The sequence below is a fragment of the Benincasa hispida genome, chromosome 12 (genome assembly GCF_027475165.1).
Source record: "Benincasa hispida cultivar pf3 chromosome 12, pf3_genome.v1.1, whole genome shotgun sequence".
Classification (NCBI taxonomy): Eukaryota; Viridiplantae; Streptophyta; class Magnoliopsida; order Cucurbitales; family Cucurbitaceae; genus Benincasa; species Benincasa hispida.
This window is the reverse complement of record NC_143489.1, coordinates 9369094-9430041: the sequence shown is the minus strand read 5'-3', so window position 1 is coordinate 9430041 and position 60948 is coordinate 9369094. Positions and strand designations below refer to the sequence as shown.

Sequence of the window (60948 nt, the reverse complement as noted above, 5' to 3'; positions counted from 1 at the left end):
TTGACATAGTCTTTTGTCTTCAACAATATAGATTTTCAAATTTTTAATTTTATACCATATATATTTAACAAGCACTTTTTAAAAATTATAGATGAACTTAACACAAAACACACATTTCAAGAATTTTTTACACGTTTTAAAATAAATATTTAAAGATCTATTAAAATAACGTTGAATTTTAAAATAACTCCATTACACACTTTTTGAGGTCGAGACTTCATAGACACAATCCATATTCACTAAAAGCTTTTAAGTTTAACCTAAATTTTATCTATTCATATTAGTTCAAGGCTCATTTGGATCCACTTCAAAAAAAATTGTTTATGAAAAACTCATTTTTATTTAAAAAATTTTGATAAAAATTGATTAAAATACATTGAAAAAACTGTTTTGAGTGATTGTTAAACACTCTAATTTTTTCTAAAATGACTTATTTTTTAAATTAAATACTTAAAGATGTATTACAAACATACCCTTAGTTTTAAAATAAGACTACCTTTGAGTTAATGGTAAATTTAACAAAAGCAAGACAACTTAAAAGCACAACTCAACAGTACTAGGTAGCTAGCAAACCTTTCCATTCAATTTTTTACATTGATGGCTACAATATTACATTAAATGCATATTTACTTTTTCATGATGGAAATAAGCTTTAATCGAATGGAAAATGATCGTAAATGGGAATGAAAGTCCTTTGATTTTGCTTATTTGGAGTTGGTTGGAATCGTAATAATCAAAATCTCATTGTTGCTGTGTACTCGCATATGAAATTGGAATCAAACAGGTAGGATTACTAAAATGCTCTTTTACATTTTTTATTAATTAAAATGCAATAGTTAAAGGCTATGCTTCAAAATTAAAATGTCATATTTTGAAATAATGAACCAAACACCCCTTATATAAGTATAGTATATACCTCATATTTTGTTTAGTCAATTAAGCATCTACCATTATTGGAGCAAGGTTATGAAAACCATAGTTTGTTTAAAGTTCTCCCATTCTCATAAGTCATATCTTTAAGGTCTTATCTAGATAGACTCCTCAAAGGTTTGTTAATTCTTTTCCCATACTATGATTTTTTTTTTCTTTTGAAGCACACTTACCATAATGTTGATAAGCTAACCCGTGGTTATTTAATCTAATAGAATTCATAAATCTGATAATTTGGTTGTTATTTTGGTCTCAATTTGATTGTTGGATTTGGCTAATTTTGAAAATTGAGAGTATTAGCCCAAGTTAGAAAAGTGCCAAGGACAGGGCTTACAAGCTCAACTTTTATTGGGCCAGAATAAGATGGGTCAACTTTAACCATTAGCCCAAATCATGTTTTGTGGATGAAAGTTGATGGGGGAATTAAAGAATAATAGGGGAAAATGGAGTAAATATTGAGAAATACATATGTAAACAATTAGATTGAGGTACAAATATCTCGCTCTCTTTAAGGAGATTCAAGTCCTCTACAGTGTGTATTGAATTTCTTTATATCAACCATCGGTGCAACAGATATTCTCTAGCTTGTTCCCTCTAGGATACAACAAATCAACTAAAACGTTGTGTAGTTCAAACCACTCTGGTCTGAAAGGTTGAGCTCAAAGCTTTACAACTAAAACACCTTTTAATTTTGGTCAATTGCTCTTAAAAGAGCCTGAGAGGGTAAGAAAGAAAGATATATTGAGTATTGGTTGGTGTTTTGTGTTATGATCTGAGAGAAAGAAACACTAGGTATTTATATTGAATTTTTAGATCTAGACAATTAACATATAATTAATGAATTTCATTTTACATTCTCAAATAGCCACAAAAAATATGTTTTTTCTCTAGTTTATTAACAAAACTTCTTTTAACTTTTAACTTCTAACTTGTCTCATGTATGACTTAAAACTCATTAAAACTATTAAAATTGTAACAACAATCCCCCACTCATTTTTAATACTTAAAATAAGTAACAAGATAGATGATCAAAAGAAAGATAATTATGCATCATAAAGATTTGACTCTACATTGAACCTTTACTAGTAAAATTATAATTTGTATTCCAACGTTAGTAGTGGTCTCTGACTTGAACTATAACGCTAAAGAGGAAATAGAAAACTTATTATCCATACATAATTATCTAAGTGTTGTCATGAGCTTTATTATTAACACTTTAAGGCCTTAATCATAGTATTTCATGAATGTATTTGAGAATAAACTCCATATTCTCATTGAGAGCGGCCCGACTCTCACACTCATATACATAAAATTTTTCAAGGGTACTCCTACAATATAACACGCCCTACTCATAAGAGTTACGAATTTTATTAAGAATTTATTGAAAAAAAAATCAACCCACCATATCTTTATAGGATAATGCACTCACATCATAGGGATGGATCAATATATAAAGATAGTGCATTTCTTGGCCATTTATAATTCATTTTTCACTTTGAACCTAGTTCTCAAGATCTCTAATCACTAGGTAGGTATCCTTATATATGGCTCATGATAATTATAAGGGCTTCAACCCCATCTCTCTTGATGTGTTCTAGATCTTTTCTTTAGTTAAGGTATTTGTTAATAGATCTGCAAGATTATCACAAGATTTAATATAATTTACATTAATGATTTCATTACTCCAATAAGATCTCACAGTACTGTGTTTCTTCTTGTAGGTTTGGATTTATCATTATAAAAACAACTTTTTACTCTACCAATTATGGTAGTGGTATCACAATTTATCAAGATTGGAGATACTGGTTTCTCCCACTTTGGAATAAATCTCTTAAGTCAACTGGCTTCCTCAATAGCTGCAGCTAAAACAATAAGCTCTACTTCCATAGTGAAATTAGTAATAATCGTTTGTTTTTTTAGATTTTCAACAAATAGCATTACTTCCCAAGGTAAAAATATACCATGTAGTGGATAGATAATCATCTGACAATGTATTCCAGTAAGCATTAGAAAAATCCTTCAATAATATTAGGATATTTCTTTATAGAGTAATCCATTATCTTTTGTTCCCAATAAATATTTCATAACATGGTCATTGACATGCCAATGCTCCTTACCTGGCTTACTTATAAATCTGCTAAGAACTCCTACTACATATACATTGTTAGGTCTAGTACAATCAATTGCATATCATAGGCTACCAGTCACACTAGCATACTTCTTTTTTAATTTAATTTCACTACTATCATTTTTCAATAGGAAATAAGTGAATTGAATCAAATGGAGTAAACACGTGTTTACAATCAAAATAATTATATTTCTTAAGTATTTTCTCGATATAATGTGATTGATTAAGAAAAAATCCATCTGGACTTTTCATTATTTTCAAATCCAGAATAAAATTAGCCTCGTCAAGATCTTTAATATCAAAATGACTATTCAACAACTTTTTTGTTTCATTTATAACAAAATTATTTGAGCCAAAGATTAGTAAATCATCAACATATAGGCTAATAATAACATGAAAATTTTTCCATGATTTATGATAGATGCACTTGTCAGTAAATCATCAACATGCAAGAATCAAATTTTTCATATCACTCCTCTAGAGCTTGCTTTAAGTCATATAAAGATTTAGTAAGCTTACATACTTTGTTCTCTTATCCAGGCTCTAGAAAACCTTGAAGTTGGTCCATATCATTTTTTTCTTCTAAATCACAATTTAAAAAACTTGTTTTCACATCCATTTGATGAATATTCATTTAAAAGATTACAGCAATTGCACTTAACAATCTAATAGATGTGATTCTTGTAAACGGAGAAAATGTATCAAAGAAGTCTAAATCTTCCTTTTGTTTAAACCTTTTGCGACTAGTGTAGCTTTATACTTGTCTATACTACCAACTAGTTTCAATTTTTTTCTTAGAATCCATTTACACCCAATAGTTTTACAACCTAGTGGCAAATCAACTAACTTCCAAATTTTATTAGAAATTAGTGATTTCATCTCATCATTTACAACATCTTTCCACAAAATTGCATATGGGGATGTTAAAGTTTCTTGCAAAGAAATTGGTGTTTCCTAAATATTATAAACACAAAAATTAGGACAAAAAAAACTTTCACAGTTCTAGCTCTTTTACTTCACCTCAATTCAACTGGGGAATTGTTGTCATTATTATCACTAGGAGTAGAGGAACCAAACTTAGAAGTTTGGTCACTACTTTGACCCCACTATTTCTTCACTTGAAAGGAAATATTTCTTCGTGAAAAATTACATTATTTGATTAAAAAAATCACATTATGTTCAATATCAAGAAATTTATTGGTTGGACTATTAGTTGCATATATCCAAGAAAAATAGAAGAAGTAGCTTTATACCCTAATTTTAGTCTTTTATGATCTATTAGCCTTACAAAAGCTAAATATCCAAAATTTGACTTATACCATTTCCATAATTGAAAAGATGTAATCTTTGTCATTTTATGTGGTACTCTATTTAACACATGACAAGTAGTCAAAACTTCACCCCAAAGAGTAATAGATGCACCTGCTTCTAGTAGCATAGCATGTCAAACCAAGTGAATATCCGGAAGTAGTCTCATGAATTATTCCTAATGATTTAGCATATTAACTAAATTCAACTAATTCATATTCTCGACCTCTAATTCTTTTTAACTTTTCTATCAAATTGATTTTCAAATTCGAGGATAATTTTTTAAAATTCTCAAAAGCATCACTTTTATTTTTAATAAATAAACATAAGTATATTTTGACAAATCATCAATATAAGTGATAAAGTATCTATTTCTTCCTCTAGTTAAAATTCCTTTAAATTCACGTAAATTTGTGTGAATTAATTCTAGTAATTTGATATTTCTTTCAAGGTTCTTTTGTGATCTAGTTTTACTGTATGTTCAAAATTATTTTTTAAGCTAGGAATTAATTCAAGGCTACTAATTATCCCCACATATTTACTATTTATATGACATAAAGAAGCATGCCAAAAATTTAAATAATAGAGCATATAAACTGAACTGGTAGATGCTTTATTGATATTCTTGATGTTCAATTTGAACATTCCATCACATGTATAACCTTTCCCAACAAAAATTTCCTTTTTTGTTATTACATACTGATCAGATTCCATAGTTTGTTCAAAGTCTGCTTTATTAAGAAAATAACTCGACATCAAATCCTTTCTCATGGAGGGTGTGTAGAGCACATCTTTCAAAATCATAACTCTTCCAGGTGAACTTAATTCAACCTCACCAATCCTTAGAATTTGGGTGGCATGAGAATCACCAAGCATTATTATTTTAGGCTCCTCAAAAGTGAAAGAGATAACAACGTACATGTGCAAGCAGTTTGAATCTTAAGCACTCCAACTATATTAATTTTAAGGATCAAGCATGCATGTTCATAACAAGATTTTAGGGTTTAAGATTACAACCTCTGTAGAACTCAAAATTTCAGCAACTCCTTGGTAACTTCTGATCATGAACACTTCGTGGACTATTGCTAGAGTCTTTCCCGCTATTCTTTAGCCTTAAAACAGATTGTGAGATCCAATTTGTGAAGAAATTTAAGGGAATTTGAGAGAGTTGATAGGTTTTTAGTGTGTGAAAGTTAAGAACAAATTCTTCTTTAAATATGTAAAATTGCATGAAAAAATTTCCAACCAATTTTTCTTCTATTTATAGAAGAAACTCATGCAATCTAATTGCATGTTAATTTGACACCAAATAATCTACTAATTTAGTGGGATTCAAAGTGTTAAATTAAGTGGAAAAAGTGGGAAAATCCCACTTTCAAAATTCTTTTACTTTTAAATAAATTTTCAAAAAATCAATTTAAAATGAATTTTGATTTTAATTTGAATTTCATAAATTCAAATTTAGGTTTAAATAAAATTAATTCAAATAATTAATTACATAATTTAATTAAATTAATAAAACACCTATCTCAAACATGAATCCCCATTCATATATTCAATATTTAAATCATATTTAAATATTTTCAACCCTTTAATTTGTTTATTTTCATAATTAAACGTTAATTATATCACATATATTTAATTATAATTCCCTGAACCGATTTTGAACATTTCAATTCTCTCAACACATTGCCCCAAGGTTTAGTCTGATATGAGCTAGCAGGGAGACCTAATAGACCTACAGATCATGAGCTCCAACGATCCGAGATTAATCAGCTAAACTTTTTAATCCAATTAATTAGCATTTGTTTCTTTAATACAAGTAAACATCGTCAATTTTCTAGCGTCACACTTTAGGTGGTGGTGACCTTTTCCTTGGACTGACTTATATTTCTTTAAGTTCTTTACATACCCTTTAAGAAATGGATCAAGCCATGACATGGTTCAATTTATTTTTTTTTCTTTTACTGGACTGAACTTGAAGTTTTCTTCAAGATGCCTACGTACTCTTTATAATGAATAAGGATCAAGTCATAACATAATTCAAAAGATTTTTTTTTTCTTTTGTCGTTCACCTTTTAAGTTCATGCAGGCAAGAAGCACCATGCAGTTTATAATCTTACGATAAGGATTTTTTTTTTTTTTTTTTTTTTTTTTTTTTACATATCAAGCATAAAATTTCATAAGAAACTTGTCGTTGATTGAGCCAATTGTTAATCCTTCTTGATCAACGATCTTGTATGCTCCATTTGTGTAGACCTTTTTGACGATGTAAGGTCCATCCCATTTAGGTGTGAACTTATTTCTCGTATGTCTCGTCGTGATAATGGGTCTTCTTACAGGAAGCACCAGATCACCGACTTGAAAAGATCTAGGTTTCATGTGCTTATCAAAGGCTTTAGACATTCACGCTTAGTAACACCCCAATGCTCGTTAAGCTTCCAGCCATTTTTCGTCAAGTGCTTCTAACTCTTGAAGCTGTAACTTGCCGTTGTCTTTTGTAATCAATGTTTCTTGTAGTGCCATTCTTAGTGATGGAATTCCTCTTTCCAAAGGGAGGACAACTTCTACTCCATAAACAAAAGAGCATGGTGTAACTTCTGTAGGGATAGGATGAGTGGTTCGATAATCCCACAATGTCTCACTAATCTTCTCTTGCCAATCACCCTTCGACTTAGAAACAATTTTCTTCAGTAGGTTGCATAATGTTTTGTTGAATATCTTAGCCAACCCCTTTGTAGTGGTGTATGACTTGTATTGCTTGAACTTGAATTTCTCACACAACCTATCCATCAAGTTATTAGAGAACTGCCTCCCATTATCTGTCACAATTTGATGGGGGATACTGTACCGATAGATGATGTGAGTATGGATAAAGTTCACCAAGTTTTCCTTTTTAGCTTCTCTCAAGGCGATAACCTCCGTCTATCTTGAAAAGTAATAAGTGGCTGTGAGGATGTACGAATGTCCTACTGGCGACTTATGTATTATAGGGCCAACAAGATCAAGTCCCCATGCTTCAAAAGGCCATGAAGTTACAATCGGATGTAGAGGCTCAGGCAATTGATGAATGAAGTTTGCATGGTATTAACAAGCCTCACACTTCTTTTGTTGGGAAAAAACTCGCAGTTCGTAATCATGGAAACATATTCTATTTTTCAATAAAAGTATTGTTGAAGCATTTATTCAATAAAAGTGTTATTGAAATTGCATTATGTAATAAAATCCAATAAATGAATCCATGGATATAATATGAATACTTTAACTTTATGTAGAGACAGAAAAGAGAATCAAGTTATAGTATACAGCCAAAAAGGTCTATAAGTATATGACTAAGATTGGAAACCTCATCTTGTGGGCATTATGGATGCGATCTACTTTGTATACTAACAAACGATGTGATCCCAAAATCGCTCATGTGGAAACATGCGAGTTGAGGCATCCTATGCAAAAGATTTTTGCATAAGACCGGACTACGAAATAGTCATTTTTCTTTATAATGACCGTATACTGTTACAATTGACTATTTCAAATTCGATATATTGGGGTTGATGCCCTAAATCTCGTAGGATCTCGCAGTTTGTAAACACATGTATGAACAAACACTTGTGATGTAATAATATGAGATATTTTCTTCACTGTTGTCTATGAAATATGAGATATTTTAGTTGCATTAACTACAAACCAATAAACTAAGATCCCTAGTTATCGTTGTGACTTAAGCATGTATATGGAGACATACAAGTGGATCATGCCTTAAGTGATAACCTAAATGGTCTGTAGTATATGGATATAGAAGGGAAACCTTATCCTGATGACACTATGGGTACGGCCCGCTTTGTAGATGTTACAAGTGTTGTTAAGTGCTACAGATGGTATGATCCTAATCATTCATGTGGAGACATGCGAGCGGGGGTGTCCTATACAAAGGAGTTTGCATACGATCGGACCACGAAATGTTTAGTCTCATTATATAATGTCGTTCATGACAGAGACTTTCATTTCATTAGGATGACTATAGGTAATATGACCTTAATCCTGAGTGAGTTGGGAACTCCTGCTTATGAGAGTGGTCCTTTGATTTGCATGGGTGCGAGTGGCCAGATTGCCAACTAAAACCTACCACTTTGGGGATTTTTCTGATTGGGGAGCTGGGAACTCAGCTACACAAGATGGAATTCACTCCTTCCCCGAAGTAGAGGTAAGTAGATAGATTGCTCCCTTAAGGGCTGATTCCAGGCCTTGAATGATATGTCGCCATACATTTTCTCATGGCTCGAGAGGTGTTTACTCATAGTAAGACTATGATATATTGTTCATTAGAAGAATCAGTGGTACTTAAAGAGTTAGATGTAACTATAGGGGCAAAACAATAAATTGGCCCAGCTGTACTTACGAGTGATCTGTGAAAGGTTACCGTATTGTTGATTGGTTATATCCAATGGACAAAAAAATATATCTGTAGTGGGAAGAGTGTAGTTGTCGGTCTTTAGTGGAATGCTCGACAGTTAACGGACAGTAGATTTCGTGATTAAAGAGTTTAGTCAGTTATTCATGTACCGTTGGAGCTTCAAGCTACAGGTTCATAAGGTCCCCTTGGTAGCTCAATGGATTCAAGTTGATAATCAGTTTTTGGGTTAGTTTGAAGTGTTCAAATTAACAAAAGGGAATTTGATTATATAGGATATAATTAAATTAGTTCAATTACATGTGATATAATTGATATGATGTATGAGATATATTAATTGGAGGATTTTGATATAAATATAATTTATATTAATTAAAGAAGAAGAGAACTATGGTTTAAATATTACATATGATGTGATATTAAAAATATAGGTTATAAATATAATATGATGAGTTAGTTATTATATTTATTTATAATTAAAACAATTATGTGATAATTGTGGTTGGTTATTTTCTCCATTAACCGTGAAGGTGGGAGGTTATTTTTAGTTTTGGATAACTGAAGATAAAATAAAAAGTGTTTTCATTTTGTTAAGGGATCGCTTCATTAGTTGCATTACTAATCGTTTACTCACGAGAGACTACACGATAGCCTTCTAGCGAGAGACTAAACGATAGTGTAAAGCGAGAGACTAAACGATCGTGTAAATGATCTAGTGATTTACTAAACTATCGTGTAAACAATATAGTGATTTACTAAACGATTGTATACTAGCGAGATTTACTAAACGATCAAGCATTCTCAGTCTATGCGATAGATAGAACCTTCTCCCACTTGCTTGATCATGTAGTTCGATCGTTTTCTTCCTTTATCCCTCTACCAAATTCACACAAAGCCTACACCTCTTGGATTCTCACTCCGAGAATACCAAGGTTGTCGAGTGGTAGTGTCGAAGGGTGCTTGTTCAAGGAGAAGACTGTTTGTGATTACTAGACAATTGGCAAGACAATCTGAATGATAGCGAGAAGTTGCTGTCTAGTTCTTCACGAGAGCGAGAGATTGATAAAAGAAGTGTTCTTCAAAGGTATGCCTTTCATTCCCTTTTTTATTTGATTACTAAAGTATGTTGTAATTTGTTCTAAGATGCATAACGGTTCTGTATGTTTGTGAATGCACTTTATTCTTTCACAATGGACTTGGAAAGATCTTGCTTCCGCTCACTGGTTCTCTTGAATAAGAGTTCCTTCACGATGACCTAAGGTAACTCGATCTTAATCCTGAGCTAACTATGAACTCCTGTTTATTCGGGATTATCCTTTGATCTGCATAGGCGAGAGTAGTTAAATAGCACTGCTAAACAAGCCTCCCATTTTGGGGATAAGACCGGATAGATAGCTGAGGACATAGTACTGCAAGATGGAATTCACCCCTACCTGTTTTAGGGTTAGTAGATAGGTTGTTCCCTTAAGTACTGATTTCTGGTCTTGAACAAAGAGGCCCCACCATTCTTGGCCGTGAGGGACATAGTTTATTAGTTGGACTATAAACCAATTGTTCAATAGAGGATCACTAGCAGCTTAAGGAGCAAGATGTATTTACAGGGGTAAAACGATAATTTTGACCTAGCTGTAAATATGAATGACCTGTGAAGGATCGACTTATTGATCATGGTTAAATCAAATGGATAAAAATATATCTATAGTGAGGAGAGTGCAACTATCGAGCTATAGTGGTCTGTCTTGGTGGGCAACAAATATTGATTAAGTCGGTTTAAAAAGTTAGCCAATTAATCTCAAGTCGTTGGAGCTCATGATCTGTAGGTTCATAAGGTCTCTCTATTAGTTCATAAAACATTACACCTTGGATTAGAATATTGAGCGAATTTGAAATGTTCAAATTCAAAATTAGGGCTAGAATTTGATTTAAATATTGATTACATGAATAGGGATTCATGTTTGAATTAGTTGTTTTATTAATTTACATTTGATATTAAATTATTAAATTAGAGAAATTAGAATTTCGAGTGGAAAAATCCAACATTTGATGTTTTAGTGGTTTTTTCCACATTTCAACACCTTGTCCACTCACTTAGTGCTAATTGAAGTGCCAATAAGTTGAATGTATGAGTGCTTTCATGCTTGAACTTTTTAAATACTTCTATGTCAAAAATTGGAGAGAAATGCATGCTGAATTATTGGAAAATTATGAGAATTTTTTAAATTCTCTCAAACCCTCTCCAACCCCAACCTCTATACCTCTCAATTTAGAGTTTCCACCACTCAATCCAAGACTGAGAATAGTAGAGAAGCTTCTCTTGGTGGTCTACTAGAGATTTGGAGTTTCTTCGTGGATTAAGCAAGGAACAAGAGGAAATTAACAAAGATATACATAAATGAAACCCACTTTCTATTGAAACTGTTTTTCAGCATGTTTGAACTCAAATTAAGTATAATTAGAGTGTTTAATTATTCTGTTAACTTTTTCATTTTGCATCTTTACTCTATCAATTGATATCAGAGCATGATTTAAGCACTCAATTAATGTAAATTTGAGTTTGGTGCGTGAAATTCTAGTAATGCATGTTTGGTGACTGATATGGTTTTTAATTCAACTTTGGCATTAGAATTCTCTTTCATTCAGTTGTTAAATTTGTAACTGGCTCTTGATTGATGGGTCTTAATGTATGATTAAGGGTTTGTAATTTTATTGGAGTCAATAGAGTTGAAAATAGGCTGTAATTGAAGATTCAAGCAAGCAAGGTCAGCTGCAGAAATTAAAAAACAACCACTGCCTTCGCAGCGTCATGACGCCATTGCAACGTTGGGATGAAGCATTGCAATACCGCTCATCCCAGTCCAGAGACACATGATGCGAGGATCGATTCATGGGAGATGGCCGGTTCGACCAATTTTGACTTCCTTGGGTCTAGTTCAACCCATTTTAGACCGATTCATCCACTTTTGAAGCTTTTGAGGGCCGCACTACTACAAAAATTGTATTACTTGACGTTTTTCCAATGTCAAGTAATATAAGCGTCGAGTATTCGACTGTCAAGTATAGTGTGATAACTTGACTCTGAAAAAACGTCAAGACAAATGTTTCTTGATACAATTTTTGTGTCAAGAAAGATAATACACTTGACATTGGTGGTATGTCAAGTTTATTGATTCTTGATATTGATTACGTATCATATATACTAACTCTTGACGTTTTTTAATTGTCAAGTATATGTCTTTTTTTTTTCAAATTAAATGCCTCAATTGATATTCTCATTTTTTGCCTTGTATTCCAACAATACAATTATATGAACTAAATAAACATTATACATTTAAGATCTATCAACTCAATATATTCACTAAAAATTCCATATGTTCAACTATGACCTTTCATATGAACACTGCTCATAAATTACAACAGTATTTCTTTTTCACATGTACATGCACAAAATAAAATCTCAACTATTGTTTTTGTATACAAAACTCAACTTTCAACAAACACAAAAGTGACTGTTTAATAAGTAACCTCTCAACAAAGTACATTATTTAATCTATACATTGAGCTTTGAAGTCTAAAGATCGAGAACTAAGGGTCAGGCAAGCCATGTTTAAGCAAGTCAACCTGCGAAATAGAATAAAAGGCGATAACATCAAATTTCAAAATATAGAAATAAGTGTTAAGATACAACAATGACAAAAAGTCACGCACAAGGAAAAATGTACATGATTGGCTTACTTTATGCAATGGAAAAATATCATACTCGTGACTTAAAAAATCTACAACTTAAAGTTAGGTACTTACTGGGATTTCATTCATTCTCTTTTGACCATGTCCAACCTCAGGAGGAACAATTACATTTCGCTGCAAACAAAGAAAGATGGGAGAGATTTGACAAAATATAATAAAGAGGAAAAAGATTATCAACAAATCAAGCGTATGCTAAAATTTAAAATAGAAGAATGAAGATACCTTTCCCCCAACTTTCACAACTTTCACAACTTTCAGGCGAAAGAGACTTGACACAATTGTAATCCATCTATAAAGGGAATCAAAGTGCATCTTTAATAGAAAACTAATACAAGAATCAATGAGTAGAAGAGAATATTGGAAGCCCAATCTTATCTACAAGCAATAAAAAAGTTCTTCAAAATTTCATTCACCAAAATAACCAATTAACTCCAAATAGATTACCCAAAGTGTGGCTTGATCCAAATGTCACTTCAAAACTACAACAAAGTAATCTAACCTACGAAAAGTTCAATAATAATGGTTACAAAACGCAAATTCCAGCAACTATGTAACAATTTCAAAAGAGTTTCAAGGCCTTAATAGCTATCAACTGTGGCTCCAATCCCTTGAAATATTTTAATTGCACATCAAAAATTGAAAATAACTTAATTATTAGACCAATACTTCAATGGGTAACAAAGAACTATTAATACTAACCTGATTTATATTCCATCCCATCGAATAGAACATTGACACATAAGTTGGAATTTATAAATCTATCTATATGTATATAATATATATGATCCAGTATACATCAATCCCATGCATGCTAAAGTATTAAAAAAGTAAGAAGTAATATAAAATCAATGGATTTATGGTAAAATCCCTACCTGATACATTTTATCAAAATTTTGGTTGGCTGGTAAAGGGATCAATGGTATATTTTGTTGGTAGATTGGATGATTAGAAACATGACTATTGCTTTCCAATTGGCTGTTTTTGCATTAATTGTTACTTGATCAATCTTACTGATTAGTGTGCCCGTTGTATTTGCTTCTCCTAATGGTTGGTCGGGTAACAAAAATGTTTCATTTTTGTATCGAGAACGAAGAGGTTCAAGAGATAAGAGAATTAAGGATACTCACCAGAAAGACTAATGCAATCCATAATGATGTACCACCGAAACTTACCAAAACCTTGCGAAGATCGGTCTCAAACCTATTGGACAACAACTCAACTCCTTCCAACACTTCAAAATCAATCTTATCATCAAACATTCAAGCAAGCAAATCATTACAAAAGATGCTACATTATAGCCCAAATCACAAATTAAATATTTGAAAGTACGGGACTAGAATTGGAAAAATCCCAAATTATAGAGAATAAAATGATAATAAGAGAAAAATGAGTTAAACCAAACCTACAGTCGGTAAAAAAACACCCACATATACCAAGAGATCCACGGACAACTAACACCTCTGAAAGCCAGACACGCCCGTGGAAGACAACCCCTGAAACTGGAATCAATCTACCCGAAAAACACCTACATCGGAAACCCACTCGCCGGACGCAAACCGGAACCCACGCGGCTACACTAAACCAACTGGACACTCCACGCCTCGAACGCCAGGGTCGACGACAGACGTCTTCAAATGGGTGGTACACAATGGTACACGACTTCAGATGGGTGGTACACGATTTACCCGTCTGGAATGCCAGTGTCGACGACGGACGACTTCAGATGGCTTCAGACGGCTTCTGTGTTCTCTCTTGCTCAAAATTTGCAGCCCCAATCTCTTATTTTAGGTGGTACACGATGGGTGACCTAGTAAGAAGAAGATTAGATTAATTACAAAAATGCTACCAGCCCATATTTACAAGTTTGTCTTTGGGCCTTTAATTCCACCAATTTCCTAATAAAAGCTCACTTAAATAACTTGTTATTTTCTACAAATTTCTCATAACAAGACTAAAGTAAAAATGGAGAGAAAGATAAAAAGAAAATAAAAGGGATTTGGAAATTAGGTTTTCTTTTGTTCTCCCTTTTTGCTCTTTACTTTTTTTCTTTTCAATAAAGGGGGAAGGTCGAACGGACGCAGCTGCTGCACGTAAGAGGTTGAAGGTTGATCGACTAAATCTAGGACATTTAACTCTTTTACTTCTTTAAAATAATTAGTCAATTATTTTTTATATTTTCTTGACACGAAAAACGTATCAAGTAATAGTTCGTGTGAAAATATTCAAAACATTCCATTAATCTCCGCTTTTTTAACCCTTTTACTTGACATTTTCTTTTCTAGAAGGTCATTACTTGACGTTTTTTCCAAAGAAACGGCAAGTAATTAAAAACTACAAGTGTCAAGTAATGTAGATTTTGTAGTAGTGCCAGTTAGGGTGGTTTGGGTTTAGTTCGGGTTGGTTCGAGCGATCCAGAGGCTTTCTCAAGCTCTTTTTGCTTTAGTTTTGTAATAAATTAGTTTATTGCTTGTTTAGGATGCCAAAGTTGGTCCATATCAATGTTGTTTAAATATTTTATGCATGTGATGTATGTTATATTTAAATTAAACATGTATGTGCATATTATATGTCATGTATGAAGGAAATCAAACATAAGGATTTCTATGAGCAACGGAATGATCTTTCCAAATTTCATTCGTAAATGAACATTAACAATTACAATCTAAAAACGGAAACATACTGGTCATGCGAACAACGAAATTATAGCATGCTTTACTATACGATCAAGGGTAGAATTACACATACCTTTAAAGACTCATTTTCAACACCTTTGATCACGAACGCTCAAACAATCAGCAAGACTGCAACCCTGAATGCTTGAGCACTACAACCGCTACACTGCACGATCACAGGGACCACGAACTCAGCGATCTCCAAGATCACGAACACAGCGAATGACCTCCAATAAACCTTGACAATGTCAAGTTGAGTATGACACCACCACAATGGCTACCTTGGTATTCTTGGTGTGAGAATTCAGAAGTGTAGTCTCTGTGTGGACTTGGTTAGAGGATGAGACCGGAGGAAGAACAATCGTGTAAACGACTGAGCAAGTTGGAGGTAATAAGTCTATTGCATAGACGATGCTCAATCGTTTAACAGAAGCTATGCGATCATTTAGCTAATCGGCCAACTGAGTGACTATCGTATAGAAACACTCCATGATCATCTAGTCTCTCTTTAGCTGTCATTTAGTAAATCTCATTTACTTGACAGCCACCATGAGAACTTTCCGAGAATAGAATCTCTCACAAGAACATAACTAAAAATAGACAAACATTTTTCTTTTTATCTCACGGTTACAATGAAACTACCAATAACCTCCCACTCAATTGGTTATTAGAGAAAAATAGATAATTATTCAATAATTAATATAATTATAAATATACATGATAACCAACTTACCATACTATATTTATAACCTATAGTTTTAATATTTCATCTCATGAAACATATAAACCATAGCTCTTTTTCTAATTTATGGTACTTAATGTAAATCTCATTTACATTAATCCTCAACTTAATGTATCTCATACATCATATCGATCATATCATATATAATCGAATTATCTTTTGTCAATTTGAACATTTCAAATCAACACCAAGAACTGATCCTCAACTTGAATCCATTGAGCTACCAAGGGGACCTTGTGGACCTGTAGCTTGAAGCTCTAACGGTATGTGAATAACTGACTAAACTCTTTAGTCACGAGATCTACCATCTGTTAATTGCCAGACACTCCACTAAAGACCAACAACTGAACTCTCCTAACCATAGATATATTATGTGTCCATATCAACCAATCAACAGTGCGATAACCCTTCACAGATCGTTCGTAAGTACAGCTTAGCCAATAACCATTATGCCCCTGTAGTTACATCTAGCTCTTTAAGTACCACTGATCTCTCTAATGAACATAAGTCATAGTCCTACTATAACTGAGTCCTCTCTTCCAAAGAGAAGTTGTGGCCACTATGTTCAAGTCCCGGAATCAGCCCTTAAGGGAGCAATCTATCTATTTACCCCTGCTTCCTAGAAGGAGTGAATTTCATCTTGTGTAACTGAGTTCCCAGCTCCCAAATCAAACAAGTCCCCAAAAAGGTAGGTATGTTGAGTTGGCAATCTGGCCACTCTCACCCATACTAATCAAAGGATTGCCTTCAAAGGCAGGAGTTCCCAAAACACTCAGGATTAAGGTCATGTCACTTATAGTCATTTAGGTGAGATGTAAGTCTCCAGTATCAAGGGCGTCATATACAGAGACAAATCATCTCATGGTCCGGTCTTATACAAACTCTTTGTATAGGACATCCTCGCTCGCATGTCTCCACATGAATGGTTAGGATCTACCATCTGTAGTAGTTCACAACACTTACGTACCTCTACAAAGCAGGCCGTATCCGTAGTGTCACCAGGATCAGAAATCCCTTCTTAATCCTTATACTATAGACCTATTTAGATTATCACTTAAGGCATGATTCGCTTGTATATCTCATATACATGTTGAAGTTTACATACGATAACCATGGAGCTTTGTTTATTGGATATGAGTAAATGCCAGATAAAATAACTCTTATTTTATTCATAACAATGTGTATAAAATATAAACTACGAGACTCCGGGAGAATTAGGACACCAATCTCAATAATGTAGATTTAGAATCCCACCATAGGAAAGCATGAAAGCATGTTTCATGCATTGATATATGTTATAAATTGATTCTAATGTATATAGTATGCATGAGTAGGGTTTCATAAGATGAATATAATTATTATATTAATGTGTGGAATGCTTAAGTTCATGTTAAAGTCAAATTGATATTTGAAATCTATAACAAAGATAAGATGCATGCTTACTTAGATTTAATAACAACTTGTTTAATAGTTAAAATAGGTCGTTATATTATAAAACACGGTTACAAACTCAATCGGTCTATAATCTTGTCTAAAGCTGAAGATACTTAAATTGATGGTTTATGTAACAGCTTCTACTTGGGGATTTTAGCCGAATTACTGAGCATTATTAACCGGTTTTATGAGCATGCATAAGTGATGTGAGGTAATAAAATGGTTTTATCACTTATACATCGTAGGTTAAATCCAAATATAAATGTTATACTTGGATAAATCACATAGACTTAGGATGTTTTTTAGCCAAAATACACTTAAGTACAAGAGATACCCAAATAATTAGAACACTTCAGTGGGAGATTAATAATATATATGATATATTATTTTTAGCTCTTATGTCCCTAAGAGTTCACACCGTGAGATCCATGCTTGGTTTCGTATCGCTTTTATCGCAACTGCTCCATTTGAAAAGTGTTTGCATGGGTGAATATCAAGGTGAATAGAGGAAGTAGTTCATAAGTGGGTGCAGGAAATGTGTCAACATATTCTACGGTCTCTTCCATTAGCTTGAACAGTGAGATTCCTATGTTGCACCTATTGTCGTATTTAGGTGGCACTAGCTAGTCATTTTTACGGCGATCCCCTCGGAGGGTTGTAACATAGGATTCGAAACAACCCAAACTTCATAAATGAATAAGGTGTCTTAGTTTTGGCTTGAACATTGTCTTCCTATTCGAGGGAATATTCATACCGTTCTTTGAAATCTGAAAAATGGAGGGTCACGCTTACAAGAGTTACTAAGCATCAGTAAGTTCTTGATTGAAAACGATAACTAAATGACTATAGGAATAAGAGTTATTTTAGATATAGTATTTGGTCATGAATGTCTTGCTTTATTGAAGAAGTATTTGACTGCCCCTCGGTAGAATCTATTTTGACTCACTAAAGTATCGTTGTAAATAAATAAAGAAATATGGATACTTTATTACTTTTGCTAAAATTGGATTTAGATGAAATTTACTCATAGAATTTGTTTATGTTTCAGCATGTCAAACTCAATTATACAACTCTTTGCCTCAGATAAATTCAATGGAGAGGTTTATTCAAATTGGAAGTCAAACATAAATACAATACTAGTAGTTGATGATCTGAGATTCGTTGGAGGAACATCCTCTTCTTCCCAATCCTAACGCAACCCAAAATGCTAGGGATATCTATGACAGATGGGCTCGGGCTAATGAAAAAGCCAAAGCCTATATTTTGGCAAGCATATCTGATGTGCTTAACAAAAAGCATGGAACCATGGTCACTATAAGAGAGATCATGGAGTCGTTGCAAGGGATGTTTGGACAACCATCCTCATCGGCACGATAAGATGCTATTAAATACATTTACAATTTTCGTATGAAGGAGGGGGACTTTGTTAGAGAATATGTCCTAGACATGATGGTCCACTTCAATACAGTGGAGGCAAACGGGGTTGTCATAGACGAGAAGAGTCAAGTGAGTATAATAATGGAATCTCTTCTGATGAGTTTTTTAACTTTTCGTACAAATGCAGGGCATGTTTTCTAACTTTGATATAGTGTCTTAGCTTGTCGATTGCAAAGAAGAGTGCAGGGCATGTTATAGGAGAGTAATTGATTTTAGCTCCGGTTAAAGTCCTACTTAGATAATAGAGAGCATGCACCTTTCTTTTCTCTTCTTCTTGCGCCAACAATTCCCCCAATGATCTTTCCTGCGTGATAATATACAATATCAATGACTTGCCTACTACAAGAGCGCATAGGACAGGGGGACTAAGAAAGTATCTCTTTATGCTATAAAAAGCATTCTGGCAGGCCTCATCCCAAAATTTTCTCCTTTTCTCGTCAGTCTTTGAAAAGGTTGACATTGACCAGCCAAGTTGGAAATAAACCTTCAAATGTAAGCCAGATGCCCCTGAAGACTTCGTAACTCACGTAAATTCTTTGGCCTCGACATCGATCTTGGATTGATCTACCTCAATCCCTCGATTTCTTACAATGAAACCAAGAAACTTCCCTAAGGTTACACCAAACACGCACTTAAGAAGGTTCATCCTCAACTGGTATTTTCATACACTATTAAACATAATTTTCAGATCCTTCAAATGATCTTGTCGTTTCTTGGACTTGATCACAAAATTATCAACATAGCACTCTACATGTCTGTGCAACACATCATCAAACACTTTCTGCATGGCTCGTTGGTAAGTGGCGTCAACATTCTTCAACCTGAAGGGTATCACCTTGTAATTGTATATTCCTTTTGGAGTCCAAAAGGCCGTCATTTCCTCATCAGCGAAAGCTGTATTTGGTTATACCCAGAAGATTCATTCATAAAGGATAGGTCCTCATACTCTATTGTTGCATCAACCATGCACTCTGTGATGGGCAATGAAAAATCATCTTTCGTGCATATATTGTTTAGATCATGAAAATCTATGCAAAGACGAAACTGTCCGTTCTTCTTTCTAACAGGGACAATGTTGGCTACCCACGTTGGGTATTTAACTTTACTAATAAACCTTGCTTCAATTAACTTATTAACTTTAACTTTAATCTGAGAAATAAGTTTTGGTCGAAAGCGTCATTGAGCTTGCTTAATTGGTCGACACCCATGTTTGATTGCAAGATGGTGGACTGCTACCTTCGAATCAAGCCCTGACATCTCTTTTTATGAGCAAGTGAAAACGTCCTTATGTTCAGTAAGTAAACTCATATATTTGTCTTCTTCCTCTTCAGAGAGAGATGCGCTAATGAAAGTCGGGTGTGGTTCCTCTACTGTGCCAAGATTCACCTTTTTGAGTTCGTCCACCATGGATTAACCACTATTCTCCAAACCTCGTGGAGCATCTTCCACCTCCTCTTCAGTCATTTCATCTTTGGAATCTTCAATGATGGTAATGTGGTGACATTAAATTTCACCTTTCTCATGCACTAAGCTTCCATTTTTAGGGTTAGTGAAGACAATGTCGCGCCTCTTCACCTTCAGTAAACTTTCACTTATGTTGAGAGTAATGAAGGTTTTTCTCTTCATTCGTGAAGGAACAGTACTATGAAGTTCCCTGTCACTTCTTGCCTCACAAGATGATTTCTCACCTAATGGACTTTCGGTATCTTTATGGCTGAGGCACCGCCAAATTGACATGCAAAATATCAGCTTACGTGCAAAATATCAGCTTCTTCTTCCTTATGGTTATATTGGGGACGACATTACGAGTTTCTCATTTACCCTTTATCTCACTGGAGACACGCTTGCTAAAGTGATCCTTAACACCCTCACACATAAGGTGATAAAAAATGGACACACGGGATTTTCTTTCACTTTTCATTAAAATTGTATCTAATCTTTCAAAGGTTGATGGTCGACTCACTACCAGACATTGACAGACAATTTCCTCTTCCCTTTTGTAAGGCAAAATCAACCTTCGAAAGGTTAAGTGTTAGCTAGAGCCAAGGGTCGTGCGTAAATTTTCTCTCTCTACTTCCATCATGCTCAATCTTTCAAAGATCAAAGCGTGCATAACAAGTGATCTGATGCGATCGAAGGCTAAGGTTTTTTTTATCCTCGCCCTCTTTTTCTCCTACATCATCAAATTCTTCTGCAGTTATATAATTTCTGTTGACCACCTTTTCCTTCGTCATTCTGCTTATGCAAGGCTCTGACAACTTATATCCAAGTCCCTTTCTCGATGCAAGTATAGCATGCCTCTCTCGCAAAAGCTTCTTCTGGGTCGAAGAAAGCTCGGGTCGCTCATAAATGCTCAAACTCTTAAATTCGTTGTGAGTTGTGAAGTCATTGTTGGGATTGGTATCCTAATTCTCCTGGTAGTCTCGTAGTTTGTAAACACTTTGTGAACATATTGTTATTAATAAAATAAGTGTTATTTTATAAGCATTTACTCAATCCAATAAACTAAAATCTGTGGTTATTTCATGTAACTTAAGCATGTATGTGGAGGCATACAAGTGGATCATGCCTTAAGTAATAACCTAAATGGTCTGTAGTATAAGGATAAAGGAGGGATACCTTATCCTGGTGACACTGTGGATACGACCCGCTTTGTAGATGTTACAAGTGTTGTAAAGTGCTATAAATGGTTTGATCCTGACCATTCATATGGAGACATGCGAGCGGGGGTATCCTATACAAAGAGTTTGTATAAGACTGGACCACAAAATGATTAGTCTCTTTATATAACGCCATTGATAATTGAGACTTATATTTCACTAGGATGACCATAGGTGACATGACCTTAATCCTGAATGTGTTGGGAACTCCTGCTCCTGAGGGCGATCCTTTGATTTGTAAGGGTGAGAGTGGCCAGATTGCCAACTCAACAAGCCTACCATTTTGGGGGATTCATCTGATTGGGGAGTTGAGAACTCAACTACACAAGACGAAATTCACTCCTTCCCCAAAGTAGGGGTTAGTAGATAAATTGCTCCCTTAAGGGCTGATTTCGAGTCTTGAACATAGTGACCACACCCTCTCCTGGCCTAAGAGGACTTAGTCATAGTAGAACTATGACTTATTTTTTATTAGAAATCAGTGAGAGTTAAATGTAACTACATGGGACAAAACGGTGAATTAGCCTAACTGTACTTACGAATGATTTGTGAAGGGTCATCGCATCGTTGATTGGTCATATGGACACAAAAATATATCTGTAGTGCGAAGAGTGCAGCTATCGATCTTTAATGGAGTGACCAATAGTTAACAGATGGTGGATCTCGTGATTAAAAAGTTTAGTCAGTTATTCACATACCGTTGGAGCTTCAAGCTATAGGTCCATAAGGTCCCCTTGGCTCAATGGGTTCAAGTTGGGAATAAGAATTTGGGTTAGTTTGAAGTGTTCAAATTAAAAAGAGGAAATTTAGTTATATGTGATATAATTAAATTAATTCAATTATATGTGATATAATTGATATGATGTATTAGATACATTAATTGGAGGAATTAATATAAATATGATTTATATTAAATACCATAACATAGAAAAAGAACTATGGTTTATATGTTTCGTATAATGAAATATTAAAATTATAGGTTATAAATATAATATGATAAGTTGGTTATCATATTTATTTATAATATATCCTTTTGGTTATCATATTTATTTATAATATATTAATTATATGATAATTATTCTTTTTCTTTAATAATCGATTGAGTGGGAGGTTATTGAAAGTTATGGTAACTGTGAGATAAAAGGAAAATAGTTTTCCAAAATTAGTGGTTGATTCATTTGTGTCATTTGACAAAAGAAGTAACTATTGAGTAAAAGTGTTTTACTAAACGATAGTGTCTCACAGCCTACACGATCGAGTTCTGAGTAGACTATACGATAGTTACTCGCTCACTCGTTGCTACACGATCGAGTAGTAAAGTCTATACGATAGGTTTCATCTTACTAAACAATTGAGTATCTAGTCTATACAATACACTTCACCCATCTCCCACTTACTAGATCGTCTACCTTCTGAATTTCTCTATCCAAAGTCACACAGAGCCCACAACTCCTGGATTCTCATATCGAGAATACCAAGGTAACTCTTGTGGTGGTGTTCCTGTTCAATTCGAGGGTCGAGGATCAAGTTGGACTCGATATTGATCGAGGATTCATCAGTTCGTGCTATTGGCTGTTCTGTTCGTTGCGTTTGAGTACTTCTTTGGGTGCATTGGAGATTGATCGAGGGATACTTGAAGAAAGAGTTCTTCAAAAGGTTTGCATATTCTATCCCTTGTTCATTCTTTTAAGAAGCATGCTTGTAATTTACTTATTATACATAATCATTTCCGTTTAGACTATAATTGTTTTATATTATTTCTTAATGGTATTTGGAACGATCTGCTTCCGCTCATGGGATCTCTATATTTAGATTTCCTTTAGTCATACCCTGCTTTTGCCAACAATTTGTAAGCTTTAGGACCGAACCCATTTTCTTCGTGTTTCGGGCATATTTACCTTTGTCAAGTCTTCCTTAGGTTCATGCATTTTTTGTTTCGTTATCGACGTGAGTGGTGTAACAAAACTTTCTTTTCAGATTTCAATATCCCCAACCTTCAAGCCTTTTGAGCACTCCGTAAAAGGTGACTCACCCTCCTTGAGCCTCGATAAAGGAACATATAGCGCAAGATCAGAGTACTTAGAGCCTTTTCATCTTTTAATACCAGTGTCTTTGTAACTCTACTGGATGCCTCACCCTCTTTCGAGCTAGAGGCTCGTGCCTTGTCCCTTGTCTCCTTCCCTGCATCTGCTTGTGATTTCGACTTGGATTCACCTCCATCCTTTATTAATGGAGTCTTCATAGGTGTTACCTCACCAACACCCTTACTCTTCAAATAAAACTTCACATCTGCGGAGTGAGACTCAACTTCTAAAAATGGATTAGAGTCTGTTTCAACTTTTTTAGATTGTGTTTTGAAGTGATTTTGGCATGACCAAAATCACTTTTTTTCTTGCTAAAATAAATTTTACATAAAATGATGGTGTTTGGCAATCTAATAAAATTGATTTTCAAAAAATCTAAAATCACTAAAAATTGATTTATGAAATATCAGTTGGATGGTGATTGTGTAAAAGATGATTAACCGAGAATCACCAGCAAAATTTCTCCTTATTTTATGTAGTTTTTGAAATACCTAAAATACCCCTATATTTAAGCATCAAACTATCATCTCTCTCAGGTCTTTCTCCCTCCTCATACAGCAGCTTCAACTTCCTCTCAAGAAGCTCTCCATCCTCACCGGTCCAACAACTTTGATGGCCTCTCAACGATCTTCTTCATCCTCGTAGTTCCAGAAGCTTCCATTGTCTCTTTTCCTTCTATCCTCATCATTCCAGGTATTTATTTGTATGATTTTGTAATAGTCTTGAGTTTTTCGTTATTTTTTATGGTCTATTCTGTTATTTTTATTGAAAGCATCCGGTTGTTTGTGGAAGAATCGGAGTGGGTTTTTTTTGGAATCTTGAGTTACTAAATCTCACTTGTTGATTGCTACCTAGAACATGTTTGTTAAAATGTTTATGTGAATTTTAGGGTTTAGGGTTGATTTTGATCTGGAATTTGGTTCTTAATGTGTGGTTTCGTTGGTGTTGTGAATGTGTTTGACAAAATTTTCTATTGTTTCTTCTATTTGCCTTAGAATTTGGTCAATTCAAGAGATCGTAGCTTTTCGAAATTCTTGATCCAATCGCGTGGTTGACTCTGGTTGATTGTTGGTAAAGTTTTGAGGAATGGGTATGTGAAGAAAACGTTCAAAAGATCATTGACACGCCCTTTAGAGATGAAACAATTTGAAAAAGCTGAGGAAAACAGTCCTTGGAAGGATCTCTTCGTTTACTGGTTTTTCGGTCTCAAAAGAATCTCTTCGTTCCATTGGCTTTTTTTGTGATTCCTTAATAATTTGTTAAAGTTTTGCTGTCGGAGTTGGGAGCTTGATTGCCATTTGAGAAAAAAAGGGGTTGCTCTGACTTTTTTCTGGGTGATTTCGGTTAGAAGGGTTGTTGAAATTTTGTCTAGATTGGAGGGATTAAAATTGAACTATGTTTTAGAATTTTGATGACTGTTTGTGCATACTAATTTTCCACCTTTCAATTTTTTGGTTTCTACGAGGTGGGAAAGGTTTTTTGAGGTAGTTTGCATGTGCAAAGGTGGCATTTGTGCATAAAATTTTGGTTTCATTGAAGTAGATAATGATGAGTCTCTTTTTAGCATATTCTCGAAGACCACCTGTTTTGGATCTATAAAAAATTAACCAAAGCTAAGATTCAATGGTTAGAAGCTACCTCTCTAAAACATTGATCAAATTCAAAAGGGTATTACCTAATTCTTATCAAAGACGATTCAGGTCCTCTATCCTTGTTGAATTGTGTTGGAATGTCCTCGTTGAAAGAGAACATCCGTTTCGAAACCGATAAGTAAGTTCATCAAACTTTCAAGAAGTAAGCAGAAATATTAAATAATGACAGGTAGAGAAGTTCAGGGCAAGGAACAAAGTTTTACCTCTTGTCTCTCTATGAAACCTTGCTGCTTAAGATCGTACAATTGGAAAGAAACTAAAAACATGGCATTATAAGGTAAAGACAAAAGAATGTAGTTAGACACAATGATTCCAATCATATTAGAAACGTAGATATTGGGAAGAAAATGAGTTGATAAATGTAGTCCATCCAAGAAACAATAATTCAATATCCTGCAGATATACAATATCAAATAAAAAAATACCAAGAAAAAATAGTACCCTACCATTGTTTGGCACATGTTTTGCAGATAAGAGTTCAAAGTTGATAAAGGTTTGATTAATGCAGATTTTTAGGTAAATTAGAAGTTATGAGCACTTTCCAAGTCCTTTCTTTTGAATATTAGGTGTCATATGGGAAACCACATCAGCTAGTGTATAACGTGGCTTGATTCTTAAGTTTAATTTTTTGTCATTGCTTTGGCCAATTATGTGTCATTGCTCTGGCTACCTCCATTTATTTCCACATTATTTTTAAGTTTATTTCATGTTGCATTATGTTGCTAATATAGGAAAATGTATCTTTTTTTGTCTTTTCTTTTATATTTGTTCCTGTCAAAGTTTTGTTTGAAGAATGAATTTACTCCCTTTTTCTTTTAGAATGTCTAAAAATATAATTCTTAGTGATGAAAAAGATAAGCACATAAAAGCTATTTGGGACGATACCACTCTTAATACATTAATACAAGTGTGTTGGCGAAACTTTAAATGGGAACAGGTCTAATTGTCATTTAAATAAAATTGGATGGAAAAATGTGGTAAAGAACTTTAATGAAAAGACTTGAAAAAATTATGACTATAGACAGTTGTGTTGGGATCGTCCTGAAATCTCTATTGTATTCTCGTAGTTTGTAAACATTGTATAAAAAAATTATTATTAATAAAATAATTGTTATTTTATGAGTATACATTCAATCAAACGAACTAAGATCTTAATTATTTTATATAATTTAAACATGTATGTAGAGATACATAGGTGAATCATTTTTAAATGATAACCTGAACGGTTTGTAGTAGATGGATAAGGCTGGGTACCTTATCATGGTAACACTATGGATACGACCTGCATTGTAGATGTTACAAGTGTTGTAAAGTACTACAAATGATCTGATCCTGATCATTCATGTGGAGACATGTGAGCGGGGTATCCTAGAGTTTGTATAAGATCAGACTACGAAATGACTAGTCTCATTATATAGCGCCGTTAATAATAGAGATTTACATATTTGATATAACATATAGTGTGTGTATATATATATATAATTATTAATTAAAGGGAGGGAGTTACAACTCCATCTCCTTAACTTTCTCAACCATAACGTGGATGTGTGGTGGTTCGGTTTTCTTCTTCCACAATTTCTGTTTTTTGAAACAGAGAACTCTCTCTGGTTCATCTCCCTGGAAAAACATAGAAGAAAAGCAAGTTTTCTTCTCCCTCCTCTCTTCCTTTCCTCCCTTTCTAAAATTCAAGCAAAGCTCGCAACTTTTGCTTGAATTTTCAATCCCAACAGAATACATAAAATTCTCTAGTAGTGGTGCCCATTTTGGGATTTCGGATCGAAGTTCGAAACGTTCGTGATCGGATCGAGAGACTACGCGAAGAAGATTGGCTTCAAGGTAAGTCCTCTTTTCTTTTCTTAATTCCCTCCAAAGCATGCTGTAATATTTTGTTAATGCATAATTTGTTTTGTTTTGTAAAATTTTGTGATTCTGTGAAAAACAAAATTGGGACCGATCCCCACATTTTCGTTGCGGAGTCTTCACAGGTTCCTTCAATTGGTATTAGAGTGGACGGTTTTGGTCCCATTTTTTTAAATTTTTTTCAGAATTGTTTTATAGAGTTATGGTGGGTGCATTCTAATGATTTTTTGAATGGTTTGCAATTTTGGACATTTCAGGATTAGCTTTAGTTTTACAGCTTTATGTTTACAAATTTGATTTGTAAGGGCCCATTGTTTTGGGTATTAAATGCTATCGAGTTTGTATTTTATTGTGTTTTAGTCACTCGTGCTGTTCCCGATGAGTATCTAGAGAAAACGAGGTCAAAAATGGAGGAAATTTGAAGGAGATTGCGGCTGTACAGTACAGGCTGTACCGCAGCATTGCAATGTTGCGATGAGGCGGAACGAAATTTTTTTCATAGCGTTGCAATGCTAGAACAGAATATTGCAACACTTCGAGACTTAACAAATTTTCTGGTTCGCACGCGGTTTGGTTCGTGTTCGGTTCGCTTGGTTCGAGTAGTTCAAGGGTGGTTCAGAGGTTGAGCGGTATGGTTCGTGCGGTTCAAGGGCCGGTTCACTTGTTTTGAACAGATTTAACTATTTTGAATGTAATAGTTTTTTATTAATTAAATTACTATAAATGTTATATTAATTTAATTAATACTTTAGGAGTACAATCTTGATCCATAATTGTTGTTTAAATTATGTATATGATGTATGGTTTAATTATTTTATATATGACATAATGTATGTCATATAGTAAAAATCTCACCATAGGTTATGCATTATTCTTGCATCATTTATATTATAAATGTTATAATATAGTTACATGATTTAATTCTACAGCATGCTTATGTATCATATAATATAAGTGTTATACTATATGGTTGCATGTATTAATAATATATACATGCATCATTTTTATTATAAGAGTTATAATAGATAATATGGATGTATGTTTGAATGTATGTTATTAATAATTTCATTACTTCAATATATAAGCGTTAGGTATGTTTAGTAATTAAATGGGAATTGCATGATGCATGACACAATTTTAGATAATCTTATAAATGTTATAATTTTATAAAGTATGTCATTCGATACAATGTATGATTTTAATTCATTTCATTTATTTTATAAAAGCTATAATTAAATGAAATAGAAATTAAAATTATTAGTTCAGAATTGCATACAAACCTTATGTTAAAATCATCTTTTAAAATAGTTTTAAAATATGATTCAATCACAAATTTCTAATGAGATTGAAAATTAGTTTAATCTTTTTAATCAGTTTAATAGGATTAAATTGGTTTTAATAAAAGATTAAATTTGTAATAAATGTATCTATAAGAGACCTTTTGTATAAGACTAGTTCTATCTAGGTTGGGGTATTTAAGTTTGTGTTGGGAACTAACTTAGAAAGTTGAATTAGATAGATTTGCTACAAGCATGTAATTGTTGATTAAGGTTTGTTAAAGTGTTTAACGAACATTAATCAAAATTGTTTAACTATCCAAAGTAAGTATTACTTTTGGACAACTTAAACCGTCACTTAGTAAAAATAATTAGCTGTATTTTTCTAAGTTAATTAAATACTCAGTGGGAGGAAAAAGATGTATACGATATGATATGTCAATTTTTCACTCACGTTTCTCCCTTAATTTTCACACTGTGAGACTCATGTTTGGCCTCGAGGCGCCTGCTTGGCCTCGAAGCCCCTTGGGAGTGTTCCCCTTTGGATGGTGTTTGCATGGGTCAATATCAAGGTGAATGTAGAGAGTATTTATAGTAAGTGGGAGAGGGATGTGTGTCAACATGTCCTATGGTCTCCTTTACTAGTTTGCAATTGAGATCTTATTGCACGGCCTCGAGGCGCCTTAAGAGCGTCTCCCTTTGGGTGGTTTAGGCATTAGGTCAATATCAAGGCGAACTCCAGATATAGATAAGATCACTTTAGTATTTGTCCCAATCGATTTTTCCCTTCGGTTGGCTTATTGGGGCGGAACTTTAGGGTCTAAAATGAAGGGTCACACTTACTAAAAATTGTTAAACTAGTAATGATTTCTTGACTAAATCAATTATGACTGATTGTTTTAGGAATAAAAGTTATTTTGGTGTAATAATTGGTTGAGAATGTTTCAGTTTAGTGAAGGGATAATTGGCTACACTTCGGTAGCTTTTATCCTAAATCTGAAGCATCATTGAAAAAAACAATAGATGTTATATGGGGTTTATTTAGTTTTTGCTAAAATTGATTGGATGTTTTAGAGTAATGCTAAAATCTAATGTAAATCAATTTGTTTCTTTTCAACAAATATGTCAAATAATATTTTTCCGTTATTTACCTATAGTAATTTGACCATTTTTAATTATTCAATGTGGAAAGATTCAATTAAAACGTATTTCGTGGTTAATGACCTCAACATTGTCTTAACTGAGGATTGTGAAGGAACTCTAATGGGAGAGAACCTTGAGTGAAAGCGAATCGATCAAATTCCATTTTTATTGAATACAAAGTTTACAGTAAACAAGATATGCATTTAATTCTAAATTATAGCATGCTATAGAAAGGGTTTCAAGAAACCTCACCTTTGAAGACATTTTCTTCACATTTTCCCTCGAACAAATCACGAACTCCTTGAAGACCTTCTTCAAGATTAACCTCGAACAAGTATGAACACTACCACGAATGTGAAGGAAATCGGAACATGAAGATTTCCATGAGCAGCGGAAGGATTGTTTCAAATTTCAATCGTATATGAACAACACAATTACAATCACAAAACGGAAATAACAGGCTATGCATAAAGCGAAGTTACAACTTGTTTTCTATACGATCAAGGGACGAAATTCACATACTTTTGAAGACTCATCTTCAACACCCTTGACCACGAACACTCGAATAACCAGCAAGACTGCAACATGAATGCTCGAACACTTCAATCACTATACTGCACGATCACAGCGAACTCGAACACAGCGAACGCAACGAACAGCCACCACAGAACCTCAACTAGTCTCAAGTTGAGTATGACACCACCACAAACGTTACCTTGGTATTCTCGGTGTGAGAGTCCAGAGTGTGGGCTCTGTGCGGACTTGGTTAGAGGATGAGACCGGAGGAGAACAGTCGTGTAAACGATTGAGCAAGTGGGAGATAACAGTTTTTATCGTATAGACGATGCCTAATCGTTTAACAAACGCTATACAATCGTTTAGTTGAAGCTGCACGATCGTTTAGCTCATCGGCCAGTTGAGTGTCTATCGTATAGAAACACTCCACGATCGTCTAATCTCTCCAAGCTTTCGTTTAGTAAATCTTATTTACTTGACAACCTTTCCGTGAGTAATTTCCAAGAATGGAATTCTCAAATCAACAACTTTTGCAAATCCTTCTAAATTTAGGAAAACATTTTTCCTTTTATTTCACGATTACCATGAAACTACCAATAACCTCCCACTCAATTGGTTATTAGAGAAAAAGATATAATTATCCAATAATTAATATTATTATAAATACATATGATAACCAACTTACCATAGTATATTTATAACTTATAGTTTTAATATTTCATCTCATGAAACATATAAACCATAACTGTTTTTCTATTTCAGACACTTAATGTATCTCATACACCATACCGATCATATCATATATAATCGAATGACCACTTGTCAAGTTGAACATTTCAAATCAATACCAAGAACTAATCCTCAACTTGAATCTATTGAGCTACCAAGGGGACCTTATGAACCGTTAGTTCGAAGCTCCAACGGTACGTGAATAACTGACTAAACTCTTTAGTCACGAGATCTACCATCTGTTAACTGTCAGGCACTCCACTAAAGATCGACAACTGAACTATTCTTACTATAGATATATTATGTGTCCATCTTAACCAATCAACTGTGCGACAACCCTTCACAGATCGCTTGTAAGTACAGTTCGACCAATAACCTTTAAGTCCCTGTAGTTACATCTAACTCCTTAAGTACCACTGATTCCTCTAATGAACATAAGTCATAGTCCTACTATGACTAAGTTCTCTCTTTCAAAGAGAAGTTGTGGCCACTATGTTCAAGCCTTGGAATCAGCCCTCAAGGGAGCAATCTATCTACTTATCCCTGCTTCGGGGAAGAAGTGAATTCCATCTTGTGTAACTAAGTTCCCAGCTCCCAAATCAGACAAGTCCCCAAAAAGTTAGACATGTTGAGTTGGCAATCTGGTCACTCTCACCCATAATAATCAAAGGACCGCTCTCAAAGGCAGAAGTTCCCAAAACACTCAGGATTGAGGTTATGACACCTATAGTCGTTTAGATGAGATGTAAGTCTCCAGTATCAACGAAGTTATATACAGAGACGAACCATCTCGTGATCCGATCTTATATAAACTCTTTGTATAGGACACCCCCGCTTGCAGGTCTCCACATGAATGGTCAGGATCTACCATTTGTATTAGTTTACAACACTTGCAAACCTTTACAAAGCGGGTCGTATCCGTAGTGTCACCAGGATCAGGTATCCCACCTTAACTTCTTATACTATAGACCTATTTTGGTTATCACTTAAGTCATGATCCACTTTTATATCACATATACATGCTTAAGTTTACATAAGATAACCATGGAGTTTTGTTTATTAGATATGAGTAAATGCCAAAATGAAATAATAGTTATTTTATTCATCAAACAATGTGTATCATTACAAACAACGAGACTCTAGGAGAATTAGGACACCAATCCCAACAATCTCCCACTTTTTCTAATGCCTCGGGAGACTAATGTACAATACAAGATAAATACATGTACAATATATAATAAACTAGGGCTACCCCAGTATCATCTCCCATTTTCCCTAGACAAGATGTCGCATGTCCCGCAGACCCAGACTCTTCAGGTGACCTGACGCGATCAGCAACGTTGTGCTCTGATGCGATCTTCCTGACTATCACATCACCGCGATGAACAATCTCCCTGATCAAGTGGTAATTTCGCTCTATTTGTTTGCACCAACGATGATTCCGAGGCTCCTTTGAATTTTTCAGAGCCCCGCTGTTATCACAATAAAGAGTGATAGGCAAATCTATATTTGGAACAACTTCCAAATTTGTAAGGAATTTTCTCAGCCAAATAGCCTTCTTAACTGCTTCACAAGCAGCTACATATTCGGCTTCCATAGTGGAGTCTGTGATGCATCCTTGTTTGATGTTTCGTCATACTGCAGCCTCTTCATTCAGAATGAACATTGACCCTGATGTCGATTTGCGCAAATCTCTATCAGTCTGAAAGTCAGAGTCTGTGTATCCTGTAAGGATCAGATCCTTATCTCTATACACGAGCATGTAGTCCCTCATTCTCCGAAGATACTTGAGGATCGTCTTGACTGCCGTCCAATGATCAAATCTTGGATTGCACTGATACCGACTTACAATCCCTACTGCATAGCAAATGTCAAGTCTGGTACACAATATTGCATACATTAAGCTTCCTATAGTCGAAGCATAGGGAATCAGTCTCATCTCTTCAACCTTTTGAGGAGTCTTAGGAAACTGATCCTTAGACAATACGATTCCATGCCTGAAGGGTAACAAACCCCTCTTGGAATCTTGCACCTTGTACCTGATCAACATTTGATTAATGTATGATGCCTGAGACAGGGATAACCGTTTGTTCTTGCGATTCCGAATAATTTGGATCCCGATAATATATTGTGCCTCGCCCAAATCTTTCATTTGAAACTGGGCAACTAGCCAACTCTTAATGTCAATCAGATACCCTACATCATTCCCAATGAGTAGGATATCATCTACATACAGTACCATGAAAGCTATTGAGTTGTTAATGATCTTCTTGTAAACACAAGACTCATCAACGTTCTGGTCAAAGCCAAACGACTTCACAACAGTGTCAAATCTGATGTTCCAAGATCGAGATGCTTGTTTTAGCCTATAAATGGACCTATTAAGCTTGCAAACTCTGCTCTTGATCTGGAACTACAAACCCCTCTGGTTGAGTCATATAGATGGTCTCCTCAAGATTACCATTAAGAAAGGTAGTTTTGACGTCTATTTTCCATATTTCATAATCATAAAATGTGGCTATGAACAGGAGAATCCTAATAGACTTCAACATGACAACAGGTGAGAAAGTCACTCTTACTTTATAACGCTGTTTACTGTATAAGATTGACTATTTCACCTAGATAACGTAGGTAACTCGATCTTAATCCTGAGCTAACTATGAACTCCTGTTTATTCGGGATTATCCTTAGATTTGCATAGATGAAGGTTAGCTCAACAGTTCCGACTCAATAAGCCTCCCATTTCAAAAGTAAGACTTAATAGATAGCTGGGGACATAGGGTACAAGACGGAGTTCCCGCCTCCTAATTTAGGGATAGGAGAAAGGTTGTTCTCTCAAGTACTGAATCCAGGTCTTGAACAAGGGGCACCACCTTCTCACTGGGTTGAGAGAGTTTGGTTTAGTGATTGGATCACAAACCAGTTGTTCATTAGAAGATCAGTAGGAACTTGAGGAACAAGACATAATCTCGGGGGTAAAATAGATATTTAATCTAACCATTATTATGAACAACCTGTGAAAGGTCGATTTGTTGATTATGGTTAAATCATGTAGACATAATATATCTACAACAAGGGGAGTGCAACTATGGGCTTTAGTGGAGTGACCCATTAGTTAACGAATGAGGATTAATCTGGTTTAATGAGTTTAACCAATTAATCTCGGATCGTTGGAGCCTATGATCTGTAGGTCCGCGAGGCCCCCCTACTAGCTCGTATTGGACTAGCTCTAGAATAACATGATAAGTTGATTTGAAACGTTCAAATTAGAATTAAGGGAATTAATAATTATATGAGATATAATTACATGTTTAATTTGAGAATTAAATGTAATAGGAGAATTTATATTTAAATATACAAAGATGGATGTGTGTAAAAATTAATTTAATATTCGATATTAAATTAAATTAGTTTTATTTAAAAATTAATTATCTAAAATTAAATTTTCAGTTTTAAAATCAAAATGGATTTTAAAAAATCAAGTTTTGATTTTGAAATAAAATTGGAAAATTGAAAAAAAAAAACAATACACGAATGGAAAAACAAGTTTTTCCATTATCCATCTTCTTCACGCTCACACATTTTCCATTTCTTCTTTTTCATTAACTCCAAGCATGAGCTGCAATTCATGCAACTCTCTTCCTTACATGATGATCTGCAATATATTGAAAAGATTAGAGTGAATTTGAGACATGCAATCAAGAAAGAATTTTAGTAATTCGTGCTGAAGAAAGTGTTATTCAACAAGATTGTTGTCGTGAGCAATTCTCCATCATCTCTTGATTCAGCTTGTTTTGTGTCCCACAACTCAATTTAAAGCACCAAGAGAATAAGGAAGATCTTGAGGTGGTTTGCAACAAGATTTGGAGAAGATTGCAGATGGAGATCGTGATTTAAAGAGGTTCTACAAAGGTATGTCATGAAACCCACTTGTTTTCTGCAACAACATGCTTTATATTTTGCCAAAAATAATAAATTAAAGTGCTTAAATGATCTTTGTTGCTTCCGCTGTTGCTGATACATTTCTACAATTGGTATCAGAGCATTAGATAAGCATTCAATTTGGTTTAATTTTGATTTGGTGGGTGTTTTATATGAGAAATATGAAATTGATGCACTGATATAGTTTTATGAGTTTTGGCATTTTAATTCTCTTTAATTTCTCATTTAAATTTGTAATTGGCTCTTATTTGATGAGCTTTCCAAGATTCTATAATTTATTTGGGGTCATTAGAGTTGAAATTAAGATGTAATTGAAGAAACAAGTGAAGGAGGTTGAGCTACTGTTCTAGTTTTTCATCTTTTGCTCAAAATCGTTGCTAAGGTTCAGTTACTAAGCGATCGTCTAGTTCCAGGCGTTACATGATGTGAAGAAAAGCTAGACGATCATATAGCAATGGGTGTTGGTCGTTGTGATGATGGACGCTAAGCGATCGTGTACCTACGGAAGCTAGACGATGCATTGATATGCTATACGATAGCACTATGCGATCGTTTAACTTTTGCGTGGGAACTAAACGACACGTTGGATTTGCTATATGATGGCACTACACGATCGTGTAGCTGTGGTGCGTGATAAGCAATACGATGAAGTGCTATGCGATAATGCTGAGCGATTGTCTAGATGCGGGTGCTGAGTAATCGTGTAGATGCGGTGCTAAGGAATGCGTTGAAGTTTCTATATGATGGAACTAAATGATCGTTTAGCTACGATGTTGAACGACACGATGATGTTCTATACGATAGAGCTAAGCGATCGTTTAGTTGTGGCAAACACTAAACGATGACATGGAGCGCTAGGCAATGGTGTTAAGAGATCGTTTAGTTATACCCAAGAGCTAAACGATTACTCTATGCGATAGACAGACGACACTAAGCGATCATGTACCTCTTCTCAACACAAGGCGATGGTGTTAGACAATTGCCTGCAGCGCTACACGATCGGCCTTAGCAAGACTTTAAGGTTGGACCGAGAGTAGCCAGTTCGACCGGTTTTCTGAAGGTTCAATCTGGTTCAGCCTTAAAAGGTTTTGGTTGGTCTGTTTCAGACTTTGTTGGTCCCGTTCAGACTCATCCAGTCTGGTTCAGGATGCTTAGGTTCGATTTGGAGCGGTTCGAGTTGTTCAAAGACGGTTTTGAAGTTGTTTGTAATAGTTAGTCTTCTGTTTGCTTGTTTATGCCAAAACTAAAATCATATCAGTCTGTGTTTAATTATTTATGCATTTTATGTATGTTATAATTAAATAAATCTTGTATGTGCATACAGTATGTGATGTGTTATTTTATGAATGGAAATATGGATGATATGCGTTGGTGGATTGCGTTGTGCACTCAAGTTTCCCTAGCGGAATTCAAGTGTAAATTCCCCTGAGTTTCCTGGTACATCCAGGGTCGAACACAGGGACTTGTGAAAAAAGTTATGTTGGTAATATTTATGAAAACTTTGTGGTGACCAAGTAAATAAATAAGTTTTGGGTGTGTTGTTTCGTTGATAGATGCAATGAGTAAGCGATGAACGGGTTGAAAAGATCGTTAGCTAGCGTTACTCGGGAATGCGTTAAACCTTGCAATCATGTTACAACCATGCATAGCAAGTCATTTCCCAATGCAAATGCGATGCTCCTAAACCTAGGACGCATGTATTGAATGCAAAATGTCCATAGAGCTTATCCCTAAGTCTATACTCTTGTTCTATGCGTTGATGCAAAATGCATGAAAGCAAGGTGACCGCATACAATCTTATCTTATTGCTAAGATGCATGCGATGCGTTAATAACAATAGTGCTCATTTCTAAGCGCCTATCTCCCATTTATGTGTTCTAATCTAGTTCTTCCAAACCTAGATTCTGACCTGACCTTCCCAAGTCTAGATCCCGTCTTTAGACTACCCTCCCGAGTACCTCTAATAGACGAATGAAGCATACATAAACAAGATAATCGCAAAGATTAAGATTTCCTCGTTATGCTCGCTAACTACTTCTCAACCCATTCAACTAATCTAGCTACTCATGCATAAATAACAGGGAGTGAACAGATATAGAGAAAAACATTCCATTCTTATAACTGAGTTGAGTACAAAATGACAATGGAAAGTAAAAGTAGAGAGCCTGGTAGCAATTTCTTACTGACCGAGGCTTTTTATACTGAATCTCTATTCTGTTCTACAAATGTTTCTGCTTCCACAGGTGTCGGCCCTCTCTCTGTCTTGAAGCTTCCGGTACTTTCCCAAGCTTATCGGAACGATACACTGGCACACCTTCTTCCTCGCGTCCGCCTTAAAAATGAAAAAAAAAACTATGGACAGAGGCGTGAACTTATAAAGTGATGAAGTAATCGACTGCTTAACCCCCTCTCTAAAGAATGCACTTGGTATTTATAGAGTTTCCAAGGTGAAAGGCGGCTTCTCTCTCCTGGTAGATGGGACAACTTTAATTCTAATTGACGCATCGGATGATTGTTACCGATAAAGCTGAATGTACTTTGTGACCGTTATCGGCTGTCAACTTAATTTAGATCTGACTGTCATCAGCTTTCTGTCCCATCGCTCTTAATTATCCTTTCACCCGGATGCGCCCACTATGTTGCGCTGACCAAATTGTGGTGATTCTTCTTGGGCGAATGTTTACGAGCACGATCAATGCAAAGTCTTGCGGTGAAGTTGCGCTCGACCAATGTACTCTTATGATCGCAATCTCTGCATTGTGTTAACTCATATTCTGCACCAAAAATGTAAAGATCAAATGCTCTAATGCGTTCGATGCATGCGACCGCAATATTATAGAATTTATGCTTAATGGACGCAATTTAACATATTTCATCAACGCAATCCAACATTGTTTAAGAACTTAGTACTATGATAACGTGCATTTCTGCCCGTTATCACACCCCCAAATTTAAACAATTCTTGTCTTCAAGCATAAGCTAAAGATTCCTTTAGCAAGTTAACCGCAAAGTTCTCTTTCCTAAATCTCTCAAGGATACTTCATTCAAATCCTATATACCAGAATTTTCTTAAGTCGTATTCATCTCTTCTTAAAATATTTCTTAGACTTAGGGATTACAAGCTTAACTTTCAAAAAGACTTTACTAAATTCAGGAACATCGCATGATTTATTTTAAAAGAAAATTTTCTTCCGGGGTGTCAAATGATTTTATCCTTGCACAAAAATTTTCTTCATTGCTATTTTTTTCTGACCTTGGGCTGATCCGGGTGCCTTGCCTTCATTTTGGCTTGCCCCCATGTGTGTCATGCGATATCCAGCTACGAGCAATGCACTCTTTCTCAGACTAACTCATATCGATTTGGCAGTGGAGTTGCGATCATTGATTTATGCATTGATCCTAGTAACTTACTTTCGTTTTGGCTTGCCCCCACGTGTGTCATGCGGACATCCAACTACGGGTAAGAGCCTTTCACAACTTAACTCCTATTAACATGGGTTTTCCATTGCGTTGATAGTGGAGTCGTTATTCTCAAATATATATATATATATATATATATATATATAGCAAGGTCGAAAATAGATACCTCACCCCCTAAAATGTGGCAATGTTCTCATTGCCAAAAGAAATTAAAATAGGTCATGCGATGGTCGTAGAATGCTTGTAAAGAGAATTTGAAAGAAAGCTAGTAAACCCCTAACTTCTAGAAATATTTCATGAGGTGACTATTTTAAGACTAAATTGACTCTAGTGTATACGAAAGAAATAGAATCATATATTTCATCATTGAAATCATACTTGGCAAAGAAACAACATGCGGTAACTCACTAAATTTATCTACTTGGCAAATGATTGCGGTAATTAAGGAGGATGCGGTGATAAAACTTAAAATGCAATGGTATAGCGCAAGATTTAAAATAAAGATAAGGAAGAGTACACCCCCAAATTTTGCACTGCCGCCTGCATTGTGTATTGATGCATCTATCCTTGCGGCGATCTTTGCTCCTATGGATTGCAGCAATGGAATGAGATCATTTGCTTCTTCGCAATCTTGTGCCTTAATCCTTGTAAATAGACAAAGATAGGGTCAAATGATATTAAAACAAAACAACGCATTTTTGAAAAAAAAAATTTAACTTTTTTTTTTTTAGAGAAATAAGTGAAATACTGATAATCGTAAAATGACGAAGAGTTAAATGTTCAAGATTTGAGTAAGGGATAGTCCGATTTGTTCAACTTTGCGTAGACTATTTCTGGCTGGAAATCTCCTCCGCAATATGCTTTTATCCGTTGTCCATTAACTTTAAATGTTCGACTGCCATCCTCAGTGATCAGTTCCACCACACCATGTGGAAATATTTCTTTGATGATGAAGGGACCAGACCAGAACGATTTTAATTTTCCCGGGAAGTGCCGCAATCTCGAATTGAAGAGTAAGACCTTTTGCCCCACTCGGAGGTTTCTAGTGCATATGCGTTTATCATGTCAGCGCTTGGTGCACTCTTTATAAATCTTCGCATTCTCATATGCGTTGACCCTTCATTCTTCTAGCTCGACCAACTGCAATTTTCGTGCTTCCCTACTTTCTTCAAATCAAAATTCAGTTTCTTGACTGCCCATAATGCTTTATACTCCAGTTCCAATGGAAAATGACATGCCTTGCCAAATACCAACGCATAGGGGACATACCTATTGGTGTTTTAAATGCGATCCGGTATGCCCACAACGCATCATCAAGCTTGCCCAATCCTTCCATGAAGGTTTTACTACCTTTTCAAGTATCAATTTAATTTCATGATTGGACACTTCAGCCTGGCCATTTGTTTGCGGATGGTATGCGTTGGCCACCTTGTGGAGGATATTGTACTTGCGCAGCAGCTCCTTTATATTGTGATTAATAAAGTGTGATCCTTCATCACTGATGATGGTACGGGGAGTTCCAAAACGAGTGAAAATATTTTTCTTGATGAACTAGGAGACTACCACCGTATCACTTGTGGCGCATGCAATTGCCTCAACCCACTTGGAAACGTAATTGACGGCCAATAAGATATAATGCTTGCCATGCGAAGGAGGGAATGGTCCCATGAAATCAATCCCCCAGACGTCAAATAATTCAAGCTCCAAGATGGTGTTCATTGGCATTGCGTTCTTCCATGAAATGTTGTCGGTGTGTTGACACCGATCACATTTCATTGCGTAGTCAGCAGCATCTTTAAATAATGAATGCCAAAAGAGTCCACTTTGCAAAACTTTGGCTGCAATACATTGTCCTCCAAAATGCCCTCCATATGGAAAATCGTGGCATTATGACAATATGCGTTGTTGAGATGCATTTGGTGCACATAATCGAATGATTTGGTCTGCACCTCTTCTATACAGATTCGACTCATCCCAATAATAGTGTTTGCATTCATGCTTGAGCTTCCTCTGTTGATGGTAGGTGTAATCTTCAAGGAATTGTTCACAAACCAAATAATTAACGATGTCCGCATACCAGGGCAATTCTTCTATGTAGAACAGCTACTCATCCGGAAACACAACACTCACTTCAGATTCATTGTTGTCAACCTCAGGATTCTCCAATCTGGACAAGTGATCCGCAACTTGATTCTCTGTCCCCTTCCGATCAAGAAGCTTCGCACCGCCTTCATGCTGGTTAGAGGTGGAAGCTTTTCAATTGCGTCGATCTTTGCTTTGTTCACCTCCAACTCTTCCTGGGAAACTTTGTGTCCTAACATTATACCTTCTTTCACCATGAAGTGACATTTTTCCCAGTTGAGCATCAGGTTCGTCTCTTCACATATTTTCAGAATTTTCTCCAAATTGGCTAGGCAGACTTCATACTTGTTCTCATAAACGAAGAAGTCATCCATAAATATTTCCACTGAGTCCTCGAGATAATTTGAAAAGATCACAATCATGCATCTTTGGAACGTGCTTGGCGCATTGCAGAGGCCAAATGGCATGCGACGAAAAGCAAATGTCTCATATGGGCAGGTGAATGTGGTCTTGTCTTGGTCTTCAAGAGCTATCATGATTTGATTATACCCGGCATATCCATCCAAGAAGCGATAAAAATCGTTCCCTGCTAATCTATCTGGCATGATCAATGAATGGCAAAAGGAAGTGATCTTTCCTTGTGGCCGCATTCAAATTGCGATAGTCCATGCAGATGCCCCATCCAGTGATGATCCTTTATGGTATTAATTCATTGTTCTCATTTAGGACTACCGTCATTCCGCCCTTCTTCGACACACATTGCACGGGGCTGACCCACGTGCTATCATCTATGGGATAGATAATGCCCGCATCCAGCCATTTGATAATCTTCTTTTTGACGACCTCCTTCATCGCAGGGTTAAGTCTGTGTTGATTTTCAATAGTTGCTTTGTGGTCGTCCTCGAGACGAATGTGGTGCATGCAGTACGCGGTGCTGATTCCTCTGATGTCAGCGAGCGTCCAGCCAATTGCTCGCACATGTTTCTTGAGAATGCTCATCAATACATTCTCTTGATCTTCGTTGAGCGCAGAGAAAATTATCACTGGCAGCTTCTCATTCTGCCCCAGAAATGCGTACTTCAAATGTGTTGGTAGGGTCTTCAGTTCAAGTATTGGTGGTTCCACCAGGGAAGGTTGCATTGTTTTTCTTTCTTCTTTTGGCTCTTCTTCTTGTGTTGCGATCATTTCTTCTTCTTTGTTTGTTTTTTATGATCGCATTGCAGGCAGCTACGGATGCGTTGGCATCCTTTTCTTCACACTCTTCATCAGACTTTTCTTCTTCAATCAAATTCAGGTCATCGTCAGAATCTTGTAGGTCTTCCTCATCCGGGAATTTCATGGCACGAATTATATTAAATTTGAGCTTTTGTCCGTTTATGCTCAAAGTGATTTCTCCCTTGTGTACATCAATTTGAGCACGACCCGTTGATAGGAAAGGTCGCCCCAAAATGATGGGCACATCTTTGTCGGCCTCATAATCTAGGATGATGAAGTCAGCTGGCAAAATAAATTTATCAATTGTGATTAGCACATCCTTCACCTTACCTTCTAGATGAACCATAGATCTGTCAGCCAATTGGAGAGTCACTGATGTGGGCACAAGTTGCCCCACATTTAATTGTCTAAAAATTGACAGCGGCATCAAATTTATGCTGGCCCCCAAGTCACACAAGGCTTGCTCAATATAGAGTCCTCCTATGGAGAAAGGAATAGTGAAGCTCCCAGGATCGGTCATTTTCGGTGGAATAATAGATTTGAAACTTTGCATTAATGCCACCGTGATGAATTTCCCAGTGCCTCTTTTCTTAGTTACCATGTCCTTCAGAAACTTGGTATAGGCAGGCATTTCTTCAATCGCTTTACTGAAAGAAATGTTAACATGTAATTGCTTTAACATAGATAAGAAGCGTTGGTACTGTACCTCTTCATTTTTCTTCTTTCTTAGCCTTTAAGGGAAAGGTGGTAACTGAACTTTCACGGCTCCCGTTTCATTTGACTTTAAGGTCGACGCAACCTCAGGTTCCACTGCTTCATTTTCTCTTTCTTTTTCTTGCGTTACCGCAATCTCAGGCTCAGTTGCGATGGAAGTTGTTCTACTATGCTCCTTCTTTTCCCCTTCCACAGTCTTTCCACTGCGCAATGTCACAACCTGACATTGCTTCTTACCTGATCCCCCTGAGTTGGTTGAACTTGGCAATGCCCCTTGCGGTCGACTCTTCAGCTCATTCGCAATCTAGCCCATTTGCAATTCGAGGATGTGGATGGACGTAACCTGACTTTGAAGCACTGTCTCGTTTTTCTCTATATATTGCTTCAATAGGCTCTCTAGAGGAGAAGATTGTGTTGGTTGTTGTGAGCTACTTGCTTGGTTGCTCTGCTGACCGTCGTTGCGTTAGAAAAATCCTTATGGCCCTTCTTTTTGCGCCACAGATTGAAACTTTTGTTGTTGATTCTTCCAAGCAAAACTGGGGTGTTTCTCCACCCGGGGTTGTAAGTGTTTGAAAAGGGATTATTCTTTACAAAATATACGGACTGTGGATTTTTTGGGCAATCTTCCATCGCATGCCCATCGCCGTAAGTCGCACACCTTGCGGTGTTTTGACTTATTGCGTTAATTTGCCCACCTTGCGGTGTTGGGCTGCTGATCGCCATTCTTTGAATCAAATTCATCATTGCGGTCATTTGGTTTTGTAATGAAACAATGGCACCGTTATTTGTGTCAGAATCTTTGAGTCTTAATATCTGGTCACTCTCCCGCCAGTCTTCATGGTTCTTGGAGATGCGGTCCAGAATATTCTTCGTCTCCTCGTAAGTTTTGTCAAGCAGACCACCAGCGGCTGCCGCATTGGCAGCGGTCTACGAAGCAGGATTCAAACTGTGATAGAAAATTTCCATCTGAAGGCAGTCTGGTAGCCCATTATGCGGACAATCTCGAACCAACCTTTTAAACCTCACCCAAGCATCACTGAGCGATTCGTCCATATCTTGTTCAAAATTAGTAATAAGCTTTCTTCGTCTTGCGTTCTCGGTTGGTGGAAAATACTTTTTCATGAATTTCTCCACTACCTGCTCCCAAGAAGTAATCTCTTCTGGTTCGAGCGAATAAGCCCATTTCCTAGCCTGATCACAAAGAGAAAATGGGAACAACGTTAGTCGAACTTCTTTAGCAGAGATGTTCGGGAACACAAAAGTATTGTAGATTTCAATAAAACTTCGGAGGTGGGCATGCGGATCCTCGCCACGCCTTCCTTCGAATTGACCCGCAGTTTGGATCATCTACAGCATCACTAGTTTCATCTCGACTCTGCTTCCGTCGAGGGTAGGCCTCATGATTCCCGGAGAGAAATCATAGATGTTTGGCAATGCATAGTCCCTAATGGATCTATTGCGATCGTTTTCCAACAGAATCGGATTCGCCATGACATTATTATCATTTGGTGCTCCTCCTCCAGGCTGCTCCGTCATCTCTTCTTTATCGGATTGTGGTTGTTGTTGGCGGTCTCGTAGTCCTCTTCGAAATGTTCTCTCAATCTTTTGGTCTTAGTTCGCCAGAGATTGAGAGTTCTGCAAAGAAATCACAAAAATTACTATTAACAACTATTTTGCCGAAGTCCCCGGCAATGGCGCCAAAAACTTGATGCATTATTTTATGGATGGAAATATGGATGGTATACGTTAGTGGATTGCGTTGTGCACTCAAGTTTCCCCAGCGGAATCCCAGTGTAAATTTCCCTGAGTTTCTTGGTAAGTTCAGGGTCGAACACAGGGACATGTGAAAATAGTTACGTTGGTAATATTTATGAAAACTTTGTGGTGACCAAGTAAATAAATAAGTTTTGGGTGTGTTGTTGCATTGATGAAAAAGAAGTATATAAAGGCGGTGGATTTGAGAAAGATAGTTGTGTTTATAGATGCAATGAGTAAGCGATGAATGGGTTGAGAAGATCGTTAGCTAGCGTTACTCGGGAATGCGTCAAACCTTGCGATCATGTTACAACCATGCATAGTAAGTCATTTCCCAATGTAAATGCGATGCTCCTAAGTCTAGGACGCATGTGTTGAATACAAAATATCCATAGAGCTTATCTCTAAGTCTCTGCTCTTGTCCTATGCGTTAATGCAAAATGCATGAAAGCAAGGTGACCGCATACAATCTTATCTTATTGCTAAGATGCATGCGATTCGTTAATATCAAATTGTGCTCATTTCTAAGCGCTTATCTCCCGTTTATGCGTTTTAATCTGGTTCTTCCAGACCTAGATTCTGACCTAACCTTCCCAAGTCTAGATCTCGTCTTTAGACTACCCTCTCGAGTACCTCTAATAGACGAATGAAGCATACATAAACAAGATAATCGCAAAGATTAAGATTCCCTCGTTATGCTTGCTAACTACTTCTTAACCCATTCAACTAATCTAGCTACTCATGCATAAATAACAAGGAGTAAACAGATATAGGGAAAAACATTCCATTCTTATAACTGAGTTGAGTACAAAATGACAATGGAAAGTAAAGGTAGAGAGCCTGGTAGCAATTCCTTGCTGACCGAGGCTTTTTACACTGAATCTCTATTCTGATCTACAAATGTTCCTGCTTCCACAGGTGTCGTCCCTCTCTCTATCTTGGAGCTTTCAGTGTTTTCCCAAGCTTACCGGAACGATCTACCGGCATACCTTCTTCCTCGCGGCCTTAAAAATGGAAGGAAACTATGGACAGAGACGTGAACTTGTAAAGTGATGAAGAAATCGACTGCTTAACCCCCTCTTTGAAGAATGCACTTGGTATTTATAGAGTTTCCATGGTGAAAGGCGGTCGGCTTCTCTCTCCCAGTTGTACGGATGGGACAGCTTTAATTCCTGATTGACGCGCCAGATGATTGTTACCGATAAAGCTGAATGTACTTTGTGACCGTTATCGGCTGTCAACTTAATTTGGATCCGACTGTCATCATCTTTCTTTCCCATCTCTCTTAATTATCCTTTCACCCAGATGTGCCCACTATGTTGCGCTGACCAAATTGGGGTGATTCTTCTTGGGCGAATGTTTGCGAGCACGCAAAGTCTTGCGGTGAAGTTGTGCTCGACCAATGTACTCCTATGATCACAATCTTTACATTGCGTTAATGCATATTCTGCACAAAAATGTAAAGATCAACTGCTCTAATGCGTTGGATGCATGCGACCGCAATATTATAGAATTTATGCTTAATGGACGTAATTTAACATATTTCATCAACGCAATCCAACATTGTTTAAGAACTTAGAATTATGATAACGTGCATTTCTGCCCGTTATCAGTATGCCAATTAGATTTAAAATCCCACCATAGGAAGCATGTTACATGCATTGAAAGTATGTTGTAATCTGTTATAATATATAGTATGCATGTTAGGGTTTCTTGTATTTAATATAAGTGTTATATTAAATATTGAATGCCTTTATGTATGTTATGGATGTTTAGCATGTCTAAAGTTTTATAAGTTGTTATAAAATTGGATTAGACGTTTAAAATCCATAAACAACAGTTGCATGCTCATGTAGGTTGGCCACCTTTTTTAATAGTTAAAACTTATAAAACTCGGGTTACAAACTCAACCGATATATAATCCTGTCTATGGCTGGGGGTACTTAAGTTGACGGTTTACGAAACGTCTCCTACCTGGGATTATGGCCGAATTATTGAGCGTTGGTAACCGATTTTATGAGCATACGTGAGTGATGTGAGGTAATAAAATGGTTTATCACCTAGACATCGTAGGTTAAAATCCAATTATACGAGTTATACTTGGATAAACCACATAGACTTAGGGTTGTTTATTAGCGAAAAGAACCTAAGTATAAATCTACCCAATAAAACACTTCAGTGGCAGTTTAATAACTTCTATATGATAGAGTTATTAGAAAACTTCAGTGGGAGATTAATAACATATACGATATGTTATTCTTAGCTCTCGCGTCCCTAAAAGTTCACAGTCTGGATTTAAGCGGTACTTCGTGTCACCCTGGAAATGTCCTCTATTCGGAAAGTATTTTTTAGCTTAAATCTAGGTTGCGGTGAATAAGGTGAAGTTGTTCAAACATAAGTCTATTATATGATATATAGATTTCAACTACCACATCTCCACGGTAGTTTACACCGTGAGATTCATATTACGCTTTGTGTCACCCTGGAAGTGACCTCCATTCGGAAAAGTGTTTTGTATGAGTCAATAACAAGGTAAACGGAGGAAGTAGTTCATAGTAAGTGGGTGAAGGATATGTGTCAATATATCCTACAATCTCCTCCATTAGTTTGAACCATGAGATTCCTATGTTGCACCTGCTGGTTTGCTTTAGGCGGCCCTTGCTAGTCGTTTAACGACGGCTATCCCCTCGGAGAGTTGTAACATAGGATTCGGAACAACCCAGGCTTCAGTAAAATGAATACTATCTTATAGTTCCATCTTAGATATTGTCTTCTATTTAAGAGGCATATTCATACTGCCCTATAAGATCTGAAAATGGTGGGTCACACTTACAAGAATTACTAATTGTTAGTAAAGATCTTGAGCGAAAACGATAACTAAACGACTACAAAAATAAGAGTTACTCCTGAAGGAAATCGAACACGCGGATTTCTATAAGCAGCAGAAAGATCATTCCAAATTACAATCATATATGAACTTTACAATTACAATCATAAACAGAAACATAAGGTTATGCATTCATTACAGAAATTATAGCATGATACTAAAAATGATCAAGGAGAAATGCTATACACATTTGTAGACTCATCGCCAAGCTCCTTGATCATGAACGCTCGAACATAGCAACACAACAACCTCGTACGCTCGTCCAATGCGACCGCTATACTACACGAACAACGCTCACTCGAACTCAGTGATTGCCTAGGTCACGAACAGCACGAACGACCTTCGCAGAACCTCGATGGTGTCGAATTGAGTATGACACCACCAAGAAGGTTACCTTGGTATTCTCGGTGTGAGAATCCAGAGGGTGGGCTCTATGTGGACTTGGTTTCAGGCAGAAGACGGAGGAAACACAATCGTGTAAATGATTGAGCAAATGGGAGAAGACTGAACCTATCGTATAGGTCGATGCCCAATCGATTAGCAAAAGCTAAGAGATCGTCTAGCAAAAGCTATGCGATCATTTAGTTCATCACTTAGCTAAGTGTCTCGCCTACAAATACTACACGATCTTTTACCTTATCCAAGCTGTCGCTTAGTAAATCCTATTTACTTGACAACTTTCGTGAGATTTTGAGAGAAAAAAAATCTCAAAACACAATTTTGTAAAACTTACACATTTCTAAAAATAGGAAAACATTTTTCCTTTTATCTCACGATTACCATGAAACCACCAATAACCTCCCACTCAATTGGTTATTAGAGAAAAAGAATTAATTATCCAATAATTAATATTATTATAAATATAAATGATAACTAACTTATCATACTATATTTATAACCTATAATTTTAATATTTCATCTCATGAAACATATAAACCATAGCTCGTTTTCTATTTCATGGTACTTAATGTAAATCTCATTTACATTAATCCTCCATTATATGTATCTTATACATCATACTGATCATATCATATATAATTGAATTACCTCTTGTCAATTTGAACATTTCAAATTAACACCAAGAACTGATCCTCAACCGAATCCATTGAGCTACCAAGGGGACCTTATGGACCTGTAGCTTGAAGCTCTAACGGTACGTGAATAACTGACTAAACTCTTTAGTCACAGGATCTACCATCCGTTAACTGTCAGGCACTCCACTAAAGACCGACAACTAAACTCTCCTTACCACAGATATATTTTGTGTCCATCTTAACTAATCAACAGTGCGACAACCCTTCACAGATCGTTCGTAAGTATAGCTCGGCCAATAACCGTTATGCCCCTGTAGTTACATCTAACTCCTTAAGTACCACTGATCCCTCTAATGAATATAAGTCATAGTCCTACTATGACTGAGTTCTCTCTTCCAAAGAGAAGTTGTGGCCACTATGTTCAAGCCCTGGAATCAGCCCTTAAGGGAGAAATCTCTCAACTTATCCCTGCTTCGGGAAAGAAGTAAATTTCATCTCGTGTATTGAGTTCCCAGCTCCCAGATTAGACAAGTCCCCAAAAAGTTAGGCATGTTGAGTTGGCAATCTGGTCACTCTCACCCATACTAATCAAAGGACTGCCCTCAAAGGCAAGAGTTCCCAAAACACTCAGGATTGAGGTCGTGTCACTTATGGTCGTTTAGGTGAGATGTAAGTCTCTAGTATCAACAACATTATATACAGAGTCTAGTCATCTCGTGGTCCAGTCTTATACAAACTCTTTGTATAGGACACCCTCGCTAGCACGTCTCCACATGAATGGTCAGGATCTACCATCTGTAGTAGTTTACAACACTTGCAAACCTCTACAAAGCGGGTTGTATCCGTAGTATCACCAGGATCAGGTATCCCATCTTAACTTCTTATACTACAGACCTATTTTGGTTATCACTTAAGTCATGATCCACTTGTATATCACATATACATGCTTAAGTTTACATAAGATAACCATGGAGCTTTGTTTATTGGATATGAGTTAAAGCCAGAATGAAATAACAGTTATTTTATTCATCAAACAATGTGTACCATTATAAACAACGAGACTCCGGGAGAATTAGAACACCAATCCCAACAATTTCAGAGATGGTGTTTGGTCAAAATTGTTTGCTTTAGTGAAGGAGTATCTGACTGCCCGTCGATTGCACATATTCTGACTCACTAAGGTATCATTGCAAATAAATAATGGTTATGGGTATACTATTACTTTTTTCTAAAACTAGATTTTGGATTTAGTTACAATTTGCTAATTAGCATGTCGAATTCTTCTAGAATACTCACTTCCGATTTAAATAACAGTAAAATCAAATCAACAAACAAATTACTAGCGGTTGATTACACCAAAAGAGTTTTAACAGAGGATTGTCATCCATCTCCCAACTCATTTAAAATTTTGAATTATGTAGATGAGAATGCAGAATTCGAACAACAAGTTAAATATGATTTACTTGTTATCGAAGCATGTTTAGTGGAAAACAATAAAATCTGGATAATTTATTCAGGTGCTGTTAATCATGTTTGTACTATCTCACAGGAAACAAGTTCTTGGAGACAGTTGACAGAAGGTGAAACAATCTTTTAAGGTTGGGACTGGGGAGGTTGTTTCAGCTAAAGTAGTGGGAGATATGAAGTTATTTATAGGAGATAAGTACATTTATTTGAAAAATGTATATTATATTCCTTCTATGAAAATGAATCTAATATATATCTCTTGTTTGCTAGAACAAAATTATAAAGTTTATTTAAAAAATGATGAAGTGTTCATCAATATAGCAAGTAAATAGATCTGCTCTGCAAAATTAGAAAATAACTTGTATATGTTAAAACCAACTGAGGTTAAAGCCATATTGAACATAGAGATGTTTAAAGCTGCTGAGACTCATAAGAAAAGGAAGATTTCTCCAAATGCCTATCTTTGGCACTTGAGACTGGGTCACATAAATCTCAACAGGATTGAGAGATTGGTTAAGAGCGGTCATCAAATAAGTTGGAAGACAGTTCATTACCACCATGTGAATCCTGTTTTGAGGGTAAAATGACAAAATATCTTTTTCTGGAAAAGGTCTTAGAGCCAAAGAACCCATAAAGTTGATTCACTCAGACCTTTGTGGGCCTCTAAATATTAGAGCAAGAGGAGGGTATGAATATTTCATCAGTTTTATAGATGATATTCCAGGTATGGGCATGTTTACCAAATGCACCAAAAGTTTGAAACTTTTGAAAAGTCCAAAGAGTATAAGGTTGAGGTTGGAAACCAATTAGGTAAATAGGTTAAAACACTTTGATCAAATCGAGGTGGTGAGTATATGGATATAGAATTCCAGAACTATTTGATAGAACATGGAATTCAGTCTCAACTCACAACCCTTGGCACACCTCAGTAAAACGATGTGGTAGAAAGGAGAAACAGAACCTTGTTGGACATGGTTCGTTCCATGATGAGTTACGCTCAGTTACTCCAATTCTTTTTGGGGACACGCAGTTGGGACTGCAGTGTATATTTGAACATTGTTCCCTCGAAAAGTGTTTCTGAAACACCTTATGAGCTCTTGAGAGGACGTAAAGGAATTTTATGTCACTTCAAGATTTGGGGTTGTCCAACACAGGTGGTGGTGCAAAATCCTAAAAAGTTGGAACACTATTCAAAAGTATGCCTATTTGTAGGCTACCTGAAAGAAACAAAAGGTGGTTTCTTTTATGATCCTCAGGAAGATAAGGTATTTGTATCGACAAATGCAACCTTCCTGGAGGAAGACTATGTAAAGAATCATCAACCTCGCAGTAAACTAGTAATAGAAGAAATGTCTAGAGAAACAATAAATGTATCAACAAGAGTTGTTGGTAGAGTAGGTCCTTTAATAAGAGTTGTTGATAGAGCAGGTCCATCAACAAGAGTTGTTGATGAAACTGAGACTTCACATCCTTCTCAAGGGTTAAGAATGCCTCGTTGTAGTGGGAGGGTTGTGCAACAACCTGACCAGTATATGGGTTTAAATGAAACTCAAGTCATCATACAAGATGATGGTTTAGAGGAAGCTTTAATCGTATTCCTGATCACATTAGGGATTGGATTAACCAATAGAATGATTCAAGAAAGGTTTCAACACTCGGGCGAAACTGTTTTTAGATGGTTTAGTTTGGTATTAGACGTTGTTTGTCGTTTAATAGTGGACACCATTAAGCCAAATGATCCGCAATTTAGAGCAACTTCAAATAAAATTAGAAGTGATAATCAATATTGGCCATCCTTTAAAAATTGCATAGGAGTAAATAATGGCACCCATATATCAGTTTTTCTTCCTAAAGATAAACAAATACCATTTATTGGTAGAAAAGGTATTACTACCCAAAATGTTATGGTCGTATGTGATTTTAGTATGTGTTTCACTTTTACTTGGGTTGGCTGGGAAGATGCTACTCATGACTCACGTATCTTCAAGCTTTAGGAAGACCTCATTTAAATTTTCCTCATCCACCTAAAGGTTTACTTTGAAAATTTTAATATTAAACTATACATACTTTATAATTTTTTTTACTTACTATGTATTCTGTAGGTAAATATTATCTTGTTGATGTTGGATATCCACAAATGAAAGGATATCTAGGCTGTTATAAAGGAGAAAGATATAATCTTCCTGATTTTTGTTGTGGGAGTCAACAAAGAGGTAAGAAAGAAATATTTAACCATAGACATTCATCTTTAAGATGTACAATCGAGAGGACATTTGGTGTTTGGAAAGACAGATGGCGATTGTTATGCCAGATGCATAGTTTTCTTTTTGATAAATAAGTGAAGATTGTTATTGCACCAATGACACTTCATAATTTTATAAGAACTCAGTCTACAACTAACTTTGAGTTCAACGAGTTGAGTGTTTTTGAAGAAAATGAAATTTCTTGTCATGGAAGGGAGATGGAAGAGGAGTAGGAGAAAATTGCAAAACTCCTTATATCTCGTTAATGTTTTTATTATATAGTTTGTATTTTAATAGATAATATCTAGTTTAAGTATTTTATAATGATACAAATATTTCTAAATTGGATGAGATATACGTTTTGAATTTTCTTTTGTTTTTATTATGTGTATTTTTTCGGACCTCACATATCAATCATGCATATAACAATTTAACAATAAAACAAATGAAAAATAAATTAATAAAATTAAATATTTATTATAAAATAAAAGTCCAAATATAAGATACAGTAATTTGGTAATTTTAAAATCACTTTTAGAACCAAACATAATAATTCAAAATCACTTTTATATATTTGAAAATCACTTTAAAAAGTTTGGAACCAAACATAAATTTGATTGTTTAAAAATGAATTTTACAAAATCAATTGTTCCAAAATCTCTTTTTCTAAAATCACTATTTCAACAATCACTCCCAAACACACCCTTAATCTCGTCTTGATAGAACTTGAAACATTAATGCAGTGTTGACGTTATCGCCCCATTTTCATGAATCCAAGGACCAGTAGCTTATAAGTGGTATTCGAGTCTATGACATGAAACAATACGTCGACCTTCAGGTCGCCAATTAAGAGTTCTAAGCATATCATGTCTATCACCCTTTGGTTGCCTTGGTTGAAACCTTGACTTACCAACTTGTTGTTCGACAATTCTTCCATAAGGATGCCCAATTACTTCATAGTCATCTTCTGCATTATATTGACGACTGATCCATTGTCAATGAGAATTCGTCCATCTCTCTGTTTTCGAACGTATCCCGAGACGTATAGAGACCTATTATGCAGTTTTGATCCCAACAGTATACCTTGTCTGAGAAACCTATGGACGTACAGCAAGAGGCATACACGAGCATCGTAGAGGTCGGCACACTAGATGCATTGGACTCTAACAACGTGTCGATGAGGGTCATCTTAATTGCTTGAGGGAGTGGCAACAAGTCATCTATGCTAAACGATAATATGTCTTTTGATTCTTCCATCACCTTTGATGAACTCAAAGAAGTATCCTCTTCTCCTGATGTGCTGATGGCGTGACATGCAACAACCTCTGGCACTTTCCTCGAATAGCAGCCATAGAAGTTCTCCAGTAGGAAATCTGTTAACTCACTTATCGTCTGGGTTAAGGGAAGTCCTCATCTTCCTTCTCAACAAGCCTAAGCTCCCAAGCCTTCCTTTTTCCTTTCCTTTTTTGAGTCTTGCTTCCTCTGTTGTAACTCTGATAGAAGCGTGAATCTTTTTGGGTAGAACTCGGCTTTCTCTTCTTTCAATGCGTTACGAGAATCCATCCTTCATCTTTGTCATCATCAACATGTTCTTGAAAATCTCTCATTCGGACCACTTGCTGAAACCAAATGACTACAGGTTCAAATGTCGTAAACTAGACTAAACTATCTTTTTCATCATAACAAATATTCGATGTTGGAGCACTCGGAGTTACTGCCATTGCGACATGATTTGTTTGAACAACCTCGTTCAAATCAAGCTTAATTTTTCTATCACAAACCAATCTTAGAATAAGCTTCTTCAACACAATTTTTTTTTTATCGGATGGCTAACGACCCTATGATACTTGAAGTAGTTAAGATCATCTACTTTTTTGGCTTGCTCCAGTTGTTTGCATTCTAGTAGCTGAATAAGCTGCTTTTTCTAGCAATTGCTCAAGCATATCTGCAATATCGAAGTCAGGAAATGGATAAAGATTTTTCTGCTTCTTCTTCAAAGTTAGGCGATGTCTTTCGCCTCCAACGTCTTTCTTCTCGATTTTCTTATCTTTTCCTTTCGAAGAAAATTTTAGCATGGTCGTATTAACGACCATTAACTATTTTAGCATGGTCATATTAACGACCATTAATTCCTTCGTGGCGCTTTTCACAATCTTCTCAATGCCCTTTATCTCTTTCTTGTCCTTCTTCATCTCAGGGATCAAGAAATATTTTGTCCCCCTATTAGCGATGCTCAACTTCATATCATAGGCGCGAGTTTCCAATTCCTCAAACCTACGAGGTTTTATTCCCTGCAAAATATGAAAAAATCTCTAGTGCATACCTTGGGTGCATATTTCTACTGCAGACAGTTCCGTAAGTTGACCTTTGTAATCCAAGTTCAGAGCTCTCCATCAGTTGATTTAATCGATGTTCGACTCTCCTTTCTATTGTTTGGCATTTGTCAACTCCATCATACTAATAGTGCATCTGGTGCTGTAGAAGCGATTCAGGAACTCTCTTTCCAACTATTCCCAACTGTCAATCACTTCAGGCTCTAGATTAGTGTACCAATCTAAAGAATTTCCTTTCAGGGTTCTGACAAATTGTTTGATTAGTATATCTCCTTTGGTTCCTACGTTCTCGATATGTTTCGACAAAATGGGCAATGTGTTATTTCAGGTTACCCTTCCATCGAATTGCTAGAACTTCGAGGGTTGGTACCCAACATGCATCCTCAAGTTGTCAATTCTTTAGGTGTGCGACTTGGAATACATAAAAGAGGTTTAAGACGAGCCTCCATACTAAGCCCTTATAGAAGTCATGATCATATCTTGCAACTGTTGGACTGATAAAGAGGCATTAGAGTTTGATTGTTGCAATTAAGCTTCTTGTAACACAGTCTTCCCTTTGTCATTTTTCCTGATAGCAAGGGTTTGACTTGACTTAGCAGTTTCATGAGCATGCACTTGCTCTATTAAGTCAGTGATCTCATGATCTCACTCCTCAACAGCTGTCATCAGAAAATTTATCTTTTTTTCCATTAAAAGACTCTTCGACTTACTAGAGGCAAAAGTAGAGTTTTCAAACAAGGGATTTTTCTTGATGACAACCCCACCTTTAAAAGACTCTAACATATGCTTTAGAATTCTATATGCGATGACGAAGCTCTGCTCTTGTCCCAATAAAACCTCATTTAAGCGACTGCAGATAACAGGTCTCATGTAAGAGTCGCTTGCAGTAGTTACTTTGGATGCAACTTTCTTTCGTGCCATTGATTTTCTTGGATGATGAGAGAGAGATGAGAGATAGAGTTTTCCCACTAGATGTGTCAATTTGTTCGCATGAGGTTTCCGGAGAAACTTATTTTGTGGAAAGGAACTTGTGTTGATGTTGATGTTGCTATTGATTTGATGCAATGTGCTTCGATCTCTGGTACTTGATTCTCTGATTCTCTCTCAGTTAAATGCGTATACTTGACTTGAAGAAGCGGAACGTGTGATTTTCTTGAAGTTGAAGTTTTGGAAGAGTCCTTGTATCTTTAGAAGACTTGTGTATTCTAGGAGTATGTAGCTTTAGAAGTCTAGGAATCTTTTGATTGTTGGGAGAATTCTCTCTGGGTTCTTTGGAATCTAGAATTTCTGACCCCCACAAATGAAGAGAGCTCCTCTATTTATAGAGTTCTCTGGTGGGCTTCGTGGGCTTAGGCTTGATTGGTCCATGGGTCTGGCCCTTGGGCCCAATTAGTTGGACTTGGACCTACTTTGGCCTTTGCGCAAAATTAAGCCAACTTTTGGACTTAACTGGACTTTAGCCCAAATTATAATATCAAATTTGCCCAAATTAATTTCACTCAATCCGACGTTTGTGATGAAAACACGTGGCATCTTCAAACTTTGCCTATGTTTTCAACTTCAATTTAGGGACACATGTCAATTTCAAATTGGTCCCAAGTTCAATTATTTGGAGTTCGTCATTTATTTAGTGATGACATGAAAATTTGTGATTGGTCCAAATTTTCTCCTTCATCATGGAGATAATTTCAGAAAAATATGTGTCATAAGCAAAAGGAAAATCTCTATGGAAGTATTAATTACTCGCATTCATGTGGAAGAAGAAACAAGAGGGCAAGATGCTTCGATTCAAGAAGGCAATAAAAACCTTAAAAAGGTAAACCTAATCTCTTCTAATTATAGTTGATCTAATGGTCAGGATCCTAACAACAGTCATTTAAAGCCAAAGAAGAATATGGAAAAAAAAAATAAATCTCAATTTTCTAATTAGAGATATCCAAACCAAGTGAATAAGAACCAAATATATCCTCAACACTTCAAACCAATTTGTTTTGTTTGTGGAAAAAGTGGACATATTGCTCAAGTTTGCAGACTTTGAAACACAAGAACCTGTGCCATAGGCCAATGTTACCGAAGAGTCATTTGTGGCTATAATAAGTGATATATTTATGGTTCAAATTGTTGAATAATGGTGTGCTGATTCTGGAGCCAATAGACATGTCTGTTATGACAAAAATTGGTTCAAAGTTTATACTCCTTTTTATTGGGTTGTATGTCCTAAAACTTGTGGTTTGTAAATATAAAATGTATTTTATTTTTTCAATAAAATTGTTATTGAGGTTTATTCAATAAAGATGTTAATGAATTTATGAATTACACCTTTTTTAACTCTACATCCAATAAGCTAAGAACCCCTGGCTATAGCATGAATACTTGAACTTTATGTGGGAACATAAAAGTGGATTAAGTTCGAGTAATAGCCAAAACGATCTATAGTATAGAGATAAGGTTACATACCTTAACTTGGGGACACTATCGAATGCGGCCCACCTTACATTAGATACAAAAATGTGATCCTGAATCGTTCATGTGAAGCCATGTGAGTCGGGCTGTCCTATGTAATAAGTGGCATAAGACCGAACCATGAAACAGTCACTTTTACTTTATAACCCCGATTACTGATAAGACTGACTATTTCAATTCGATGACTTACGTAATACGATCTTAATCATGAGCTAACTATGAACTCCTGTTTATTTGAGATCATACTTTAATCTTTATGGGTGAAAGTAGCTCAACATTACCGACTCGATAAGCCTCCCATTTTAGGGGTAAGACTAGGTAGATAACTGGAGACATAGTCTTACAAGATGGAATTCTCTCCTGCCTGTTTCTAGGATTAGAAGATAGGTTGTTCTCTTAAGTGCTGACTCTAAGTTTTGAACAAGGAGCCCCACCCTCTCATTGGCCCGAGAGGACTTGGTTTGGTAGTTGGACCACAAACCAATTGTTCATTAGAGGATCAGTGAGAGTTAAGGAGCAAGATTTAATTACAGAGGTAAAATGATAATTTTGATTCGACTGTAATTCTGAACAACTTGTAAATGATCAACTTACTAATCATGGTTAAATCAAGTGGACAAAAATAAATCTACAATGAGGAAAGTGCAGCTACTGGGCTTTAGTGGAGTGTCCCAGTAATTAACAAATGTTGGTTAATTGGGTTAAAGAGTTTAGCCAATTAATCTCGAATCGTTGGATCTTATTATCGGTAGGTCCATTAGGTCCCCCTGCTAAGTTATATCGGACTAAACCTTAGGAAAGTGTGTTGAGAGAATTTTAAATGTTCAAAATTGGTTTAGAAAATTATAATTAATTATATGCGATATAATTGACGTTTAATTATGGAGTTAAACAAATAGAAGAGTTGAAAATATTTAAATATGATTTAGATATTGTATGCATGAATGGGGATTCATGTTTGGGTTAGATGTTTTATTAATTTAATATTTGATATTAATTAATCAAATTATTTAATTAATTATTTGAATTAATTTTATTTAAAATTAAATTTGAATTTATGAAATTCAAAATTAAAATTCAAGATTCATTTTAAATTGATTTTATGAAAATTAATTTAAAAGGAAAAGAATTTTGAAAGTGGGTTTTTCCCACTTTTTCCACTTAATTTAACACTTGAATCCCACTAAATTAGTGGATTATGTGGTGTCAAATTAACATGCAATTGGATTGCATGAGTTTCTTCTATAAATAGAAGGAAAATTGCTTGTAAATTTTTTCATGCAATTTTGCATATTTGAAGAAGAATTTATTCTTAACTCTTACACATTAAAAACCTATCAACTCTCTCAAATTCCCTTAAATTTCTTCATCCCAAACCCTAAAATCTTGTTATGAGCATGCATACTTGGTTATTAAAATTAATGTAGTCAGAGTGCTTAAGATCCAAATTGCTTCTGCATACCTGTTATTAACTCTTTCAATTGGTATTAGAGCAATTTTAAGCACTCAATTTGCATTAATTTTGGCTTGGTAGGTGTTAATTCATGTGATGAATGTTATGGTGGCTGAAGTGGATATATTACAGATTTGGAATCAAAATTTCTCTTCAATTAAGTTGTAATTGTTGTAATTGGCCCCTTGCTTATGGGCTTTAATGTGTGAAGAAGGGTCTATAAATTTGCTATAGTCAATAGAGTTGAAATTAGGCTGTAATTTGAAGTTTTGGAGTAAGGCACATCAAAAAATGAAGCTGGAAGTTGCTTCTGTCAAATGGCTCTACGACGCTCTGTTTGACATAATTTTAGTCTTTAAGAATGCAATGATACAAGTCCATGTCCCCATTACCAGTTCTTCGGCAACGGCGCCATAAACTTGATGTGACATAAAATTGTGATGATGCCATAAACTTATAAGCATAAAATTTATCTTCTTATATCATACAACGTTTAAGATGCAGTGATTCTAAATAGGCATATGGATGGTGATGAATGATGGATCATACAAGCTCATGTTACCATAAACTCAATGACTTGGAATGGAAATGGAATGTGGATGTTGTGTTATGCTTATGCAGACACACTTTATGTATGCGATACTACTTCTCGATATGCGTTATTTATGAGAATCTTGTAGTATATTATGCATTGGAACCAAGTATAATTCTACCGTAAGTTTCTCGGTGTGATCCGAGGTCGAACACAGGGATTGTTTTAGGTTAATTGCGTTATATTCGTGATATATGCGACCGGGAGTTTTTCAATTTAATAAAAGTTGTGTGTACAGGTATTTTAAAAATGCGATAAAGTAAATTGTGCAGTAAAGTAAAGATAAGCGATAAAAATGCGATAAGACAGTAAATTGCGTTAAAAGTAAAGTGCGGTAAAATAAACCTAAGCTATGATGATACAAGATACAGGTTACATGATACAAGATACCAAGGTTAAGACTGACTGTGAAGATTATACAAAGATCATGTTAAGCGGTGGCAAGGCTTGTGTGCGAAGCAGAAACAGAAAGGATAATGAATATAAACATCGCAAGTTCCTTAATTGCGTTAAAGATATAAGTATGGTTCCGCTTTCCTTTGGCGTACACCTCTCGATGATCGACCGCATTTCCCATATCTCTGTGGTAAAACAGGGACGAACGTAGTGAACGCAAGGTTGCTTCCATCTCTGGAAGTACTTCTTGCTTTAGTTAACGCATTCTTCTAACCTTCTCTCGACAGATCAGAATGGCATCTTCACTTCTGCTCTCACAGATGAAGATTCCTTCTAGCGTGCTTTAGCTAAACATATTTATTTCTTTAGCACAGCTTAAGTTACTTGTTTAATTCATATTAATCACCAAGGGATTAAGAAAACATCGTGGAGAAAGCGATTAATGGAGGAACAGAAATAGACAGAAAGGTGGAAATGAGAATGATCATGACAATTAATTATAAAATCAAGCGTCTGATACATGGTTGTGAATGATTTAGACTAAGAAGATGAAGTACAATTGATGAATAAGAGTTAGAAACAGATACAGAAGAGTGTCAATGTCTTGACACCAATCTGAATGGAGAGATTGCTTGCCGGCGTAGATGGAGTGAACGGAAGGATGAGCCTCCCTCTCAGGCTTGCTCAACCAGTAGAGTTGATCTAGGTACAGAGCTTCATGGTGGGGATTTGGAATGATTCGCCCTAAGACTCACCTCTCGGCCTTGTCTCTTTTCTTCCCGGATCTTCTTCAATCAGCACTCAGGTCAGCCTCTCTCTCAATAGCCTTGTATCAATTATCCCCCGTATCAAGTATATTTTTCAGTGAATTCTTTGAAGGTATTTATAGATGAGAGCTTTGACTCTCTAATACTTGTGGTCCCCACTTTATTGTTATGGAAATTTTGAAAATGATGGAATAAATATTCCTTCTGTTATGCAATCAATCCATCGAAAATGCACAACGGTTAGTTGTACACGTGTCAAAATCCTCCGCGATTGCGTTGCTCGTTTGCATCTTTCGATCGTGTGCCCGCATGCAGTGTTGTTTTTATTACCGCATGCGGTTGAAGTTCAGCTCTGGATCGACTGTCGCATGCGCCGTCATTGCGTTGATCGTCTATTAATTCCTGAATGGTGGGCGTAATGCGACGTAGATACGTTAATCTTTTTCTCTTGAGCCATTAACGCATATGGTGACTTGATTTCCTGCAAAACAGACTTGAAATATTCTTTTCTACCATCGCAATAGTGTTAGTGGGTGTATTGAAGACAATTTATAATTATTGTATTTCTTAACCAATTTCCATACAATTGACGCAACTTTCCCCTCTTTTAATCGCAATATCTAAATAAAGTAGTATAAATAACTTGTATTTCTACAAGTTATTACGCTTCTTCAACGACACCACGACACTGTTCATCAGCAGTCTTGGAATTGCGGCAGTATCGTGGTGCTATTCTTCAAGGTTTTTAGAAATGAATGCGCACAGGAGAAACAATCCATCTGGACCAGTTTGGTTCGGTTCGTTCTTACTCCAACCGGTTTAGCCAAGTTTCAAGCCTTAGAATTCCGATTCAAGGGTTTTTCACCTGATTTGGGCCGGTTCGAAGTGTTCAGGAGTGGTTCAAAGCTGAAGTTGAGTTATTAGTGTAATAATTTAGTTCTTTTCTTGCTTAGGATGCCAAAACTGGTCCACTTGAATGTGTGTTTAATTAATTATACATTACGAATGTATGTTTTAATTAAATTAAATCTAGTTTGTGCATAAAATATGTCATGTAGATTTAAAATCCCACCATAAGAAAGCATGTTGCATGCATTAAAATTATGTTATAAGTGTTATAATTTATATAATATGCACGTGTCAGATTTCATTAGATTTAATATAAGTTGTTATGTTAAATTATGAAATGTATGATATATGTTATGGAGAATGTCCAAGTTATAAGTGTTATAAAATGAATTAGACATTTAAAATCTATAACAAAGATAAATGCATGCTCACCTAAGGTTAACAAATGATAACTTATTTTAATAGTTAAAATAGGTCGTTATCTTGTAAAACTTCGATTACAAACTCAGCCCGCAAGATTCTGTCTAAGGCTAGAGATACTTAAGTTGACTATTTATGGAACACCTACTACTTGGGGATCGAATCAGTTCTTTAGTTTTGTTAACCCGATTT

General features: G+C 35.8%; 1 protein-coding gene, 2 long non-coding RNA genes and 1 other non-coding gene across 5 annotated transcripts; 2 read left to right on the top strand and 2 right to left on the bottom strand.

Moving 5' to 3' along the window:
* Nucleotides 1-6799: 6799 nt before the first annotated feature.
* On the bottom strand, nucleotides 6800-7159 carry LOC150031751 (uncharacterized). The gene has a single exon (XM_090308269.1). The coding sequence runs from the start codon at nucleotides 7157-7159 to the stop codon at nucleotides 6800-6802; it is 360 nt and encodes a 119-aa protein (XP_090164395.1).
* Nucleotides 7160-12101: 4942 nt separating this feature from the next.
* LOC120068063 (uncharacterized) lies at nucleotides 12102-14365 on the bottom strand. 2 transcript variants are annotated; one of them, XR_016525284.1, is made up of 5 exons: nucleotides 13646-14322; nucleotides 12963-13017; nucleotides 12741-12807; nucleotides 12573-12632; nucleotides 12102-12392 (listed from the first exon to the last, which is right to left on the bottom strand). It is a non-coding gene; the product is annotated as an uncharacterized LOC120068063 (long non-coding RNA). The 2 variants fall into 2 exon arrangements; XR_016525285.1 differs by lacking the exon at nucleotides 12963-13017 and having other exon boundaries at nucleotides 13646-14365.
* A 9717-nt stretch (nucleotides 14366-24082) lies between these two features.
* LOC120067043 (uncharacterized) lies at nucleotides 24083-27819 on the top strand. Its single transcript, XR_005478909.2, has 3 exons — nucleotides 24083-24240; nucleotides 24543-27035; nucleotides 27420-27819. It is a non-coding gene; the product is annotated as an uncharacterized LOC120067043 (long non-coding RNA).
* A 15260-nt stretch (nucleotides 27820-43079) lies between these two features.
* Nucleotides 43080-43186, top strand: LOC150031750 (small nucleolar RNA R71). Its single transcript, XR_016525639.1, has one exon. It is a non-coding gene; the product is annotated as a small nucleolar RNA R71 (small nucleolar RNA).
* Nucleotides 43187-60948: the final 17762 nt, after the last annotated feature.

Excerpts from the sequence above, each read along its gene's own strand:
- LOC150031751 (XM_090308269.1), bottom strand. The coding sequence starts at position 7,159 with ATGGATAGGTTGTGTGAGAAATTCAAGTTCAAGCAATACAAGTCATAC.